This window comes from Notolabrus celidotus, chromosome 7, assembly GCF_009762535.1.
Source record: "Notolabrus celidotus isolate fNotCel1 chromosome 7, fNotCel1.pri, whole genome shotgun sequence".
In the NCBI taxonomy this organism is placed as follows: domain Eukaryota; kingdom Metazoa; phylum Chordata; class Actinopteri; order Labriformes; family Labridae; genus Notolabrus; species Notolabrus celidotus.
Window position 1 is genome coordinate 36,679,904 of NC_048278.1, and position 72,089 is coordinate 36,751,992.

Consider the following 72,089-nt stretch of genomic DNA (forward strand, 5'->3'; position numbering starts at 1 on the left):
CAAGTTTAGCCTACCACATCAACTCAAAGCACCCAGTCACGAGTGCAGCCACAGCAGCGAAGACGTTAGCAATATAACTGCAGCGCTACAGAGCAGAGCCCAGCATCAGTGTTGATGACTGTCCCCTGCAGTGGTGGTTTGCTCACTCAGGAGCCTATGAAAAGCTGTCAGCCCTAGCACTTAAGTACCTGGCCTCCCCGACAACCTCCGTACCTTGTGAGAAGCCTCTTTAGCCTCGCAGGCCACATAGTGCAAAATAAAAGGGCAGCCTTGCTCCCAGAAAATGTGACCAAGCTGGTCTGTCTCAGCGAGTGGCTGAAGAAGAAGAAATACCTCAAGTTGAGGGCTTTTCTCAGCAATTTTCAGGTGAGATTAAAAAAAGAGATTAATTAGATCAATTAATTACAGATCATAATTAATTCCTCCCTCAATTTTTTTTAATCTCTTGACGGCACTATTTAGTACCTCATTGACCTCCTCCATACAAAAATACCCTACCGTAGTCTCGGGTCCTCCTCTTCCACCCAACTCCCACCCAACAACCCTCCCACCTGCTCGCTTGACCACCAAGGGGTCGAGAGCTTTCAGCTGCCTCTGGAACTCTCTCCCCCAGGACTTACAAAATTCCACCTCTCCTACCGCCTTCAAATCCTGCTTCAAAACTCACCTTTTCTGCCAAGCTTACTCACTTTAATCTATCTCTATAGGACTGGAATGACTCACCCCCCCCCCCCCTCTCATTTTATTAGTATTAGTATTGTATTAGAGGCTCAAACCCCACCTCTTTACGTCACACTTTTTTGGATGAGTTCAGCATTTCCAATATGGCTGCCGCCGTCGATTGGCCCCAAAACAGCGCTCAGGAACAGACGGGTGGCGTCACGGATACTACGCCCTTTATTTATACAGTCTATGGTTTTAGCCACATTGTTTTGATGCTAACAGAAGCTAACGGTTTCACCTTACGGTCTATGGTGTCAACAAGCAGAAGCTAAATGTGTCTGGACTCTTTTCTGTGAATTGATTTGACGTGACGTGTGGAGAGGGACCATCTCACCATGACGCCAAAAAAACTCTGTGCGGTGATACTAATGATTAAGCAACCCTTAGTGCCCACAATCATTACTGAAGCTTGGGTCGCAGAGGGTTGCCGCCGTGCTGTGTTCTATTTGTGTAACAAGACCACCACTGGTGCAGATGAAACCACTTGGGTCAGATCAGCTGAGCGGTTCGGCCCGGCACCCGGGCCGCGAGAGCAGTCAGACCGAAGGACCCAACCCGCCGCCGGAGACCCAGGCCAGGGGACAAGCCAAGAACCCAGACCGGAAGCAAACAGGTCCCGCCGGAGCACCCAGGGCGACCCCCAGGTCACCCAGTAGGAGGAAAGGGGGGCGAGGGGGGAGAGATCCCGCAGCCCCCCCAAGGGACACCCCCACAACACCGCCCCCACAGCCCCCCAAGACAGAGCCAAAGGAGCCACCAGAGCCGAGGGGGCCCAGCACCAGGAGCAGACAGCCAGGCAGCCGGGCAGGACCAGGACCAGAGCCCGCCCCAGACGGCCCGACCACTCCCCCCAGCCACGCCCCCCAGCCACGCCCCCAGCCACGCCCCCCAGCCACGCCACGCGACTGATGGACCAGTCCGCGGGGGCATGGAGGGACACCCCAATGGCCGCCGTAGTAACACCCCCCCAGCTGCGCGCCACCCCATCCCCCAAAGAGGACCGCGGGGGAGCCCCCGGGAAACCCGGCCCCGAGGGCAGCCGCGGACCAGGCCCCCACAGGGGAGGGGGCAGCAGGGGGACGGAGGGTGACAGGGACACCAGCCACCCACCCAGCCCCGATGGACCCCCAACGAGTAGGGCCGAGCCAAACACTGAGGCCCCGCCAAACCTGAACTGTGTTTGTGTCATATGATTTGAATTTTGTTTTTTTGTTTTTTTGTTGTATGTATGTTTGCTAGTGAGGTGGATTAAAATAGGGGGGGCCACCATGGTCTTCTAAGGTGCTTAAACCCACAGCCACAGGTGAACTCTGAAGGCCCAATCCAAAAGCAGACATTGAAGCAACACGAAAGAACACAACAGCCAAACCACCATGATATAATTTCAAAGTATGTCAAAATTAAGCAAACCAAAGTGCAGACATCACAGTTTCCTGTTCTGCTGCTTCAGTTAATCTGTCGTCACCCCCTCGGGGGGGTCATGCGGCAGCGAATAAAAGAGAAAACGTGATGATACGTTTTGACATTTTGACATTTTTAGAATGCGATGAGAGGTTACATGTCACCTCAGTTGAGTTTGTTTTTCAGCATAAAGCTGCGGTTGGCATGACTCAACACTTCCTGTGACTGTTTCGTAATCAAGGACTTCCTGAAAAAATTGTAGCATTACGCCTCCTGAACAGCTGAAAAGACAATGACAGAAATGCTCAAACAAAGGCGTCTAAATAGAATCTTCTTGAAGCTATATTTGATTAAAAAGCTTGTAAAGGCCTTTTCCAATCATGGAAGATGGAGAGGTCTTGCTTTCAGGTACAAGGTTCTAGTAGGGCTGGGCGATATCGACCAAAATTAATAATAGATCTCAATTCAGCAAAATAATGTTGATACATCTTTGTCTGTGAAGTAAAATTCCCCATTTAGCCTGAGCATTTCTGATTAACTTGTGGTCAACAACATATTACTGTAAGTGGTTTTACCAAGCATTAGCCTCTGCATCTGTGTTGGTAATCTGAAAACGAAACACTCAAACATCAAACTGTTTGTGTGCTTTATATAGGCCTTCAGTGAGCTTTGCAAAGCAAGACAGAGTCTGCACAACTGACCCAGAAGTGAAGGTTCATGGTATTTATTGTCTTCGCAGAGTATAAGATGACCGCATCGTTAAACTAAGCCAAAAAGAGCCGAGAGACAAACCAGAGGGCTTTTTTTTTTTTACGACCCCTCGCTCACCTTCTTCACCTCTCACTCCTCAGACTCCTCCTCCCACAGTCAGAGGGTTCAGAGATCAAAGTCTCCTGCTAAAGAGGGAATAGATGTCAACTTAAGAGAGTGCTGGGGGGTGTTTTATGATTTAGGGGGCATCAATGGAGAATGCTGATGTACCGAGCGGCTCTCAGAATGAGCCGGTCTGGTAGCTTTCCAGTAAGGGCCTTAAAAACATACAAATACCAGGCGACTTGTCAACACTGGAACACACTCATCAACACTCTCGTCCTTCAACACCCACCGGTTGCATTTTAGAAACGCAGCTCTGAGCAGGACCGCCGGACAGCTGGAGTCATGTGACCGAGGTTTCCTCACAGTAATCACTGAATCAAGGATTCTCCTCCTCCTCCTCCTCATCCATGTTGTCTTTCTGGTCCTCTGAAAACCTCTGACCTGTTGACTCCAGGTCCTGGCTCCGCTCATCATGACTTTGGTTTGTTGTTGTAGTTAAGTGAAATACAATCTGGCAATAACACAGAGTGTTTTATTCTGAAAATTAACCGGATGTTTTCATTTTGTTTTGGTGCCTGACTTCCTGTCCTGCTCCATCTGCTCTGTTGAGATTGATGCGTTGTGCTCCAGCATCCTGGAAAAAATAGAAGTCTTGTGTATCTGATCCGGAGGACTCCAACCTGCTGGATCAGAGACACAGCTAGAACGCAACAGAGTGGATCCAGTGGAAGTTAACACATTGACTTGAATAGAAACCTATCAGATCAGGTGCTGTGACGGATCGGAAACGGATGCTCAAACTTTTTTTTGCAACCAATTTTTGGCATTTTGTCTTACCCTTGATCATGTTTGAAAATATATCCACACATCTCAAAAACTGGATATATCGCCCAGCCCTAGGTTCTACATCTAATCGGACTATAGCTCATTGTTTTCAGATCACAATTCAAACAGTATGGATAAGAAAGAAGGTCACAGGCCTTGGTATCTCTTATAGCTCTTGATTATAGAGACTGCGTTCATAATACTGAATCTTTATAACTCGTTTAATGAACTCTACTTTATTGTTTAACTAGTCTTTAAACACACACAACCTGAAAATACAACATTTCTGAAAGCCTGTCAGCACTGAGCTGGCCTTGAGCCGTGAGTGACGTTAACCTCAAACTGCAGCGGCTGACCAGCCTGTGTTTGTTCTGGGACGGCTCCAGATGGGAACATGAAGGACTGAGTCTTATCAAGGGAAAGAGGGGAATAAAAGAGACCAACTTTGATAAGTAAATGATTCAACAATGCTCTACAAACATAGACAGAAAATCCCCTACTTTGGTGTTTTCCCTTAATTTATTTTTAGTAATGCTAACTCCAACAATAGCATGAACATTCAAAGGATGTGGTGGCCTCTCTCTTTGGATAAATGGTTTCACAGCAAAGGAAAGTGAAGGCTAACGACCAAATTCCACTAGATCCGTGTCCGGGCCGTCTCCAATTCGTCCCAGCACCAGATCTCATAGGTTTCTATTCAAGTCAATGTGTTAACTTCCACTGGATCCTCTCCGTTGCGTTCTGGCTGATCCAGCAGGACAGAGCCCTCTGGATCAAATACTCAAGACTTCTACTTGTGCCGGATGCCGGAGCACGACGCATCAATCTCAACAGAGCAGATGGAGCGGGACAGGAAGTCAGGTTTCACCAAAACAAAATGAAAACATCCGGTTAATTTTCAGAATAAAACACTCTGTGTTATCACCAGATCGTATTTCACTTAACTACAACAACAAACCAAAGTCATGATGAGCGGAGCCAGGACCTGGAGTCAACAGGTCAGAGGTTTTCAGAGGACCAGAAAGACAACATGGATGAGGAGAGGAGGAGGAGGAGGAGAATCCTTGATTCAGTGATTACCGCGGGGAAAACCTCGGTCACATGACTCCAGCTGTCCTGCGGTCCTGCTCCGTGCTGCGCTCTGAAAACGCAACCGGTGGGTGTTGACGGATGAGAGGACACGTTTCATCTGCCCTTCCTTTATTCATCCACCAAACACACACGCACAAGAACAGGCACACCTAATAGTGGATAAGGACAAATGAGATTTAATAAGGTTACTGGACGTGTTTAAACTTTAAAAGGCCTCGTCATGTCCTACTTACCTGAATGCTACGCCTCTTCATGCAGCATGTTTTGTTTTGTTCCATGTTTTGTTTTTGTCAGTGGTTCTGAGGAAATCTGCAGTTTTTTGTACAGTCTCTCAGTTAAGGGTTTTTCTGTGGTATTAGGAAGTTCGGTTTCCCTGATTACTCCAAAACCTCACACCAAAGCCGTGACTCACACGAATCCAAAAGTAAGTTTTTTCCATGATTCAACGAGCCTCTATCAACAGATGGCTCTTGAAAGATTACGAGCAGCCACCGGAGAGCTGCTTTTCTTTAAGTGCTTAATCGGAAATTTGAATAGAAATAGACTAAATAAACTTCCTGTGAGCTGAACACAAGGAGGCGTATTAGACTTTCGGCTTTAATGGGTTCCTTTGAAAGTTCAAAAGCTTCTCTGGACATGGACACCAGAGTTATTTCTCCATCAGACTATATGAATGTCCCAAAGCAGAAGACGTAGTCAAACTGGTTTCTGTACATTCCTGTGAGGTTAGTCTACAAACTCATTTGCCAGTCAAATATTTTTGCCTGGTTTACGACCGGTTGCCAGGTGGGTCTAAACACCACTGGCACAGGGTTAGCTCTGATCAAACACGTATCTGTAGACTGAGTAACAGACCATAATAACAGCAGGCTCAAACGTCTGATTCTGGAGATATGATCGCCTCTGATTTCATTGGACAGAGGCCACTAAGAGTTCACCAAGGCATGCAGAAACCTGCGTCCTCTCTGCGCTCGAGTAGTTACAGGTTCTAGATTGAAATCTGTTTACCTTTCTGGAGGTATTATTGCTCTCCATGGTTAGAGTAACAGACTGAGCTTTAACATTATTATTCATGCTTATTTGGGTTTAGAAATACTACAAACCAACACTAAACACTCCTGTATCCACTCACTGTGTGTATGAGCCTTGAACTATCAACTTTGTTCCTCTTTTAAGAACTTTAAATACAATGTTTTGCACTCAAGCTGTCACAATTTACCAATATTGATGAGAACTGTCTTTATCAAGAAACGAAGAAACGTACTTTATTAATCCCCATGGGGGAAATTAAGATGTTTCCACTCGTGTTGGTCATGCTACACACACAGTTTGGTATACAGTATACATACAATTTTATGCACAAACATGCAGGGCACTTAAAGCTGGGGTTGGTGTTCAGATTTAGATCCACTTTTTGTCATACTGGTTAAAATGATCTTTATGTCCTGATGGTAATCAATACATGATGTGTTCCTAAAAAAGAGTGAAAAAAAGCTGCTATCTACAGCCGGAGTAAACCTGGGAAAACACCAACCAATCACCGTTTTTTGGCTCCCCAAATTTTAAACCAATCAAATCCCGTCCAGCCGTTCTGCCCGCCTCCTGCAGAGCGTACATTTCCCCGGCGTGCACTCCTCCGAGTCCCCGTCTCCTGCCTCTACTTCCCCTGACTCTATTTACTGCCCCTCTCGCTCGTCCTCGGGCCTGCCCCCTCTGACCTGATGAGGTGCTTTTGCTCAGGACTGTAGTCCGGATCAGAGTCTAATAAGCTCTCACCAACAAGCAGAATAATTAATGACGTTCAGTAAGTCCTACAGAAAATATATATTTATTGTAGCGTCCGTCCGGACGCTGTAGTGATGACGAGCCGATTCATGAACACGTTGAGTTTTAATAACCGGTCACTGTCGGCCGTGATCACACCAACCAACAAAACAACAATCAATGTTTGAATGAATGAAGAACTTCTCCTCTTGTCTCTCCTCTCTCCCGCTCACACACTCTACACCTCTCCTGATGCCTTCACTGACCGTCAACACTGTAGGAATTAAGAGCATCTACACTGAACACGTTTAACAAACAGTAGAGTTGTTACAGTATTATATATGTGTTATAACTTTTCTCCTGATATTGTGTCACGGGTACAACTGGATAATGCTAGCATGACAGTTGTGAGTGCTAACAGCAGCCATGTTTGTTTGTGTTTTTAACTTTCACTATGAGAATGTTTTGGTGAGGACCGGTTTTGAATCAGTCACCATCATATGGTCGAGAATCAGCGGCGCTCGTGCATGTGAGCGGGGGGGGGGGGCGTCGTTTTGGAGGAGCTCCGAGGGAGGAGGGGAGGGGTTAGACGGAGTCATGAAGAAAAGCTACATTCAAATTCATGCTGGTTTTCCGAGACTACCAACCCTAGCTTTAAGGAGAGATGCTGCCATCAACCAGCGCACCCCAAGCAGTTTGAGGGGTTCGGTGCCTTGCTCAAGGGCACCTCTGCAAGTGAGCCAGCACCTCTCCAGCCACTAGTCCACTTGCCAAACTTCGTACATGCTGGGACTCGAACCGGCGACCCTCCGGTTCCCAAGCCAAGTCCCTATGGACTGAGCTACTGCCGCCCCAAACAATGAAATATCAGTATTGTGCTAAAAATAAGGTTGCCAACTTAGAGACTTTGTCTCTATATTTAGAGAGTTTTCAGACCCCTCTAGTGACTCCTTTTCAAAAAAGCGACTAGCATCTTTTTCTGGTGTCTAATGGAGACTTTTGGAGACTGACGTGAAAGCATGCATCGTTCTTACTCTTCTCAACGAGCAGTGGATGCTGCTGTGAGTCCCTCCTAGCTGCATTCAGAGCAGGAGGCGTTCACCCCTCAGTATCCAGACTGCAAATGTATCACGCATACGAAGACCCAGCTGGCTGATCCGGTCTCTTTTTGGTCCATTTAGATCAGGGGTGTCAAACTCATTTCAGTTCAGGGGCCACATACAGCCCAATTTGATCTGAAGTGGGCCGGACCAGTATAATCATCGCATCATAATAACCCTATAAATAACAAAAACTCAAAATGTTTCCCTTTGTTTTAGTGCAAAAAAGTACATTCTAAAAATGTCTAACGATCTATCTTTTTACATAAACAGCTGTTGTATGTTGACTATTATGGACCCCTCAGCTCCAGCATGAACAGTGTGCTTGCTGGACAGTGTTGTAGTGCTAGTGCTATTAGTGACGGAGCACACCTATGACGTACGCACATGTATGGTAAGCATGCACACGATATGTGGCTCCTTTTTTCGAAAATAGTGGATCCACTGCTCCTGCTTTTTCAAGTTTACATATAAGATAACTTTAGTGTTGATTGGATCTTGAAGTGCTCTAAGAAGTCTACGAATTTCCAAACTTTATACAAACTGCAAATATTCTTTTTTGGGGAAAAAAAAGTCCCAGAGCGGCATTCAGATGCGCTCCGTCAGCACTGTGAATGTATGCGACCCCTAGAGGACAAATCTGTAATAGCAGTTACTTTTCTTGAAAAATTGCAGTTATGGTCTTCTCTGTAATTTTTCACTTTTGGAAGTCATCTGCGGGCCGGATTGGAATCCCTGGCGGCCCGGTTTTGGCCCGCGGGCCGTGTGATTGACACCCCCGATTTAGATTGTATGCAATAAACATCTTGAAAATGTTATGGCTGAAAAATGTCATGTTTTACTTTGATTTGTTGTCGGCTCCTAAGTGTAGTTCTTGTTCAGGGTGTTTTTTAACCTCTTTTTGTCTCTCCCTCAACATTACATGTCTCTCCTACAGCGTTCATTACAATTCCAATTATGCAAATTAAATGATGACGTCATTAAGCGACTTTAAGGACAGCCAATAGCTTCTTTCCTCACTGATGAGTTGGCAACACTGCATACAATAATACGTTGATGGTAGGGCGAGGTAGTGTTTATTTACGCTGGATGCCATCTGCCATGAAACCCTGTGAAGCGACCTTGGGTTTCTTGAAAGGCGCTATATAAATATCAGTTATTATCATTATTATTATCAGTTATTATTAAACAAATGGAAAATGAAGCAGCAACAGAAGAAGATGACTCAGTAACCAGCTAGCTAGCCCTTACCGCAGCATGTGGGTTCTACTGTTGTGTAAATTATGTTGTAGGAGGGGACAGGTGAGAGCGAGGTACTCTACCAGCATCCTAAAAAAGATGCCTTCACCAGTTAGGGAGTTTGGGGGTTTTTGTAAAAAAAAAAAGACAGGATAGGGCGCTGGTGGATTAGCAGTCTATGCGTTCGTTGCAGAGGTCGCCGGTTCGACTTCCCCCACTCTCTACTCCCCACATTTCCTGTCTCTATTCAGCTGTCCTATCAATAAAGGCAAAAAGACCATCTTTATCAATCGATCACTCAAATACTCAGTCAACCTTTTGCTCATCACATAGGTGTCATGGGCTGAACTAAAGGAAACATCAGTGAAGGGAGGAGCCCACTTGATAACCCCTGTGATGTGCTGGCTCTCTCTCCCCATGTGTCCTTTCTATCTCAGGGTTTGGGGGACATGAGGAGCCATGGGGTCGGGTACTAAACTTATCCGTAGAGGGCACAGTGGGGTGGGTTTCTTCAATGAGCGCTCATCCTTTCTTTCAACACACGTACCTCAGGTATATCTCAAAAAATATAGACTTTACGACTTGTAAATAAGTCGATTGTCGGGCATATTGGTCCGGATTTGATTCCAGCCTGCAGCCACTTTTCCTGCATGTCCTTCCCCCCACTGTCTCTCCTAGTTTCCAGCTCTAATAAAGTCTGAAAGGCCCAAAAATATAACTTAAATAATAATAATAAAAAATACATAATAAAAAATAAGTAAATTGTGTTCATTGGTAAAGTTTATTAATTAACCTGATGCTCCACATGGCCTTGCCTTTCCTTAATTTGACTGACAATGTTCTTTAGTGTTATAATCCATAAATATCACCATAATATCCTTATCAGGGATTATTTTACCACAATAAAAGTGGGGAAAATCTGATATCTGACAGTTTATCTTGTCTAAAATATGAGTTTCCAAGTCATTATTTGAAAGTATGATATTATTAAGTAAACTATAGCAGTTCAAAGCGGGAATTTACTGTGATAAGACACATTATATCCAAAATAGTGGGCTTAAATGTTTATTATTTTAATAACATACCAAACTGATTAACATGTTTTCCCCCAAGAATTCATCTTTCCATGCCAAACTCACTTGATATTGTATTGTGCGTTAAATTTCAAGCAATTTAATGCAATAACACATTAATAATTTGAATTTGATGCCAACTTCAGGTAAAATACAAATAAACCTATGCCAGGTTTTCATCCAGAATAAGCTTATTATTATGGTTTTACCAAAATATAAATTAAAAGTAAAATTAAACATTAATTTCACAGTTTTAATGCCAAAAAAAGTCAAATTAATCACCATTTTTGTAGTTTAATTAAGCAGTGAAAAAGCTGTTACTGTTTACCTGTCCTAACTGTAATTTAACATTTATATATCCCTCCGCCTGACATCATTAAAAGGCTGTAATGTGAAATAAAGTGTGTCATATGGAGTTATCAGGGCTGTTTAAAGCCAGCAGAGGTTAAAGATAACATTAAAATCACAGCTGAGCTCCACACACACACACACACACACACACACACACACACACCGGCCTGTGGCACTACTTTATCAGACCTGAAGTTGTTAACGGTCGGCAGACAGGGTCAGTACTCACCGCCTCCTAAGCCCAGCAGCCAGCAGAGATCTCTGGTGAACTTCATCAGGTTTCACCGCCCCGCATTATAAATCCAGACCCCGAATAAAACTTTAAACTGTCCCCAAGAACTAAACAGGGAGTCCCGGGTCTTCATTCAGGTCTGCCAACCCACCGGTTCTCCTGCTGCCCACGGTCTACTGGAGGGTTCCTCTCGTCTGGTCCTTCTCCGCCCCTCCAGGCAACGGGGATGTCAAATCAGCTGCTGTGACTATATAAACGACTTCCGGTTGGCTTCCAAAATAAAATATATATCCGTGTTGACTTCCGGTTACCATCACCAAAATAAACACGCCAAAGCCCATACTATCACTATAGTCACATATTATAAACAATACTTCTTCTATTATGAGGCAATTTAACCAAATGAATGCCACTTCCGTCCATTTAATATATAATTTATAAAAAATACAATAATATTCATAGTGAAATGTATTTATTGTAAAGCAAATATTATATATATTTTACTGATCCCATTTTAAATCACAGCTGAAAACATTTTTTTTTTTATTAGTTTTTCAGTTTTCTTTTATTCACTCCATGTTTTTATTTGTTTTACTGATTTTTAATTGTTTTATTGTTTTAATTGTTGTTCCTCTTAAATTGTCTTGCTAGTTCAATATGTTTCCCCCTGATGCTTTGTTTATTATTGATGATTTTTTATGATGTAAAGCACTTTGTAATGTCTGTTTTGATAGGTGCTACATAAATTAAAACTTTATTTTTATTTTTATTATTATTATTATTATTATTATTATTATTATTATTATTATTATTATTATTGGGGGAAATTATTTTGTTCCAGCACCTTGCAACACGGGATACAGGAATACAACAATGTACTTACATAGTTAAAAAATATAATAATAATAATAATAATAATAATAATAATAATAATAATAATAATAATAATAATAATAATGAAAAAAGAAAATTTAATAAAATTAAATGAAATACACAACAAAGCTAAAGAAATATTTTTTTTTTTATTATGTTTGATCCATCATTTATCCAATCAGTTAATAAGTTATATGGTCTGTTTTAACAGGTGCTATATAAATAAACTTTATTATTATTAATATAATTGGGGGAAATTATTTTGATCCAGAAGCTTACCACATGGGACAGAGGAATACAACAATGTATTTATTATTAATAATAATAATAATAATAATAATAATAATAATAACAATAATAATAATAATAATAATAATAATAATAATAATAATAAAAACAATAATAATAATAATAATAATAATAATAATAATAATAATAATAATAAAAACAATAATAATAATAATAATAATAATAATAATAATAATAATGAAATTGAATAAAATAAAATAAAATACCTAATGAAGATAAACATGTTTTTTATTATGTTTGATCCATAATTTAATCAATTATATGGACAAAAGATAAGTTTATCTTCAGTTCTAAGTCCCCTTTACAAAGAAACAAAGGGCTTTAAATAAATTCTAGAATGTTGTCTTGGATCTGAAAGGTAGAATTCTAGAATGTTATCTTCAATCTTAAAAAGCAGAATTCTAGAATGTTATCTTCAATCTTAAAATTGAACCCTAACCCTAACCCTTAGTGATGTGTCATGATCAAAAGCTGCAGCTCTGAGAGCCGATGTTTTATAGTGAATCAGGTTCGGTTCTGGTTCGGTTTGTTCGAGTTTGGTTCGGTTCTGGTTCGGTTCTGGTTCGGTTTGCTAGAGTTTGGTTCGGTTCTGGTTCGGTTCTGGTTCGGTTCTGGTTCGGTTCTAGTTCGGTTTGCTAGAGTTTGGTTCGGTTCTGGTTCGGTTCTGGTTCGGTTCTGGTTCGGTTCTGGTTCGGTTTGGTTCTGGTTCTGGTTTGGTTCTGTTTCGGTTCTGTTTCGGTTTGCTAGAGTTTGGCCCTGGTTCTGGTTCGGTTCTGGTTCGGCTCTGGTTCGGTTCTGGTTCGGTTCTGGTTCGGTTCTGGTTCGGCTCTGGTTCGGTTCTGGTTCGGTTTGCTGTAGTTTGGTTCGGTTCTGGTTCGGTTCTGGTTCGGTTCTGGTTCGGTTCTGGTTCGGTTTGCTTGAGTTTGGTTCTGGTTCTGTTCTGGTTCGGTTTGCTCAAGTTTGGTTCTGTTCTGGTTCTGTTCTGGTTCGGTTCGGGTTCGGTTCTGGTTCGGTTCTGGTTCGGTTCTGGTTCGGTTCTGGTTCGGTTCTGGTTCGCTTTGCTCGAGTTTGGTTCTGGTTCTGTTTGCTTAAATTTAGTTCTGGTTCTAACCCTAACCATAACCCTAACCCAGACCCTAACCCTAACCCTAACCCTAACCCTAATCCTAATCAAAACCCTAACCCTAACCCTAATCATAACCCTAACCCCAACCCAGACCCTAACCCTAACCCTAACCCTAATCCTAATCAAAACCCTAACCCTAACCCTAATCATAACCCTAACCCCAACCCAGACCCTAACCCTAACCCTAACCCTAACCCTAATCTTAACCCTAACCCTAACCCTAAACCTAATACTAATCCTAACCCTAACCCTAATCCTAACCCTAACCCTAACCCTAACCCTAACCCTAATCCTAACCCTAACCCTAACCTAACCCTAATCCTAACCCTAACCCTAACCCTAATCCTAACCCTAACCCTAATCCTAACCCTAACCCTAACCCTAACCCTAACCCTTATCCTAACCCTAATCCTAACCCTAACCCTAATCCTAACCCTAACCCTAACCCCAACCCAGACCCTAACCCTAACCCTAATCTTAACCCTAACCCTAACCCTAACCCTAACCCTAATCCTAACCCTAACCTAACCCTAATCCTAACCCTAACCCTAACCCTAACCCTAACCCTAACCCTAACCCTAATCCTAACCCTAACCCTAATCCTAACCCTAACCCTAATCCTAACCCTAACCCTAACCTAACCCTAATCCTAACCCTAACCCTAACCCTAATCCTAACCCTAACCCTAATCCTAACCCTAACCCTAACCCTAACCCTAATCCTAACCCTAACCCTAATCCTAACCCTAACCCTAACCCCAACCCAGACCCTAACCCTAACCCTAACCCTAATCTTAACCCTAACCCTAACCCTAACCCTAACCCTAATCCTAACCCTAACCTAACCCTAACCCTAACCCTAACCCTAACCCTAACCTAACCCTAATCCTAACCCTAACCCTAACCCTAATCCTAACCCTAACCCTAATCCTAACCCTAACCCTTATCCTAACCCTAACCCTAACCCTAACCCTAATCCTAACCCTAACCCTAACCCTAATCCTAATCCTAACCTAACCCTAACCCTAATCCTAATCCTAACCCTAACCCTAATCCTAACCCCAAACCTAACCCTAACCCTGACCCTAACCCTAATCCTAAACCTAACCCTAATCCTAACCTAACCCTAACCCTAATCCTAACCCTAACCCTAATCCTAACCCTAACCCTAACCCTAACCTAACCCTAATCCTAACCCTAACCCTAATCCTAACCCTAACCCTAATCCTAACCCCAAACCTAACCCTAACCCTGACCCTAACCCTAATCCTAAACCTAACCCTAATCCTAACCTAACCCTAACCCTAATCCTAACCCTAACCCTAATCCTTAACCTAACCCTAATCCTAACCTAACCTAACCCTAACCCTAACCCTAATCCTAATTCTAACCCTAACCCTAACCCTAACCCTAATTCTAACCCTAACCCTAACCCTAACCCTAACCCTAATCCTAACCTAACCCTAACCCTAACCCTGACCTTAACCCTAACCCTAATCCTAATTCTAACCCTAACCCTAACCCTAACCCTAATTCTAACCCTAACCCTAACCCTAACCCTAACCCTAATCCTAACCTAACCCTAACCCTAACCCTGACCTTAACCCTAACCCTAATCCTAACCCTAACCCTAACCCTAACCCTAACCCTAATCTTAACCCTAATCCTAACCCTAACCCTAATCCTAACTTTTTAACTATATCATGAAGTTTACGGGCTGCTTATGCCTTTATAAAATGTTATGCTTTATGTATTTAAAAAAAGATACACATGAAATATGAAATTTGCAGTTGTATGAGCAACTCTTTTGGCCTATGTTCATTTTATTTTTTTTCCCTTCTGTTTTTTTATTTATTTTGAATTTCTTTATTTTATTCTTTTACCTTATTTATGTCCGAAGAGATTTTGGGGGGGGGGGCGGGTTAAAGGGAAGTAAAAAGTGTTTTTTTTGTGTCAACGTTTTGCACTCAATAAGAAAACAATATATCTCTGGCTTACTATAGCTACTTGTGATTAAGTGCCCCTATATCACATGTCTATCTTAGTGTATGTACATATGCATGTTTTCTTCTTCATAAATGTATATGTACTATGTATGTACGTATATGTGTTTATATTCTTAAGGTGATAGTAGGCGGACTTTGTAATGGTCTTCATGTGGCTGCTGAAATTAAGGTCTGAGTCTATGATTACACCAAGGTTTCTGGCTTAGTTTGAACATTTCATATGTGCAGATTGGAGCTGAGCAGCAACCTTTAACCTTTCTTCCTCCAAAAACAATCATTTCAGTTTTTTCTTTGTTTAACTGAAGAAAGTTCTGTCTCATCCAGTCATTAAACTGTTCAATGCATTTACTCAGTGTTTGTATGGGACTATAATCCCCTGGTTATATGGTATAGGGTAAAATACGTCTCAGTTTTTATTATTATTTAAAGTTCTGACTGATATAAATATAAAAGGCAGATTTCACTCTTTATTAATTTGATTTATCTCCTTTATTTGTTAAATCCTTGCTCTGAAAGGAGAATAATAACACTCTTGGCCGCAGTCTCCTGGCACAAACACCCGTCCAATCCCCTTGACTGTAATCCTGACTGACAGCCCGCTCAACCAATCAGAAAGCACGCTGTCCCCGCTCTGGACCAATCACGTGTCGCGTTGGCGTAATTGGGCGAGGACATTGCGGAAGCGACGGGCTGGCTCAGCAGCCATTGATGCTCTGAATATCCAAGAGGACAAATCGAGATTAGATCCTGTTTCCAGAGGTTTTCAGAGGTTCTCAGTGATTGAAGTCATGGTGTCCCACTCTCTCGCCCTGCCCATGATCTGCTTCACCACGCTGTGGGGGCTCGTGGGGGTCGTGGCTCCGTTCCTGGTGCCCAAAGGACCGAACCGGGGGTAGGTGATCACAGAGAGGCCGTTAATTGGCTGCAATTTACGGCCTTTATTTCAAATTTCTCCCCCTCTCTGACTCTAATATCATAAATCAGATCATTCCTGTTATTCAGAGTTAATGTTTGAATCACAACGAGCTGCATTGAGTCTGAATGAATGAATGCACCTGCTCATGTGATGGAGGCCCTGCGCGTCATCCTGCATCCATCCCCTCCCATCCCTCCATCCATCCCTCCATCCATCCCTGAATCCATCTAATATGCTAGTAAGGTTAAAGGGTCAAATTAACAACAGATAGCATGAAAACACACATTTGGCTCTAATATTTAAAGATACTTTGGTTATTTTTGGTTTAAATGTTAAAAGAAAATTAAATAATTAAGAGTCTGCAGAAAGATTGATGCTGAAACCTCACTGTGGTGCAAAGCTGTGTGATTTAGCATCACAATAAATATTAAAATAACCCACAATATGCTTTGATAGCTCTAAAGCACTAGAACAAAATATTAATTTGTCCATATATAGTCGTGCAAACTTGTCCAACACAACTATCATACCTTAAATGCTAAATCTCTACTTCATGACTCCTTGCTGTGGTGCAATATATCAGGGGTTCCCAAAGTGTGGGTCAGGACCCCTTTGGGGGTCGCGAGACACAAATGGGGGGTCGTGAGATGTCTTCCAGAATAGTACATTTTACCCATTATAGTAAGAAATATCAGCACAAATGGTAGCTTACCTTGAAATAAAACCTTGAAAATATAAAATGTAATGAGTTTTCTGCCTTTCTTTGTTTCCAGATGACTCCTAAGTTTAGGGTTAGTGAACAGTTAATTATCAAAAGCATCAGTAGCAGCAGGTTAATGCATGACAGCACAGGAAACACAGACACATGCTCATAAAGGTAGACTAGTTTTCTGCAGACCAGCTAAATGAAGCCACATTAAACCACTTTGAGGGACAGTGGGGGTCACGAGTCTTTGGCACCTACATTTTGGGAGTCGTGGGCTGAAAAGTTTGGGAACCATTGTTCTAAAGTCCTGGAACAAAATATCAATATGCCCATATATAGTTATGCAAACTTTTCCAACACAACTATCATACCTTAAATTCTAAATCTCTACTCCATGACTCCTTGCTGTGGTGCAATATATGATGTATAAAGTCTTGCAATTTGTAAATAGAAGTTAAAGATATATTTATTGTTTACTTTTTGACTTGCATGTGCAACTTTAAGGGAAAAGTCGAGATTTTGAATATTCAAATAATAAAACATTGAATAGTTAATATGACTTTTACCTGGTCTTTAAAATGTACTTTTATGTTTCTTTTACAATCCCCTGCTTGTAGTGTGGTACAACCGCCTCACAGTGTTTGTAGGGCATCTGACAGCTGCTCTTTTTGCCTTTAATTGACAAAAAACCTCCATAATAATGTAAAAAAGACATATTATATTCATTACATATTATATATATTACATATTTTATACGCATTAATGAACGATGGTGTCACCCATGCAGCATATCTCAATGTCCTCACTTGATGCGGTATGCTCATAAAACCTTCACCTAAAATCAAACACCATGGGATGGTGCGTCCCTCAGGCTGTGACAGGCAGACACATATTTAGCAGCCAGAGGAGCTGCTGACCCTTCCCCCAGGAGAACTGACAGTTTCTCTTCTGGGGTTCATGTTGGGAAGTTTGGTACCATTTTAGTAATGTCCCTGTAGGGGGAATCTCTTAGAGAAGAGAACTCGCTGCAGTGGAGGAGGAAGTGCATCTCTGTCTCTATGTCCCCCTGTAGAGACACATACAGTGGGGCAAAAAAGTATTTAGTCAGCCACTGATTTCGCAAGTTTTTCCACTTAAAAAACAGATGAGAGAGGTCTGTAATTTTCATCAGAGGTACACTTCAACTATGAGAGACAAAATGAGAAAAAAAAATCCAGAAAATCACATTGTAGGATTTTTAAAGAATTTATTTGTAAATGATGGTGGAAAATAAGTATTTGGTCAATAACAAAAGTTCAACTCAGAACTTTGTAACATAACCTTTGTTGGCAATGACAGAGGTCAAACGTTTCCTGGTTTGCACACACTGTAGCTGGTATTTTGGCCCATTCCTCCATGCAGATTTCCTCTAGAGCAGTGATGTTTTGGGGCTGTCGCTGGACAACATGCACTTTCAACTCCCTCCACAAATTTTCTATGGGGTTGAGATCTGGAGACTGGCTAGTCCACTCCAGGACCTTGAAATGCTTTTTACGGAGCCACTCCTTCGTTGCCCGAGAGGTGTGTTTGGGATCATTGTCATGCTGGAAGACCCAGCCACGTTCCATCTTCAATGCTCTCACTGATGGAAGGAGGTTTTGGAGATTAAAATCTCATGATACATGTCCCCGTTCATTCTTCCCTTAACACGGATCAGTCGTCCTGTCCCCTTTGCAGAAGAAACAGCCCCAAAGCATGAGGTTTCCACCCCCATGCTTCACAGTAGGTATGGTGTTCTTGGGATGCAACTCAATATTCTTCTTCCTCCAAACACGACAAGTTGAGTTTTTACCAAAAAGTTCTATTTTGGTTTCATCTGACCACATGATATTCTCCCAATCCTCTTCTGGATCCTCCATATGCTCTCTGGAAAACTTCAGACGGGCCTGGACGTATACTGGCTTAAGCAGGGGGACACGCCTGGCGCTGCAGGATTTGAGTCCCTCTCGGCGTAGTGTGTTACTGATAGTAGCCTTTGTTACTTTGGTCCCAGCTCTCTGCAGGTCATTCATCAGGTCCCTCCGTGTAGTTCTGGGATTTTTGCTCACCGTTCTCATGATCATTTTGACCCCACGGGATGAGATCTTGCGTGGGGCCCCAGATCGAGGGAGATTATCAATGGTCTTGTATGTCTTTTTTTGCTCCCACAGTTGATTTATTCACACCAACCTGCTTGCCTATTGTAGATTCACTCTTCCCAGCCTGGTGCAGGTCCACAATTTTCTTCCTGGTGTCCTTGGACAGCTCTTTGGTCTTGGCCATGGTTGAGTTTGGAGTCTGACTGTTTGAGGCTGTGGACAGGTGTCTTTTATACAGATAACCAGTTCAAACAGGAGCCATTAATACAGGTAACGAGTGGAGGACAGAAGAGCTTCTTAAAGAAGAAGTTACAGGTCTGTGAGAGACAGAAATCTTGCTTGTTTTTGCTCTCTCATCTTTCGAAGTAGGAGAACTTGCAAAATCAGTGGCTGACTAAATACTTTTTTGCCCCACTGTAGATGCTCCTCTCTGGGCAGTCATGTCTGCCTGTGTCTCCCTGTCTCTACAGCCAGCTGGTGGTCACTCAGCCTGTATTTGGTCAGGATGCATCTTTGTTTTGTATCTCTGACACTGTACAGATATTCAGATCATTTATAATCACGGTTTAGGGTCAAATAACAATTCATTCTACTTTGGGTCTTTGTTTGGTTTCTCCAGTGATCTAAATACAGATCTTTGGAGTGCTTCATGATGAGTTTCATTTGGTTGTGTTTTGGATCAGTGCTGATTGGAGTCTGGCTGATTAGCTTCCTCACCAGCTGACTAAGGGGACAGTTTTCAGGGTTCAGCTCTTGGGTTTTTAGTGCTTTATATTGAAGTGAGTCTTTTGGGCTTAATTTCACTCCTCCCAGTTTCCCACACTAATCTAATGAGCCATCTGTCAGCAAAGGTGTACATGTCCCAAAAAAGCTTAAAGGTGACATATCATGCAAAATGGACTTTTTAATGGTTCTCTACCTGAAATATGTGTCCCTGTCTACAAACCCCCCGAGAATGAAAAGAATCCATTCTGCCCCTGTTCTGATTTCTCCACCTTTCTGTAAATGTGTGCTGAAACGAGCCGTTTCAGTTTTCAGTGTTTTTCATACGTCACAACGACATCCGGTCTGTAACAGGAAGTCAGAGCTCGGAGCTTGTTCAGCCCATAGACTGTATAAAATACAACTCAACCCCTCCTCCGTTTTTCATTCCCTGCACACATGTGTGCTAACAAGGAGCTTAGGAGGGAGGCATGCTAGTTGTAGGCTGTCTTAATAAACACAAAGGTCGGTTTGACTCCCCACGTCTGCAGATTTGAAGATCTAGTGGATGATTTTTATTTATCATGGATAAGTGCTAGCGCTAGTTAGCATAGCCACATAGCTACATGTTCGTAGCTGTAGCTGTGTACCAAGACACACGTCGACATACTGATAAATAAAACAACAAGAAACACTAAATCTGTGACCAATCCTTCAGAAAAGGTCCCGCTGCCTTTCTGGTAGAGGTCGGTTTTACTCCCCACGTCTGCAGATTTGAAGATCTAGTGGATGATTTTTATTTGTCATGGATAAGTGCTAGCGCTAGTTAGCATAGCCACATAGCTACATGTTGGTAGCTGTGTACCAAGACACACGTCTACATACTGATAAATAAAACAACAAGAAACACTAAATCTGTGACCAATCCTTCAGAAAGGTCCTGCTGCAGGCGCCTCTCCATCAGGATCAGATTCTGGATCAGATTCAGAGGGTTGAAGTAACGTGATCTCTGAGCAGCCGTGTATATTCAGCCAACATGTAAACATTAGATCAACGTGCTGGAGAGCCGAGGGCACATCCACTTCCTGAGGGGGCGTGGTCAGAGGGAAAACAGAGTGTTCTGAGGAGGACTGAAGAAGAGGGATTTTCAGGCAGACCAAAATCTGATTTCAAAGTGTTTTTTTGAGCATAAACTTTAAAGACATGTTTTGGGGACCTCTTAGACCAGGGGTGTCCAAACTTTTTTCAAAGAGGGCCACATTTGATGTTGTCAGAATACTTCAGGGCCAGTGGCTCCTACTGAGACTTAGGTGACTTAGGAAGCATAAAAGTTATATATGAAATCTCTATTCAATAACAATTATTTTACATTTTTTTCTCAATAAATCAGTAACTAGGAAGTCCTCAGTTCTCCACAAGCCACTTAAACATGATCAAACTTGATCTTCTTCTGTAGAATATTTTTCATTCGGGTCTGGCAATGTGGGAAAAAATATTGTCTTGTTATTTTTCTATGGCAGGATCAGGATCTGGATTTCATCACACTTCTATTTCATGTTGTTTTTAAGACTTTTCTGACCAGCAGACAACATTTTAAGAACTAAATGATTCTAAAACTTGTCCTACATTCTGAACAATTTTTTCTGCACCAAATTTTGCCTTTTCTGCACAATTTCCTAATTTTGATCTTGTCTTGTGTCTTCTGAACTTTTATTGTTCATCAAGAACATTTTCATGATAAAAACATTAATTTGAAAAAAACTGTCAACTTTAAGAGTTCTTGTGTTTCCTCCTAATTATATTCCTGCAGAATATCCAGAGCTTTGAATTTATAAAAGTAGTCCATGAAGCTTTTTGAGACGTTTTTGGATTGACTTTAGTTTTGTTTGTGTGCTTGAAAGAAACTGCAAATGTACAGGTGATTCAGAAGGTGATTAATTTCTTTGCTATAATAACCCAATATAAGATGGAAGCTTGGGGCCATAATTAAATGGACATTGGGCCGCAATTGGCCCCCGGGCCGTACTTTGGACACCCCTGTCTTAGACCAATATATGTTGATGAAAAAAGTGTGATATGTCACCTTTAAAGAAAACAAAAGCAGGTAGATAGTCATTAATGTCACCAGGAGGAGTCATGATGTAGTGACACACCAGCGATACGATAGCTGTATCACACAAATCAGAGAGATGACATACTGCACCACTGATATTTTATCAACATGTAGACATAACAATCAGCCAGTTCATCAACTGACTGTTTTGATTTTACTCTTTTCAAGCAAAAGACATCAAACATTTTCTGTCTCCAGCTCATCCAATTCTATAGACTCTTGTCTGTTATAAAAAAAGGAGACTTTCTGGATTTTGGGCTGTAAATTGGACAAAAAAGCAATTTAAGAAGTTCATTCAGGGAGTGGGAAATGGTGATTTGATGCTCTGATGATGCCTCCACCAGAGCATCCTGTAGACTGAACAGTAGATGGTAAAAAAAGACCAGCAGCAGTTGATAGTGAATCAAAAAAGTAGTTTCACTGTTGAGTGAAAGCTCTTTATCTAAATGTGTAAATGTGACTGTGACAGGGCTGAATGAATTAAACTCTGTGTCTGTTTTCTTTGACAGGGTGATCGTCACCAGCCTCATCCTCACAGCGGTCTGCTGCTATCTGTTGTAAGTACACTCCTCTTCTACAGTTCAAACTCATGTCTGTTCACATGTTTGATGATCCTTCTTTCTGTAACCTTTGTGACCGACCAGCGGTGGTGAAAGAAAGAGAAATTCAGACAGATTTAAAAGCTCAAACTAAGCCAAACTATCAGCCAAGAATCAGAAACTTCCAGCTTTACTGAAACAACCAACAAGACAAACACAAAAAGATGCGTGTCACCTTTTAATGATTGTGTTTGTGAAAAGAAAACAGCAACCAAGAGGCTGACAGTCTCCAAAACCTGATCAGAACAGGATACATCCTTTGAGTTTGATGCAGTTTCAAACAACCTGAGAGAAAGATCTACATCTATGGTGGTTTTTAAGACCATGGTTGTGCATGAAGGTGATGAAGCTGAGTACCACGAGGAGGAGGGCTTTACAGACATGACTTCCATTTCACCACTAGAGGGAGCTCCAGCCTTAAGTATGGCCGTAACACGAAGAAGGGAATAGTTAAACCCTCAGAGAGAAGTCAGTGCTGCTTCCTCTTTGATTTAAAAGTGATGAGCTGCAGTGAAAATAGGGATGAGAAAGACATATATCTTTGATTTATGGGCGTTATATTTAAGAAAACTTTTTACTGCAGAACTCTGATTAGTAGAAAAATGAAGGCTGTCTAAGATGTATTCACACGTCACACCTTTATGTTTGACAGCGTGCCTCCAAAATCTCTCCCCCCCCCACCCGCCACTTCTGTTAGGCTAAACCTTTGCAGGCAGCACCAATAGCAAAGACATTCAAAGCCTCTAGTGACTCATCCCCCCTCTGATAGTCCGGGAAGACTTAATGCCATGTGGGACATGTGAACAGGCTACTTTGGAAAATTTGGGGGGCAGAGCTGAAAATTCCTGGAAATTTACAGGAGCTCTGCCGAGAAATTTTCCAAAGTAGCCTGTTCCTGGAAATTTCCTGCAGCGCATATGTGAAAGAGGCTTTAAAGTATGATTCATCAACACAACATACCCTGTTACTGAGTAGTTCAATGATATGATACAGAGAAACCAGTTCAGAGCATAGTGTTTATAATGCAGTGACTTCCACTACAGAGTCATGTCTGTTTATAATGCAGTGACTTCCACTACAGAGTCATGTCTGTTTTTAATGCAGTGACTTCCACTACAGAGTCGTGCCTATTTTTAATGCAGTGACTTCCACTACAGAGTCATGTCTGTGTTTAATGCAGTGACTTCCACTACAGAGTCCTGTCTGTTTTTAATGCAGTGACTTCGACTACAGAGTCATGTCTGATTTTAATGCAGTGACTTCCACTGCAGAGTCATGTCTGTTTTTAATGCAGTGACTTCCACTACAGAGTCACGTCTGTTTTTAATGCAGTGACTTCCACTGCAGAGTCACGTCTGTTTTTAATGCAGTGACTTCCACTACAGTCATGTCTGTTTTAATGCAGTGACTTCCACTGCAGAGTCACGTCTGTTTTTAATGCAGTGACTTCCACTGCAGAGTCACGTCTGTTTTTAATGCAGTGACTTCCACTGCAGAGTCATGTCTGTGTTTAATGCAGTGACTTCCACTACAGTCATGTCTGTTTTTAATGCAGTGACTTCCACTACAGAGACATGTCTGTTTTTAATGCAGTGACTTCCACTACAGTCATGTCTGTTTTTAATGCAGTGACTTCCACTACAGAGTCATGTCTGTTTTTAATGCAGTGACTTCCACTACAGAGTCATGTCTGTTTTTAATGCAGTGACTTCCACTACAGAGTCATGTCTGTGTTTAATGCAGTGACTTCCACTACAGAGTCACGTCTGTTTTTAATGCAGTGACTTCCACTAGAGTCATGTCTGTGTTTAATGCAGTGACTTCCACTACAGTCATGTCTGTTTTTAATGCAGTGACTTCCACTACAGAGACATGTCTGTTTTTAATGCAGTGACTTCCACTACAGTCATGTCTGTTTTTAATGCAGTGACTTCCACTGCAGAGTCACGTCTGTTTTTAATGCAGTGACTTCCACTGCAGAGTCATGTCTGTGTTTAATGCAGTGACTTCCACTACAGTCATGTCTGTTTTTAATGCAGTGACTTCCACTACAGAGACATGTCTGTTTTTAATGCAGTGACTTCCACTACAGTCATGTCTGTTTTTAATGCAGTGACTTCCACTACAGAGTCATGTCTGTTTTTAATGCAGTGACTTCCAATACAGAGTCATGTCTGTTTTTAATGCAGTGACTTCCACTACAGAGTCATGTCTGTTTTTAATGCAGTGACTTCCACTGCAGAGTCATCCCTGCTATTAATGCAGTGACTTCCACTACAGAGTCATGTCTGTTTTTAATGCAGTGACTTCCACTACAGAGTCATGTCTGTGTTTAATGCAGTGACTTCCACTACAGAGTCATGTCTGTTTATAATGCAGTGACCTCCACTACAGAGTCATGTCTGTTTATAATGCAGTGACTTCCACTATAGAGTCATGTCTGTTTTTAATGCAGTGACTTCCACTACAGAGTCATGTCTGTGTTTAATGCAGTGACTTCCACTGCAGAGTCATGCCTGTTATTAATGCAGTGACTTCCACTACAGAGTCATGTCTGTTTTTAATGCAGTGACTTCCACTACAGAGTCATGTCTGTTTTAATGCAGTGACTTCCACTACAGAGTCATGTCTGTGTTTAATGCAGTGACTTCCACTACAGAGTCACGTCTGTTTTTAATGCAGTGACTTCCACTAGAGTCATGTCTGTGTTTAATGCAGTGACTTCCACTACAGTCATGTCTGTTTTTAATGCAGTGACTTCCACTACAGAGACATGTCTGTTTTTAATGCAGTGACTTCCACTACAGTCATGTCTGTTTTTAATGCAGTGACTTCCACTGCAGAGTCACGTCTGTATTTAATGCAGTGACTTCCACTGCAGAGTCATGTCTGTGTTTAATGCAGTGACTTCCACTACAGTCATGTCTGTTTTTAATGCAGTGACTTCCACTACAGAGACATGTCTGTTTTTAATGCAGTGACTTCCACTACAGTCATGTCTGTTTTTAATGCAGTGACTTCCACTACAGAGTCATGTCTGTTTTTAATGCAGTGACTTCCAATACAGAGTCATGTCTGTTTTTAATGCAGTGACTTCCACTACAGAGTCATGTCTGTTTTTAATGCAGTGACTTCCACTGCAGAGTCATGCCTGTTATTAATGCAGTGACTTCCACTACAGAGTCATGTCTGTTTTTAATGCAGTGACTTCCACTACAGAGTCATGTCTGTGTTTAATGCAGTGACTTCCACTACAGAGTCATGTCTGTTTATAATGCAGTGACCTCCACTACAGAGTCATGTCTGTTTATAATGCAGTGACTTCCACTACAGAGTCATGTCTGTTTTTAATGCAGTGACTTCCACTACAGAGTCATGTCTGTGTTTAATGCAGTGACTTCCACTGCAGAGTCATGCCTGTTATTAATGCAGTGACTTCCACTACAGAGTCATGTCTGTTTTTAATGCAGTGACTTCCACTACAGAGTCATGTCTGTGTTTAATGCAGTGACTTCCACTACAGAGTCATGTCTGTTTATAATGCAGTGACCTCCACTACAGAGTCATGTCTGTTTATAATGCAGTGACTTCCACTACAGAGTCATGTCTGTTTTTAATGCAGTGACTTCCACTACAGAGTCATGTCTGTGTTTAATGCAGTGACTTCCACTACAGTCATGTCTGTTTTTAATGCAGTGACTTCCACTACAGAGACATGTCTGTTTTTAATGCAGTGACTTCCACTACAGTCATGTCTGTTTTTAATGCAGTGACTTCCACTACAGAGTCATGTCTGTTTTTAATGCAGTGACTTCCAATACAGAGTCATGTCTGTTTTTAATGCAGTGACTTCCACTACAGAGTCATGTCTGTTTTTAATGCAGTGACTTCCACTGCAGAGTCATGTCTGTTATTAATGCAGTGACTTCCACTACAGAGTCATGTCTGTTTTTAATGCAGTGACTTCCACTACAGAGTCATATCTGTGTTTAATGCAGTGACTTCCACTACAGAGTCATGTCTGTTTATAATGCAGTGACCTCCACTACAGAGTCATGTCTGTTTATAATGCAGTGACTTCCACTACAGAGTCATGTCTGTTTTTAATGCAGTGACTTCCACTACAGAGTCATGTCTGTGTTTAATGCAGTGACTTCCACTGCAGTCATGCCTGTTATTAATGCAGTGACTTCCACTACAGAGTCATGTCTGTTTTTAATGCAGTGACTTCCACTACAGAGTCATGTCTGTTTTTAATGCAGTGACTTCCACTACAGAGTCATGTCTGTTTATAATGCAGTGACCTCCACTACAGAGTCATGTCTGTTTATAATGCAGTGACTTCCACTACAGAGTCATGTCTGTTTTTAATGCAGTGACTTCCACTACAGAGTCATGTCTGTGTTTAATGCAGTGACTTCCACTACAGAGTCATGTCTGTGTTTAATGCAGTGACTTCCACTACAGAGTCATGTCTTTTTATAATGCAGTGACCTCCACTATAGAGTCATGTCTGTTTATAATGCAGTGACTTCCACTACAGAGTCATGTCTATTTTTAATGCAGTGACTTCCACTACAGAGTCATGTCTATTTTTAATGCAGTGACTTCCACTACAGAGTCATGTCTGTTTTTAATGCAGTGACTTCCACTACAGAGTCATGTCTGTTTTTAATGCAGTGACTTCCACTACAGAGTCATGTCTGTTTTTAATGCAGTGACTTCCACTACAGAGTCATGCCTATTTTTAATGCAGTGACTTCCACTACAGAGTCATGCCTATTTTTAATGCAGTGACTTCCACTACAGAGCCAGGTCTGTTTTTAATGCAGTGACTTCCACTACAGAGCCAGGTCTGTTTTTAATGCAGTGACTTCCACTACAGAGTCATGTCTGTTTTTAATGCAGTCTGTTTTCAGTGCAGAGATTATGGAAGTAGCCATAAAGGGATGTTTGCAGGGATCCTCATTGTATCAATCCATCACTTTGTTTGTAGCATTAGCAGTTAATCTGCAAGCCTCCACAACTGAACACAAAGCATCTTAAATTGGACGTATATCCATTATTGAACAACCCATCCATCAGCATTATACCTCAAATTACACCACATCAAAGGGCCTTTGTATGCACCAAGTGGCATAATCACATCAAGGCAATATTTCAGCTGCTGCCGGCTACTTGCTTAAATCAAATTTCTAACAATTAGCCGCTCTAAACATGAGAAAGTAATGAGGGAATAATGCCTCTTACTGTTGCTGATTGTTGCATCATCCTCTCAGGTTTGAAGCCGTCCACTCAGACGCCAGTACCAAGGGTTCGACAGCAGGCGTCGCCATTTTAACTGATCCAAGCTTTAGTAAACAGGGAGCCAGTTTTAACACAAAGGCTTCATTGAGTTTAAGAAAGCTTTGTTTGTTCTATGAGGAGGACAAACAGGTGAGGGCACAGAGACACATTTATCAGGAGAAATCCCACCAACAGGGATAAAGTCTGCCTGAAGAGCGCATGGTAGGGGTGAGCTCAGGGTCCTTTGTAGATTCACCTGAGCTGGGCCCGCTGATGGGTGTCCAAATATCTGCCTGAGAGAAAATCTGGTAAATATAAAGGAAGAGTCGAACAAATACAAGATTTATTGGATTCCTCATCACATGCTGAAATGGTGGCAGTACTACGGGCACTTTGGTGGGTGGAGGACAAGAGATTGAGGCAGGTAGTGATATGCATTGATTCAGCAGCAGTATTAGCAATAATTAAAGAGCAGAAGTCCAAGTCTAGGCCGGACCTTTTAGCAGAAATAAATCAAACTCTGTGTCGACTTTACAGAGCAGGGGGTAAAGTGGGATTTGTTTGGGTTCCAGCACACATGGGAAGAGAAGGAAACGAGGGAGCAGATAATATGGCAAAGAGAGCTACAAAGATGGAAAGCGTTGGAATGTGTTTGCCTTATGGACTTGCTGAAGTATAGAGAAATTATAAATAAGTGGGTTAAAGATGCATGGCAAAATGCATGGGAAAATGAAAGAAAGGGGAGGTCATATTTTGAAATTCAGAGTACAGTGGGAAAGGAAGAATATTATGTTAAGTGCAAAAGAAGCAGATTCAGTAGTAATAACTAGACCAGGGGTGTCCAAAGTACGGCCCGGGGGCCAATTGCGGCCCCAGGTCCATTTATTTATGGCCCCAAGCTTCCATCTTAAATTGTGTTATTTATAGCAAAGAAATTAATTACAGATTCTTTCTACAAACTAAACTAAAGTCAATCCTGAAAAGTCTCAAAAAGCTTCATATGGACCACCTGTCTAAAGCCAAAGCTCTGGGAATTCTGCAAGATGGCAATAAAGAAGAAACACAAGAACTCATAAAGTTGACAACTTTTCAAATTCATGTTTTTATCATGATGTGAAATCTGATAATTGTTCTTGATGAACACTAAAAGTTCAGAAGACGCAAAAGAGGACACAAGACAAGATCAAAATTATGACATTGTACAGAAAAGGCAAAATTTGGTGCATCAAAAAATGTTCAGAACTCAGGAAAATAATTATTTTGTTCTTAAAATGTTGCCTGCTTGTCAGAAAGGTCTTAAAAACCACATAAAAAAGAAGTGGTGAAATCTAGATCGTGATCCTGCCATAGGGAAATAATGATACAATACTTTTTCCCACATTGCCCGACCCTAATGAAAAACATTTTCCTCCAGAAGAAGATAACGTTTGCTCATGTGTACATGGCTTGTGGAGAACTGAGGACTACCTAGTTACTGATTTATTGAGACAAAATTTAAAATGATTATTAAATAAATATTTCATATACAACTTTTGGGATTCCTAAGTCTCAGTAGGAGCCATTGGCCATGAGGTATTCTGACAACATCATATGTGGCCCTCTTTGAAAAAAGTTTGGACACCCCTGAACTAGACTGAGGCTTGGGCATTGTGGGATCAAGAGTGGGCTGGCCCTGATAGGGAAGCACCCTGACGGAAAGTGTGACTGTGGGGATGTGGAGTCAGTGCGTCATGTTCTCTTGCAGTGCGAAAGATATGCTCGGGAAAGAAGAACGCTGTTCAGAGACCTGCAAATGGCTGGAGAAGCAGTTTCTAGCATGAGGACGTTGCTAAACTTGGACAACTGGGCAAAAGTTAAGAGACTGTTGGAGTTCTTGCACAGAACAGGAGTTTACAAATGAATATAAGAATTGATCTAAGGACTTGATTCACTGACCTGAGGAGGGCAGCAATACGCCGTTGTTGCATCTAGCCTGCCTTACCCAAAGAAGCAGAATACAAGATTTAGAGACACTGCCCTCCCATCCATTAAAGCAGATACTGCAAACTGCTTCACAAACTGCTGTGCATTATTTTAAAAGATGTTGATGATCCTATGTTTTTCCCTCTCTCTCTCTTTTTCTGAACCCAGTTGGTTGATAGCTATCCTGGCCCAAACCAACCCCCTGTTTGGCCCTCAGCTGAAGAACGAGACTATATGGTATCTGCGCTACTTCTGGGAGTAAACAAGGTGAGTTTGTCTGAAGAGGACTTGAATGGCTGATGGTCTAACATGTGTCTTTTGACCTTGCACACTTAAATACCTGTGTTTCTTCTTTATCTTTATTTATAAAGCGCCAAATCCCAACAAATGTTCTCCTCAGACTCTTTCCAAACAGAGCAGGTCTAGACCGTACTCTATGTTCTGTTATTAACAAAGACCCAACATCATGGGGGACTGTGGTGAAATATGTGCTTTCATAAAAGTTAATAAAGTTGATGCAGATTGATTAAGACAAGCTGCAGTATAAATTGATTTTTGAGACGCTTCTAAGGAAACACAAACATGCTGCTGCAGACGAGGGCTGCAACTTATCATCATTGGTTATTGATCAGATCGTAAACTCAGGGTTTTAATCCCATATTTCTGTCTTGATTTAAACGTAATTGGTGTTTATGTAGGACTAGACCGTACTCTATGTTCTATTATTAACAAAGACCCAACATCAAGACCGGATAAGATTCAGTCCCATCTTACACACAGGACTCAGTCTGATCTCATCTTAATCCACCATGAGCAGAGCACTTTGCAGCATTTAGCAAGTTACAGTGGCAAGGACAAACTTCCTTTAACAGGCAGAAACCTCCAGCAGGACCAGACTCATGTTAGACACACATCTGCTGAGACCGTGTTGGAGAGAGGGATAGAGGGAGATGAAGAGAGAGAGAGAGAGATGATAGTGGGGAGACGGATAGTAGTAGTTGTAGCAGCTGGAGTCTGGCACGTCCACAGCAGCAGAGATCCAGAGGAACCTACGAGACAAGGGAGCTCAGGGACTCCAGAAAGGTCTAAGAAAAGAGAGAAGAGAGGGAGACCAGAAGAAAGAATAAAGGGTGACAGAATGAAAGAAGGAAAGGACGGGATGAGAAAAGGAGACATAAAGGATGAAGAGAAAGAAAGAAAGAAAAGAAGAAAAGAAAGACAGCAGAAAGGAATCAACGGAAAAAGGAATAAAAGAAAGAAAGAAAGAAAGAGAGAAAGGAGGAAGGAAGAAGAAAAGAGAGAAGTGAAGATAGAAAGAAAGGCATGAAAAGAAAAAGGAAAGAAAGAAAGAAAGAAAGAAAAGAAAGAACAGAAAAGAAGGAAAGAAAGAAAGAAAGGATGAATGACAGACCCAAAAAAAGGACGAGACAAGGGAGCTCAGGGACTCCAGAAAGGTCTAAGAAAAGAGAAAAGAGAGGGAGACCAGAAGAAAGAAAAAGAGGAGAATAAATGGTGATGGAATGACAGAAGGAAAGGACGGGATATGAAAAGGAGACATAAAGGATAAAGAAACATGGAAAGAAAAAGAGAGAAAGAAAGAAAGAAATGGAAGAAAGAAAGGATAGAACAGAAAAGAAGGAAAGAAAGAATGAAAAGAAGGAAAGAAAGAAAAGAACAGAAAAGAAGGAAAGAAAGACAGCAGAAAGGAATCAAAGGAAAAAGGAATAAAAGAAAGAAAGAAAGGAAGGAAGGAAAAAGAAAAGAGAGAAGTGGAGAAAGAAAGAAAGTAAGGAAGGAAAGAAAGAAAGAAAGAAAGAAAGGATGAATGACAGACCCAAAAAAAGGACGAGACAAGGGAGCTCAGGGACTCCAGAAAGGTCTATGGTTAGTAACTTTAACGGGACAGGAAGAGTTAAAGTGAGAGACAGGCAGAGAGAGGAGAGAGAGGGAAAGACAGGATCCCAGTGTGTCAGTCTAAGCCTATAACAGCATAACTAAGACCTGGTCCAAGCCTGATCCAGCTCTAACTATAAGCTTTATCAAAAAGGAAAGTTTGAAGCCTACTCTTAAAAGTAGAGAGGGTGTGATATACAGACTGAAGGTGATGAGGGAGCTGGAAGGTCTGGTAACTCTGTATTTATTGGAATATGATAAAGTATCGCTTCACACATGAATCCTCATATTGCTTTTTTCTTGTAATAGCTCTCACAAGTCTGTGATATGCATGCTAATTATAGATTAATGCTAATGTATTCAGTCTTAACAAGATAAACCTCATTTGCCTGCATTTCATACACAGCAGACGGCGTAATGTAATTAATCAAAAGAAAACCTACACTTTGAATTAAGATGAAATGAGATTCATATTTTATGCAGCATCAATTAAACTCTCCGTTATGTATCTGTACAGACCATTTGGCACATATCCCCGTCTGTGTGTGTGTGTGTGTGTGTGTGTGTGTGTGTGTGTATGAGTGCATTAAAAGATGATGTCTTACTACAGCGATGCTTTCTGCTGTTTCAATTAGCTCTCCTCTTTTAACTAGAATCACCCAAAGAACAATAACTTGACTTTAATTTGGTTTACTTTCTTCTCTGCTGGATTATTTGTGCCAGTATTTTCCGATCGTCCTGGCTGTGCGTTGAATTTGCATGTTTGCAAATGAAAATCCATTTTATTTGTTTATCTCAGAACGCAGTGGAAACACATCCTGCCTACAGTTTGTTTGTTGCATAGCAGAAGCTGTTCCTCCGAAAGTGGAAGTCAGGCATGAGTGTGAATCCACTCAAAGGTTAGCCCGGGGAAATGTCAGAAAGTACATTTTGTTTTTAATTTCAGAGGCGTGTTTTCCAATAACGCTGCATGTTAAGTTATGGAGCTGTTCCTTATTTACTTTGATGACCACAATCAGTGTTTAAGGCTTACTCGTGGTTAAGAAAATATTAAAGGTGACATATCACGCTTTTTTCATCAATATATATTGGTCTAAGAGGTCCCCAAAACATGTCTTTAAAGTTTATGCTCAAAAAAAACACTTTGAAATCAGATTTTGGTCTGCCTGAAAAACCCTCTTCTTCAGTCCTCCTCAGAACACTCTGTTTTCTCTCTGACCACGCCCCCTCCGGAAGTGGATGTGCCCTCAGCTCTCCAGCACGTTGATCTAATGTTTACATGTTGGCTGAATATACACGGCTGCTCAGAGATCACGTTACTTCAACCCTCTGAATCTGATCCAGAATCTGATCCTGACGGAGAGGCGCCTGCAGCAGGACCTTTCTGAACGATTGGTCACAGATTTAGTGTTTCTTGTTATTTTATTTATCAGTATGTAGACGTGTGTCTTGGTACACAGCTACGAACATGTAGCTATGTGGCTATGCTAACTAGCGCTAGCACTTATCCATGATAAATAAAAATCATCCACTAGATCTTCAAATCTGCAGACGTGGGGAGTAAAACCGACCTCTACCAGAAAGGCAGCGGGACCTTTTATGAAGGATTGGTCACAGATTTAGTGTTTCTTGTTGTTTTATTTGTCAGTATGTCGACGTGTGTCTTGGTACACAGCTACAGCTACAGCTATGAACATATAGCTATGTGGCTATGCTAACTAGCGCTAGCACTTATCCATGACAAATAAAAATCATCCACTAGATCTTCAAATCTGCAGACGTGGGGAGTCAAACCGACCTTTGTGTTTATTAAGACAGCCTACAACTAGCATGCCTCCCTCCTAAGCTCCTTGTTAGCACACATTTGTGCAGGTAATGAAAAACGGAGGGGGGGATTCAGTATTATTTTATACAGTCTATGGGCTGAACAAGCTCCGAGCTCTGACTCCGTGACAGACCGGATATTGTTGTTACGTAACAAAAACACGGAAGTCTGAAACGGCTGGTTTCAGCACACATTTACAGAAAGGTGGAGAAATCAGAACAGGGGCAGAATGGATTCTTTTCATTCTCGGGGGGTTTGTAGACAGGGACACATATTTCAGGTAGAGAACCATTAAAAAGTCAATTTTGCATGATATGTCACCTTTAAATTATGACCTGAAGCTTTTTCAGCCCTTGCATTGGCAGTGATCTTTGCAGTATTCTGCTTTCTCTGGATTCTGCAGAGTTAGAGGTAAATTATCACCAAAAAACGAGAGCTTATGAACGGTTAAAGATAGGGGTGCAACGAATCAAAAAACTCACGGTTCGGATCGGATCTCGGTTTTGAGTCACGGATCGGATCATTTTTCGGATCAGCAAAAAAAAAAAATGCATTTCATGGCATGGCAAGTGAAGGAGCAGAGGAACTTCAAAAGTTTCACTGCTTTCTTCTTTTAATCGCTGATTTTCACCGTCCACTTTTCTTTGAGGAGCAAACTGAACACACCGCTTTTGTGCATTCTAGGGTCCTACAGCTGGCAAAGTGCCAATATGCGACCTGCTCCAAAAACGAAAGTGGAAGTTAAAAAGTGCACTCGCAGCATTGGACTCTAAGTGACCCAGTAACAGGCTGTCTGCATGTCGTTGACATGGAGACAAGTCCCGGTAAACACGTGGTGACCCGACCAGAACACAGAGTGAAGGAATAACAGTACGGGGGCACAAATAATCGGCCGGATGTGGCCCGCGGGTCGTGTATTGACGGCCTCTGGTCTAGTGGGTGCGCAACGGAATTTCATGATGTGGCTCAATCACATTCAATATTCACTGTATTTCACAGGGAAACCAAAATGCTCCCATACATGTGACTTAAGAGATGCAGGAGGTTTTTCAATTTCCTCTGCTCCTTCACTTGCCATGACTACCGCTGCGCTTCACGAGTGAGTGTGGATTGAACATGCGTTCCTCACGTGAACACGCGCAACTTTTTTCATAAACCGATCCGCGGACCACGTCCGTGCCGAACCGTGGAGAGGCACCCGTACGGATCACGGATCAACGATGATCCGTTGCACCAATAGTTAAAGAAGATAAAAGTAGTGGAAATCCAGAGTCATAGAAACAAATCTGAAGTTAAAGGTGACATATCATGCAAAATTGACTTTTTAATGGTTCTTTACCTGAAATATGTGTCCCTGTCTACAAACCCCCCGAGAATGAAAAGAATCCATTCTGCCCCTGTTCTGATTTCTCCACCTTTCTGTAAATGTGTGTGAAACGAGCCGTTTCAGACTTCCGTGTTTTTGTTACGTAACAACAATATCCGGTCTGTCACGGAGTCAGAGCTCGGAGCTTGTTCAGCCCATAGACTGTATAAAATAATACTGAATCCCCCCTCCGTTTTTCATTCCCTGCACACATGTGTGCTAACAAGGAGCTTAGGAGGGAGGCATGCTAGTTGTAGGCTGTCTTAATAAACACAAAGGTCGGTTTTACTCCCCACGTCTGCAGATTTGAAGATCTAGTGGATGATTTTTATTTATCATGGATAAGTGCTAGCGCTAGTTAGCATAGCCACATAGCTACATGTTCGTAGCTGTGTACCAAGACACACGTCGACATACTGATAAATAAAACAACAAGAAACACTAAATCTATGACCAATCCTTCAGAAAGGTCCTGCTGCAGGCGCCTCTCCGTCAGGATCAGATTCTGGATCAGATTCAGAGGGTTGAAGTAACGCGATCTCTGAGCAGCCGTGTATATTCAGCCAACATGTAAACATTAGATCAACGTGCTGGAGAGCCGAGGCACATCCACTTCCTGAGGGGGCGTGGTCAGAGGGAAAACAGAGTGTTCTGATGAGGAATGAAGAAGAGGACTTTTCAGGCAGACCAAAATCTGATTTCAAAGTGTTTTTTTGAGCATAAACTTTAAAGACATGTTTTGGGGACCTCTTAGACCAATATATGTTGATGAAAAAAGCGTGATATGTCCCCTTTAAGATCAGACAGCAAAGACCATACACTGTTTTTTTAATGGAAGACGTATCCTTTCTGTTTTGAAAATGAAGTAAAAGACGTGAAATATTGAGCTTTAGGATGGTATTTATGTTGAAAGCTGATTTAGGGGAGCAGCATTTAACAGCATGGAGCAGAAAACACTTGGACAAAGAGTCCACTTTACTGCTTTGTTCTGTAGACAATGGCTGTAGGGGTGGCATCAATTGTGCTGATTGTAATATACCATTACTCCAAATGGACTATGAAGGCTGTGACCAAGGCTCCCACTTACCTGTTCCTCCTAATAACAATAATAATATTGCTGCCATGTTGGAGAAGGCAGACCTGGTGCAATTGTATCGTGCAACAATCATAGACTGCATAAATAATGGACGTAGTATCCGTGACGTCACCCATCTGTTTCTGAAGCCCTGTCTTGAGGCCAATCGGCAGCGGCAGCCATATTGGAAATGTTGAACTCAACATGACTGCTGTTGAGCGAGTGTGACATAAAGAGCTACAGTGTTCCCGCCTGTCAATCAAGTCAGCTGTGCCTCTCATTGGAAAACTCAATCTTAATATCTTAGGAATTGCCGCGTTATGAAAAAAATCACCCCCCGTTCAGTGTGTGCCGATCCAGAAAGGAGCTATCTAGACTACACTCCTTTTTTGTACCGGGCTGTAAACGTGTTTATTTCTGCTGTAAATATCGTCTTTGAATGAGTGTGTATGTGGTTTCCAGTACTTCCGGAGCCAGCCTCTAGTGGACACTCGGTGAACTGCAGTTTTTAACGCTTCAGCATTGGCTTCAATTCTCACGGCTGGAGGTTGGACTTCAGGAAGTAAGACAAAACCAGACACTAGGAGCAACAACCACAAAATAAAACAGGACACTCTTCACACACAGGGAATTCAACACTAAAACCACGTGGAAGACGGAAGGCCAAATTAAAACAGAGTACACACAGGGAGGAAACTAGACTGAAGATACAAATCAAGAAAAACACAAACTAAACCAAAGCAACTCATGAAAATCTCCTCCTTCAGACCTGCTCTCCTCTAACCTGCAGTTTAGCTTATGGCCAGCAGGGGGCAACCCCAGAGAAAGAGCAAGAAAATGAGCCTACATCTCAGTTGACTTATTACCACAGTAAACACATTTCAAACGAGTTTGTAGACTCAACAGGGAGTTTGAAATCGTTGTCAATGCAACGTTATGTCAATTTTGTAAATGTTAGAGGCCTAAGTGCGCCCCATATACGATCCACTCTCTGCTCCCCACGTCTCTCAAAAGCGAAAACACCCAAAAATATAACTTTAGTTTTGTAAATGTTGGTCCAGTTTAAAGAAAATGTAGAAAAGCAGAGCTTCAGGAACGGCTACCTGTGTGTTGGCAAACCTCTACCACGGTGACCTGTTAGAGGCCCAGCATCCAGCTAGTCGTCCAAATATAGTCACTTCCAGCTCCAGAAATAACAGGATAAAAATGCCAGACTCGCTCCCTCCTCTTGGCATTATAGCCTGTTTGGATCACGGTACAAAAATACACCTGCAATAACTGTTAGCTGCTTCAGGTGCCAGCACAGAGAATGACTGTAATATCTGCCAGCTCGCTTCTTGAGGATAATTTCCACATATCTGTTCCTTCTTTCTTTTCTTTAGGACTCGGCTGGACTTTATTTCAACGTAACTCCTGAACATTCCCACCGAACACAATCTGCTGAAGTGATGAGACAAGAAGTGAAGTGTCACAGTCAGTTTTTTTTTTATTTGCAACATTTGGAAATTCTTGGTTATGTAAATTGAAGTGAAAATGAAAGATGTAGAGTTTATTAAGGCATGTTAAGTGTCCAAGTCACACGCCAGATTGTAAGTTGTGATTTAGTCCGTGGGAGGTTTGATGAACTATTCGAAATGAGGAAAGCTTTGAGTGATTTTTTTATGTGTGTTACTGATAGGAATAATTCCCACTGATACCATGACATCATCTGTTAGGAGTAGGTGTTAGTTCCCAGCTGAAATGTGCAATTCTTTTGGTATTTTAGTTGATTATGTGTTTACATATTTGGTTTTGTGTTGCTGCCATCAGGGAACATGACTTTCTAAGTATTTGTATTTATTTGGCCTGTGGGCACTGATGTGAGTGCGTTGTAATAACCTCAGCGTCCATGTGGTCTTGTTATATAACTGTTGTTTTCTGTGATGTAATGGTGTGTGTGTAGAGTGAATGTGTGTGTGTGAAGAGTTCATTACAGTGAGTGTTTGGATCCCAGCCATGAGAATCTCCCAGAACCGTAAAAAAAAAAAAAAAGAAGTGAAGAGCGATTCCTTCCACTTTAGACCACTTCAGCATGAAACTCCCCTCCCACATTCTCCTCATACTCTGCTCCGCGGAGGTCCTCGTTGCCATGGTGATCTCATCGCCCAATTCAATCCAGCTCCACTCGACCCCTTTTGATGAAATCCTGCCCATTCTCGCCTGCTTGTGTACAGATGTACTGTAGATTGTACTGTAGGGACATGAATTTGGACTGAAGCTGCTGATAGATTCACTGGTATCTACAATCTAGAAACATGTTCCCCTCTCTGATTCATTTATTTAAAATCAGTCTCTCAAGATCCAGTTACACCAAATCCCTTCATTGAAACTGTAGCCAATGAATCCTTCCAGGGTTAGGGGCTCTTTAAGACAGAGCGACCCCCTCTCATCTTTTCAGCAGCAGCAGAGAGAAAAGCTGTTTAACAATGGGTTCTAATACCTCCAGATAAAGGTGCTCATTAGAGCCATGCAGGGCTCTGTGGCTCGCCCTTTTTTCGCTCTGTGAAGGTTTCACTGGGTGCTTTTACAACAGAAACAAAGATTATGCATAGACCCAAGTGTAAAAGGTTCCACCTTGAGTCCCCCTATGAAATGTTCTACATAGAACCCTTTAATGTGCAAAGGTTTTACTCCAGAAAGTCCTACCCAGAACCCTCTACCTTCCAGTTTTTTTTTTAGCTCCACCAGTAGCCCCCAAGGAGAGCTTTAATCTAAAACCTGTCCACCTTCTGCTGTTTCCCTAGAAACAATCATCCAGGACCTCCTAAAAAAGGTTCTACAGAGAACCCATCGGTCGTGTTCTGCTCCATCCAGAACCTTCTATTCTTAGTTTCATTCAAAATCTTTCAACCTTTTAGGATTCCTCCAGGAACTCCTTGTGAGAGGTGGAACGGAGATCCTTTACTTGTGTAATGCTTCCACCTAGAACCTTTTCTACCAAGAACTTTCTACCTTCCAGGTTTTTCTTTAGCTGCACCAGTAACCCCCCCATAAAAGGTTCTACAGAGAACCCTTCTGTGGTGTAATGGTCCTTCTAATGATCCTCCCTGGGGGTTCTGTAGAAAGCCTTTCCACCTTCTAGGGTTGCTTGTAAGATCTCCGCCCAGAACCTCTTGTAAAAGCTTCTACACAGAATCTTGTTATAGTGTTTTGGTTCTTTCTAGAACCCCAGAAAGAACCAGAATCAGTTAACCTACTAGAGTTCCTCACAAACTGTCCAACTAGAACCCTATTGGAGAGGTTTTACAGAGAATATTTTTGCCATGACTCCCCCTAGAACTGTCAGTTGGGGTTATCTAGAACCTTTTGCTCTTCTAGGGTTGCTACAAGAATCCAAGCCAGATCCCCAAATAGAGGTTCTGCAAACCATTTCCTTATCAAGGTTATTGGTTCTACCCAGAACTCTATTTTGGGTATCTATCCAACACTCTTCAGTCTTTTAGGGATCCTCAAAAAATTGCCATCCAGAACACCTTTTAGAGGTCTTAGTTCCACCTAGAACCTTTGCAGCTTTAAGTCTTTCTACAAAGAGTTCAACGAAACCCCCCACAAGGAGAGCTTTAATCTAAAACCCGTCCACCTTCTGCTGTTTCCCTAAAAATAATCATCCAAGACCTCCTAAAAAATGTTCTACAGAGAACCCATCTGTAGTGTTCTGCTCCATCCAGAAACCCTTTACTCTTAGTTCCATTCAAAATATTCCAACCTTTTAGGATTCCTCCAGGAACTCCTTGTTATAGGTTGAACAGAGATCCTTTTACTTGTGTAATGCTTCCTAGAACCTTTTCTGGGGATTCTTTCCCGAACCATAACTTCTTCAAGGCTTACTCAGAAGAATTTAAAGGGGGATAGCGCACGATTTTCTAAAGAAAGTGTTGCTTTCTATAATGATTTGCAGACGTTTTCAATAGCTGTGATCATTAGAACCCTCATCATGGGAGCGAAAGATGCCTCTGGCTGGCCGATGTTGATATTTAATGAACTCATCATGATTCAAGTCTTACATCTTTAGCATTTCATGGGCTAACTGTTAAATCTGTACTGTACTGTCTGCAATACAGAGCCTGTAGCAACCAGTACACTCACATGTGAGTTGGGAGCAGCTTGACGCCGGTTCACTCGGCTGGAAAAGCGAGTTTGCCAGAAGTCAAGAGGTTATTTCAGCTGAATCTGGTCTCTGCTGTCAGTGCTGAGAATCTGATCACCCACTCTGAGCTGCATCAGGTAGCTCAGTCAGGGCGCAGAGATACAGCACAGTGGTGAGCGATTCAAAGCAGCCATGATAGTGATGGAGAGGAAGTCCCCTCTTTGGTTTATTGCACATCCACCTAACAGCGTATGTAATGCTCTTCCTCTAACAGGCTTACATAACTTCATTTTTAAAATCTTTATAAAAGATACTGGTTTGACCCACCTGCCTCCTACTGATGCTCAAACAGCCCCAGCCACTACCACAACTACCTCTCCTCTTCCTTCCACTCCTTTTCCAACCCTGAAAGCCCCCTCCCTCCCCTTCCCTTCCCTTCCCGTCCTCCCACCTTCCTGCCTCAACACTCTACCTCCCTTCGCCCTCTCTCTTAAAACCACTTTGCTTCAGCCAAAAAGAATCGAAATCAATATACAGCTACTTTTTAGAAAGACCAAATTACGTTGTATCTTTTCCTCCAGCCCTCTTTGGTAGTTGTGGTGGTGGTGGCACGCATCTCAATCATATAACACCTCAGTCATGGTTACACAAGTACGGATCCACATCAAGTATAGCACTACCATACGCAAAATTTCATCCTATGATATAAAGCTCTCCTTGGTGGAAGAATTTGGGATGTTTTGTTCATTTTTTCTCCTCTTGGTATTCTGACATCAAGGCTTGAGTGCCTAATACCAGTTACAGCCTGTCCCATTAACAGCCCAGTTGGCAGTCTTGCTACCCAGCAGCAGGACAAGGTGCTGCTAGTAGCGGGCACTGTCAGTGCAGCATTGTTTCAGTCTCTGGAAGTACGTGTGAAGTAGTGTGAAGTTCAGATTCGGAGAGGGGCGCTGGTGGCCTAGCGGTCTAAGCGCCCCCACGTACAGAGGCCACAGTTCTCGTCGCAGTGGTCGCCAGTTCAAGACAAGGGCCGGTCGACCATTCGCTGCATGTCCTCCCCCACTCTCCACTCCCCATATTTCCTGTCTCTCTTCAGCCGTCCTGTCAATAAAGGCAAAAATGACCCCAAAGAAAAAGGAAACAGAAAATCGCTGCAACTGTCTTCTTCTTCTTTTACTATTTAATGCAAATCAAGTCAACTTTATTTATATAGCACATTTAAAAACAACCAGTGTTGGCCAAAGTGCTTTACAAGGTAAAAAGTACATGAAGACAACAATAAACAACAACACAACAGGATATTACTGTCCCCTTCACGAGGAGAGGGCTAAAGAGAAGAGATGTGTCTTCAACAAAGATTTAAAACATTCAACAGTGGGGGGCCGATCTTAATTGGAGTGGGAAGCCATTCCAGAGCTTGGGGGCCGCTGCTGCAAAGGCTCGGTCCCCCCCGGGTTTTAAGGCGACTTTAAGGCACATCCAGGAGCAGCTGGTTTTTTGACCTCAGTGCTCGAGCTGGGTTGTGAACATGGAGAAGATCAGCCAAGTAGGATGGTGCCAATCCGTTTAGGGGCCTTGTACGTCAAAAGCGCAATCTTAAAATCAATCCTGTGACGGACTGGGAGCCAGTGGAGAGCACTCAGCACAGGTGTGATGTGCTCCCTCTTTTTCCTGCCAGTCAGGAGGCGAGCTGCCGCATTTTGAACAAGCTGCAGGCGCTGAATAGACGACATGTCTAAACCCACATACAAAGAGTTACAATAGTCAAGCCTAGCCGTAAAGCAGCAAGGATTCCTCTTCATCTGTTACTTAATGGGGTTAGCAAACAGCTTCAAGACGCTCTATAGCCACCGTCTGGCGGGAATACTGTAACAAGATAAGATACTCCTATTCGTCCAACAACGGGGAAATTCATGGAGTTACAGCAGCAAACAAGGTGTACAGTACAAGAATTTAACAAGAATATATATAGGAAAGAAATGTCCATCAGAGACGACAGCTTGGTCATAATTCTCCTGTCAGACCACCTCCACAGGGTCCAGGACTGAGCTGGCCTTCTTCACCAGTTAGTTCAGTCTTCCTCTCCTGTATCCTGTCCGCCCACAGCAGGTGAAATCCTTCCAATGTGGCGTTCGTGTCAGGTGTTAGCTCTGTTAGCATGATGCTACTCTGGTGCTGGGTTAGCTCGTCCACCTTATCATAGATAGATCTTACATTCCCCATAACGGTGGGTGGAAGGACAGGTCCATGTCGTCTTTTCTTAGCTTGCACCTCAGTACCAGCACGTCGTCCTCGCCTCCTTCTCCTCAGCTCGCAGGGAACATCGGGCCTAGCATCGTTTTAGCATCGACATGCTACGGCTGCTAACAGCTGATCTTGTATGTAAACAATGTTAGCATGGATACACGCAGGATCTCCGGACACACACAGGAACAAAAATAGTAAAAACACCACTGCAAACGTAGACAATTTGGTGTCCATGGCCAACAAATGAGTCATTAGAAAAAAGAACAACGAAGAGAGAGCTGCTGCAACAAGCAGCCACTCGAGCGGCGCCCTAGTAGATGCAAGTAAAATAGGGTTGCCAAGTTAAAGATGTTGCCCTTGCAGAATCAAAAAAAGCTCAGTCACCTGGCCCTGAAACTTAATCTCAGTGATGCTTCTCTTCAAGCTGAGAGTACAAGAAGAGCTGAATCTGAGCGTCGGTCCAGACTGCAGTTCACCCTCACTTCATTTTATTCCATCGGGCTTTCCAGCCATTAACTGCTGGCTATCCCCATGTACCCATAAACCCCTCTTGTTTTTGGTTTCCCCTCTCTGCAGCCACTCTGGATTACATCCCCAATTCCTCTCATAGTTCTTGTGTTTGCTTGCATTGAAGCGTCAGTGACTCATCAGATACAACAAATGGCATTGTTCTCACGCGGTCCCCGAACAAACCGAACTCCACACTTGAGATGGACATGCCGGGTGCGAAGTGGACGTAGAAATCTGTTCAGTTCTTCGTCCTTCTGACGAGTGTGTGCTGTTAGATTCAATATTCCTGGCAAGGGAAAAACTACATGTGTGTGTGAGTGTGAGTGAAGAGTCACCATGGTTACACAAATCTACTTTAACACAGATCTGATCGTTGGTAGAGATGAGATCCTATATGTGACCTTGTGTTAATGTGAAGTAAGTGCTACGATGTGATGAGTGGCGATTTCTGTGAAAAAAAAACCCAATAAAAAGAAAAGACTCGTACAATCCTGCCGCTCTGGTGACATTATTAACATTCCTCTCCAGCGGGCCGGATGGTTCTTTTGTGAATGAAACCCACACAAAGACGCACACAGCACACGACGAAAGCTCAGGTTTCACATTAAATGCAGAGAGTTTTGAGTAGACGATCTAAATTCTGTGCGTGAATCAGCATTTGACAATCCTGAACTTAACCCTGCACCCTTACAAAAACCAAACCTTATCTCACAAGGATACAAAAGCAAGGACACAGAAACACTGTGCATGCATCTGTGTGTGTGTGTGAAAAAGAGAGAAATGATGGATGTCGACCTTCCTGCTTCTCTGCGTTTGTTGTTGGACTTCCTGTAAGAGGTGAGAGACTGAGGCAGACTGTTTAATTTACCTTGGCAATCCGGGATAAGGGTTTTTCACAATGACACAGCAGAGCCGGCCATGCAGGAGCGTTCATACTCTTTCCTGTAAACTCATTCATCATGGACAGGAAGAACTGGAATAAACTCTACAACCAGGAGGCCAAAGTGTACGCCTGCAGCGTGGATAACAAAGAGTTTGCCTGTTGAAGTCCTGAACACTACCATGGCATATTAAAGAGTGAAGCAGTGGAAGATTCCCCTGTACAAATGTGAACATTTTGACAGCAAATTGAAGTGAAAGTGTGACGTTGTGGTACATTTGCCTGCTGGTATAGAGGATGACTTACCTGTAAAGGCTGAACCTGCATGATACTGAATAAAGGGTTGAAACTTTCTTCAGTTTTATGAGAGCCACAAAGGCGAATGAAACAGGATGTAATGATATGTTATAGATTGAGTTCTGATGTTTTTGTGTTTGGGGTTAAAAGTGAAATAAACATGTTTTTTGTTTGTTGTTAAATAGAACAGTGATGGATATCAATCAATCAATCAATCAATCTTTATTTGTATAGCGCCAAATCACAACAAACGTTATCTCAAGACGCTTTTACAAACATAGGAGGTCTAGACCACACTATGTCAAATTATGAACAGAGACCCAACACCAAGACAGGGTAAGACTCAGTCTGACCCCACCTTAATCCATCATGAGCATTGCACATCACAGTATTTAGCTAGTTACAGTGGAGAGGAAAAACTTCCTTTTAACAGGCAGAAACCTCAGGCAGAACCAGACTCATGTTAGACAGCCATCATGCCTCGACTGAGTTGGGTCTGGAAAGACAGATAGAGGGGAGTAAGAGAGAGAGGTGATAGTGATGAGACGAGTCGTGGAAGCTGTTGCCGCTGGAGTCCAGCACGTCCGTATCAGCTGGAGTCCAGATCGTCCACAGCAGGAGGACGTCAACGGCAGCTCAGAGGAATCTACGAGACAATGGAGCTCAGGGACTCCAGAAAGGTCTATGGTTAGTAACTTTAATGGGACAGGCAGAGTTAAAGTAAGTGATGAAGGGGTTGGGGGGAAGAAGGTGAGCTAGGATCCCAGTGTGTCAGTGTGCCAGTTCCCCCGGCAGTCTAGGCCTATAGCAGCATGACAAAAGCTGGTCCAAGCCTGATCCAGCTCTAACTATAAGCTTTATCAAAAAGGAAAGTTTTAAGTCTACTCTTAAAAGTGGAGAGGGTGTCTGCCTCCCGGACCCTGACTGGTAGATGATTCCAAAGGAGAGGGGCCTGATAACTGAAGGCTCTACCTCCCATACTACTTTTAGAGATTTTAGGTACAACTAGCAAGCCTGCATGTTGGGAGCGTAGAGTTCTAGAGGGGTAATAGGGCACTATGAGCTCTTCAAGATACGAGGGTGTCTGATTTTTAAGGGCTTTGTAGGTTAAAAGAAGGATTTTAAATTCTATTCTACATTTTATTGGGAGCCAGTGTAGAGAAGCTAACACTGGAGAGATGTGCTCCCTCTTCCTAGTTTTAGTCAATACTCGAGCTGCGGTGTTTTGAACTAGCTGAAGAATCTTTAGAGACTTATTGGGGCGGCCTGATAAGAGGGAGTTACAGTAATCTAACCTGGAGGTAACAAATGCATGGACAAGTTTTTCTGCGTCGCTCTGAGATAGGAAGTTTCTAATTTTAGAAATATTGCGCAAGTGAAAATAGGCTGACCTTGAGATTTGCTGAATTTGGGACTTGAAGGATAAATCTTGATCAAATAGGACTCCTAGATTCCTAGCCGAGGTGCTGGATGCCAGACTAATGCCGTCTAAGGTACTTATATTATTAGATAGGTTTCTCAGTTTAGTCTAAATGTATCTAGTGTACCGTATCATACTGTTTATCGTATCATGTCGTATCGTATTGCATTGCAAACGGTTGCATCGTGTCATATTGTACTATAGCATGTTGTATCGTGTTGTATCTTATTTTTCCAAGGAAGAAAGGTTAAAGGTTACTGCTCAGCTCCAATCTGCAATGATGAAATGTTCAAACCAAGCCAGAAACCTTGGTGTAGTCTTAGACTCAGACCTTAATTTCAGCAGCCACATTAAGACAATTACAAAGTCCGCCTACTATCACCTTAAGAATATATCAAGGATTAAAGGACTCATGTCTCAGCAGGATGCAGAAAAACTGGTCCATGCATTTATCTTTAGCAGACTAGACTACTGTAACGGGGTCTTTACAGGACTCCTTAAAAAGTCCATCAGACGGCTGCAGCTCATACAGAATGCTGCTGCTCGAGTCCTAACAAGGACCAAAAAAGTAGACCACATTACTCCAGTTCTTAGATCTCTACACTGGCTTCCTGTCTGTCAGAGAATAGACTTTAAAATCCTGCTGATGGTTTATAAAACACTGAATGGTTTAGGCTGATCTGCTACTACTTTATGAACCACCTCGACCTCTGAGGTCATCAGGTACTGGTCTGCTTTCAGTCCCTAGAGTCAGAAGGAAACATGGTGAAGCAGCTTTTAGTCATTATGCACCACATATCTGGAACACACTCCCTGAAAGCTGTAGGTCTGCTCCAACTCTCACCTCTTTAAAATCAAAGACTAAGACTTTTTTATTTGCCACTGCCTTCCTATCTTAGATTATTTTAACTCACTTTAAATTAAAATTTTAATGTAATTTTTTTATATATTTCTAATTTTCCTTTTCTTTTCTGTTTTATCATATTTGTCATTTTAATTGTGTTCTTTTATGCCTGTCTGAATGTCTCCAATGCTTTTAATGTTTTAATGTAAAGCACATTGAGTTGCCCTCATGTATGAAATGCGCTATACAAATAAAGCTGCCTTGCCTTGCCTTTTCCTAATGAATCGTCATGGCATGCCGTATCATGTGTCTTATGGAATCTAATTGTATTGTATAGTATATCGTACCGTATCATGTTGTACCTTAATGTATTGTTTTGTGTCGATCTTATTGCATTGTATCGTAGCATGTCATAGCGTATTGTATCATATCATGTTGTATTGGATAACACTGTTACATATTTTTTCAGGTTGTGTCGTGTACTATCATATCGTATTGCATCTTATTGTATTTTATCCAAGCGGCAAACTCCGGTCTCAAACGATGAAGCCCATGCGGAAGTGTTATAAACTGCAGTACATCGAGAATCCACTTGAGGCTGGCTGCAGAAACACAGGAAACCACATAGACATGAATGGGAAAAAGACGATCTTTGCAGCATTAATAATAATAATAATAATAATAATAATACATTTTATTTAGAAGCGCCTTTCAAAGCACTCAAGGTCACTTTACAGACAGATTAAAACACAATAAATAAAAACAACGTGATGAAATAAATAAAAACAAGCAGAGTTACATCAAGTTAAAATGAGGCAGTGCAATTATACAGGGAATGCAATTTGAAACGGGTGAGTTTTAAGTTTGGATTTGAACAGGGGTAGTGAGTCGGAGTTACGGATGTCAGGTGGGAGTGAGTTCCATGGTACATTAAAGGTGACATATCATACAAAATGGACTTTTTAATGGTTCTCTCCCTGAAATATGTGTCCCTGTCTACAAACCCCCCGAGAATGAAAAGAATCCATTCTGCCCCTGTTTTTGTTACGTAACAACAATATCCGGTCTGTAACAGGAAGTCAGCGCTCGGAGCTTGTTCAGCCCATAGACTGTATAAAATAATACTCAACCCCTCCTCCGTTTTTCATTACCTGCACACATGTGTGCTAACAAGGAGCTTAGGAGGGAGGCATGCTAGTTGTAGGCTGTCTTAATAAACACAAAGGTCGGTTTTACTCCCCACGTCTGCAGATTTGAAGATCTAGTGGATGATTTTTATTTGTCATGGATAAGTGCTAGCGCTAATTAGCATAGCCATATAGCTATATGTTCAAAGCTGTAGCTGTAGCTGTGTACCAAGACACACGTCGACATACTGATAAATAAAACAACAAGAAACACTAAATCTGTGACCAATCGTTCAGAAAGGTCCTGCTACAGGCGCCTCTCCGTCAGGATCAGATTCAGGATCAGATTCAGAGGGTTGAAGTAACGCGATCTCTGAGCAGCCGTGTATATTCAGCCAACATGTAAATATTAGATCAACGTGCTGGAGAGCCGAGGCACATCCACTTCCTGAGGGGGCGTGGTCAGAGGGAAAACAGAGTGTTCTGATGAGGAATGAAGAAGAGGGTTTTTCAGGCAGACCAAAATCTGATTTCAAAGTGTTTTTTTGAGCATAAACTTTAAAGACATGTTTTGGGGACCTCTTAGACCAATATATATTGATGAAAAAAGCATGATATGTCCCCTTTAATAAACATGTTTACAGCCTGGTTCAAAAAACGGCTTGGCCCTATGAAGCTAATCTCTCTATCAGCACACACTCTACAGGGGTGAATTTTTTTTCTAACATGACGGTTAAGAAGATATTAAGATTACCAGTTTTTGCCCAAATAAGGACATGACTGACGTGACTCCCGGTCGGGAACACATAGCTGTTGGCTAAGAGGCTCAAACTACGTCACACTCTGCCTAGTTCAGTTCCGCATTTCCAATATGGCTGATTGGCTTCCAAACAGCTCTCAGGAACAGATGGGTGACGTCACGGATACTACGTCCATATCTTATACAGTCTATGGTTTTATCCTATCTCTTCGTATCGTGTCACATTGTATCGAAGCATGTCGCAGCATGTCGTATCCATAGACTGTATAAAATATGGACGTAGTATCCGTGACGTCACCCATCTGTTCCTGAGAGCTGTTTTGAAGCAAATCGACGGCAGCAGCCATATTGGTAATGTGGAACTCAACTAGGCAGAGTGTGACGTAGTGTGAGCCTCTTAGCCAATGGCTGTGAGTTCCCGACCGGGAGTCACGTCAGTCATATCCTTATTTGGGCAAAACTCGTAATCTTAATATCTCCTGAACCGTCACGTTAGAAAAAAATTCACCCCCTGTACAGTGTGTGCCATTAGAGAGATTAGCTTTGTAGGGCCAAGCCGTTTTTTGAACCAGTCTGTAAACATGTTTATTAATGCTGCAAAGATCGTCTTTTTCCCATTCATATCTATGTGGTTTCCGGTGTTTCTGCAGCCAGCCTCAAGCGGATTTTCGATGTATTGCAGTTTATAGCACTTCCGCATTGGCTTCATCGTTTGAGACCGGAGTTTGCCGCTTGGTCGTATCACGTATCGCATCATATCTTATCATATTGTGTCGTATTGTATTGTATCTCTTCGTATGTATCATATCATGCTTCATCTTTTTATGTCCTATTGTATCATAGCCTGTAGTATCATGTTGTATCGTATCATATCTTACTGTATCATTTAGCGTCCTATTGTATCGGATCTCTGGTTATCGTATTGTGTCATGTCGCATCATAACATGTCGAAGTCTGTTTGTAAAAGATAAAAAAAAAAAACGTAGGCAACAAAATGTGTAGCACACAACTCCAAGACAAATATCCTTAGGGGAGCATCAAAGGGTTTCATAATCCTATAGAATCCTCTCATATCATATCCTATTGTGTCATGTCGTCCCCTATCTTATTGCAACTTATCATACCTTGTTAATTAAGTTCTGAGCGCATTTAAAGCTGGGGTTGGTAATCAGATTTAGATCCACTTTTTGTCATACTGGGTAAAATGATCTTTATGTCCTGATGGTAATCATTACATAATGTGTTCTTAAAAAAGAGGTAAAAAAAAAGCTGCTATCTACAGCCGGAGTAAACCTGGGAAAACACCAACCAATCACTGTTTTTTGGGTGCCAAAATTTTAAACCATTCAAATTCCGTCCTGCTGTTCTGCCCTCCTCCTGCAGAGTGTACATTTCCCCAGCGTGCACTCCTCCGAGTCCTCGTCTCCTGCCTCTGCTTCCCCTGACTCTATTTACTGCCCCTCTCACTCGACCTCGGGCCTGTCCCCTCTGACCCGATGAGGTGCTTTGCTCAGGACTGTAGTCCGGATCAGAGTCTAAAAAGCTCTCACCACGGGGGCTCTGACAAGCAGAAGAAGAATGACATTTAGAAAGTCCTACAGAAATGTATATGTACTGTAGCGTCCGTCCGTCCGCTGTAGGGATGACGAGCCGATTGGTGAACACGTTGAGTTTTAATAACCGGTCACTGTCGGCCGTGATCACGACAACCAACAAAACAACAATCAATGTTTGAATGAATGAAGAACTTCTCCTCTTGTCTCTCCTCTCTCCCACTCACACACTCTACACCTCTCCTGATGCCTTCACTGACCGTCAACACTGTAGGAATTAAGAACATGTACACTGAACAGGTTTAACAAACAGTAGAGCTGTTACAGTATTATATATGTGTTATAACTTTTCTCCTGATATCGTGTCACCAGTACAACTGGATAATGCTAGCATGATAGTTGTGAGTGCTAACAGCAGCCATGTTTGTTTGTGTTTTTAACTTTCACTATGAGAATGTTTTGGTGAGGACCGGTTTTGAATCAGTCACCATCATATGGTCGCAGGTCAGCGGCGCTCGTGCATGTGAGCGGGGGGGGCGTCTTTTGGAGGAGCTCCGAGGGAGGAGGGGAGGGGTTAGACGGAGTCATGAGGAAAAGCTACATTCAAATTCATGCTAGTTTTCCGAGACTACCAACCCTAGCTTTAAAGCAAAAATATTTTGGCAACATATCATGTGAAGCAAAAATAATGAAGTGCATTATAATCCTCTAGAATTGTTTCGGATGTCATACTGTATCGTGATATAATTGAATACAAAGCCATGCAATATGATACGATAGGACAATGATACACTGTATGATGCAAGACGATATATGTACATTGTTATCCACATGGTAGAGTTATGTGCTACTCATGATGTTTTGCGGCTTCAGCTTGTTTCAGAATTTTACTCAAGGACTGCTAGCCAGGATGTGATACGATACAGTACAATACAATCATCTGTGTAGGGAAAAAAGGTATGATTCGATAGACTTTATTATCGTACTTTTAATCATAATCCTGGTGTCCGATCATATCGTATCGTATCGTTTCCAGCAGTCTCTGAGTAAAGTTCTGGAAAAAGCTCGGGTCAATAAAACATTGACTTCCAGCTGTTACATCCTTTACTGTTGGGGGAGTGTATCAGTAATGTCCCTCTGGGCTCTGCACAAATTGTTGTGCTGTATGATGATTATGTTATATGAAATTAATCTTATTACAGCCTGAGAGGACAAACATTCATCTATAATTCACGGCGGCAAATACATAAGTGGTGGTGCCGCACTGCAGTCTCATTATCCATAATAACGCGGATTAATGAGTAAACAACTCATCAAACCTCTGTGACATTTTGAAAAAGGAATACAGTCAGCTGTGTGTGAGTGGACTCTATTACACACACACACACACACACACACACAGCCCCCTTTTGGGAAATACGGCGGTATTATGCAGTGAGTCTGATGATCCCAGCCTTGACCTAAATTTCAGAGAACACCAAATTCATACACATTATTTAAGGCCAGACACAAACAGCCTACAGGGCGACACATATGGGCTCTGACTGACAGACACAGATCAACTCAAACAGCCCACCGCTTATCCTCTGTAATATTCATAAAACATGGCTTAATATGTTTATGCACCATGACAACCTACTTTCCTCCTGCAGTACGTTAAGATTCAACAATCTTTATGCACACGGCTATACGAGCTGGCCTCAATAACACTTGCTGTGCTATAAAGGGGTTGTTTTTTCATCGCAAGGGAGCAGCTGCAAGCCTGTTGATGCATATTTAATCTCTCTACATGCATACTGACAAAAACAAAATTTTTTAATATACACCGCACCGTCGAGCAGCTGACAGATATATTGTTTTTTTTTAAGGACGATGGAGATGTCAAGGTTTGATCGCAATAATAAAAGTTATTTATTTGTGATGCATATTTCATGACAGGTACGCTCAGTGTGCTTTACATTTTTATAAAGATATCAAATCAATAAGAAGATATGCAGAGCTGTCAAATATGAGCAGTGCATTAATCCTCAAATGTGCTATCAGCTTATATCCTTGGGGTCAATTTGACCCCAGCAATTTAAACCTCCAGAAACTGATTGGGTTTATGTGTTAGGTAGAAGTGGGCGCATGGATATATTGATTCTCACACGCTACTCATTTGAGTATTGATTACACTAATAAAATATTAATACTAATTAATAAATGTGAAATAAAAGAGCATGTGTCACTTCTGATTCTTTTAGGGTAACTTACTCCAACGTTTTGTACCGAAGAGGCTGTTTTAAGCTTTCCACTCAGAGATTTTAAATAAAGGATGTTAATTAGGGCCCGAGCACCGCTGGTGGCGAAGGCCCTATTGTAACCCTAAGGGTTATTATTATAGGAGATTGCAGTTTTGGACCCCTGAACGTTAATGAAAGCGCGGATATTTTTGCACACTCATCGGGCCTGGTGGAAATTGCAAGTTATTATAGGTCTCGCAAAAAAAATCTCAGTAGCGCCCCCTAGAGGTAAAAATAACACCCTATGCATCGAGTTTTTTGAGCTACATGCATGAAAAATCTTACACATATTTATGGCATCAGGACGCACAAAAAAGTCAGTGGCACCCATATTCAAAACTCAACAGGAAGAGCGCCACCTAGCTTTGAACATGTAAAATGGGGCCAAAATGGGTCCGTGCAAGGGTGCATACTTTTAATAATTTCTCCTAGAGCTTTTCTCCGATTCAGTCCAAACTAGGGATGTACATTTTAAGTATTTTCCGTGATCGATTTTTGGAAATGTTAACGATCAATTATCGATTAATTGATAAGAAAAAACATTATTATTCTTACGTCAAAAACAATGCCAAATAGGTTGTTTTCCCCCTAAATTTTATTTTCTACAGCAACAAAATGCATATAACTGACGGGATTGAATACGGGTACATGTTTGACACGCAGAATATCAACGATCAGGCTCATTAAAATATTCTCCACGGACATAATCTTATAAAGTGAAGGCTCATAATACTAACAGAAAAGTACTTCAGACTCACAGTGTCCAGTTTTCTGTCTACTCGTTCTTATTGAGAAAAATAAACATGTGTATTCGGTCAGGTGTCAGCCAGGAGCGCAACCGGGTCATAATCAGTCCCGCTGGAGAAAAGCTCAGATGGCTCTGATGTTGCTGATCTGTAAACATAGCGTACCTGAATTTCCCACCTGTCTGTTGCCTTCGTATCCAAAGGTGGGAAATATCCTGTTTAAAGCTGTCACTCTTTGTGTCCGTGTCGTTGTTGGCAGCAGTTTTGTATTGATCCTCTTTTAAAAAGCGCACGTGGAGAACTGACGCACAGCCGCAGCCGCCAGCTGAGCGTCTCCGCTGTGAGCAACACCTTTAAACAGCTGATTCACATCCAAACATGCTTTAAACTGAAAACACCTCCCTGATAGATGAGTGTAATATGAGACCACATGATGTTTGTTCCACGTGACGGAAAATTGATAACAAAAATGTGTGTTTTGAGTAATTTCTTAACAATCAATTAATCGCTAATCGATTAATTGTGGTCATCCCTAGTCCAAACTCGGCACATTCTATAGTAAACACATGGACGATTAATACAAAGTAAAGGCATTCCGTTCAGACGAAAGATGTGGGTGTGTCAGACTTTGGGGCGGGGCATAAAAAAAAAAACTACCGAAAATGGAATTTTGTGACTTTAAAATGCACGTAATTTCACGTCATCCAACACACCCGTCAGTGCTGGGAAAAATTGCGACATTTTATGGGTTTCGCAGAAAAAGTTGAAAAAATGTGCTCACTAGCGCCCCCTTACAGTTTTCAAAACCCCCTCCCCATAGGGGTTATTTTGAGCTACATGCTTGGAAAATTTTACCCATATTCATGGCATCAGGACGCACAAAAAAGCCTCTAGCACCCATATCCCAAACTCAACAGGAAGAGCGCCACTTAGCTTTGAACATGAAAAATGGCGTCAAAATAAGGGTGCATACTAACGCTATTAACTTCGAGAGCTTTTCTCCGATTCAGTCCAAACCAAGGGCAACCTATAGTAGACACCTTGACGATGAAAAAATTATCAGAACAAATTTTGACAAAAAATGTGGGCGTGGCATGCGTTGAGGCGGGGCATCAAACGCACATACAGCTTTGAATGTGAAGAATGACGCCCAAATAAGGGTGCATACTTTTGAGAGCTCCTCCTAGAGTTTTTCTCCGATTCAGTTCAAACAAGGCACATTCTATAGCCGACATATTGACGATTGTAAAACCATTAAAGGCATTTTGTTCAGACTGAAATTGTGGGCGTGGCAGACTGTCAAGTTTGGAGGTTTTCTTGGCAATCTGCCAAAAACTTAGAACATTTGCACCACCCAACGGGCACAGGCGGTATATACTGTCAGATCTTGCTTTGACATCATGTGGTGGCTTATATTAGGTGGCGGTTTACATGTGGCGGCGGCTGCGGGTGTGCGAGGGCCCGTTCATCGCCGCTTGCGGCTTTAATTATTTATGTGTTTTTCTACATTTATTTCATTGTTTAAAAAAAGGCCACCAAAGGATTTGCATATTAAAGTTGTTAAATAAACAGTATTTGTCATGGGAGTTGTCTTTCAAGTGTTGCATTTTATTTTATTTTTTTCAAACCACTGAAAGTTTTTTTTTCATCCCCTTTGGTCTTAGAGCTATTTTACTTATTGATTACTCTTATTATAATACATTGCCACATTACTAATAATATTATTATTGTTATCTTTCTTTCTTTTTTGTTCTCCCTTTTTTTTTTTTGCTTTATTGTTTTATTTTATTTTATTTTTTCTTGTTTTTGTTTTGTTTTGGGTTTCTTTTTCCCCCTCTCTTCTCTCCTGTTTTCTCTCTCTTCACTAGTGTATAAATGTGTCCCTCCATGTTTTGTAATGTTTGTGCTTGTTAGTATGTCTGTATCGACTACATGTTTATACACTAATTGGTGAATTATAAAATAAAAAATAAAATAAACAAGTAATAAATAAATAAATAAATCACTGAAAGTATCGGCGGGGTATTGAATAAATTGCCAAAAAGGTATTCAGTTTTGTATTGTATCATAAAAGTGTGGTATCGCCCAGCACTAGTGTCAGGTACTTTATGTTTCTTTGTTGACTATCTAAATAGCCCTTTAAATAAAATATATTTGAAGCATAAACACAATTTAAAGCATTCAGAAGGACTTTATTTGTAAAACAGAACATCAAAATACTGCAACTTTGTCAAGCTCTTTTTGGCCCTGCCTTGTTTCTATGTTATCAAAACGTATGAGATCATTGAATGTCTTTAGAGACATGGTGGCTGGGAATATTATATCTCAATCTAAAGGTTGGCGGTTCGTTCTCAGCTCCTGCAGTCACATGTGGAAGTGTCCTTGGTTATAGTGACCTCAATATCATCCAAAACAACCAAAACAAATGGGTGTAAAATGTTGATATTTCTTATGTTATATACAGCTAAAACAGCCTGGGGTCAAATAACCCCAAGGAACACTGATGTATACATTTTTTTTAACAGGAAATTGGAACATCAACATTTTAATTTTACATTTTCCCAGTTGTCCCCATTAAGTTAGGAAAGGTCATGAAATATGAAGCCAAACAAATGATGTTAGTCATTCATTTAATAATAATAATACTTTATTTATACAGCACGTTTCAATACAGGTAACAAAGTGCTTCACAGTGGGAAATAAAAACAAGAAGTGGAGCAATAAAAAATAAAATGTAATAATAAAAAAAAAGCATGCAAGTTTATAAAACAGACCCTTAAAAACAGAGTTAAAATTAAATAAAATCACACAATAAAAGCTTTCCTGTAAAAATGTGTCTTGAGTAATGACATAAAACAAGGGACTTAGGGATGTTAAGCATTGAATTTATTTCAATTGACAAACAACAATATGCAATAGCAATAATAATAATGAATAATAATAATAATAATGCAATAGCATCTTCTACAGAACACCCTCCTCAACAAATGACAATACATTCAAAACTCAGCTGCACGCCTTCTCACTCACACCAGCTCCAGAGACCACATCACCCCAGTCCTCCAGAACCTCCATTGGCTTCCCCTCACCTCCAGAATACAGTACAAGATCCTCCTCATCACCTACAAAGCCCTCCATAATCGAGCTCCCTCCTACCTCACCGACCTTCTGCAGCCATACAATCCCTCCAGCAACCTCCTCACCCCTCTCACCAAACCCAGGCACTGAACCTGGGGGGGCAGGGCCTTCTCTGTCACTGCCCCCACCCTCTGGAACTCTCTCCCCCTAACACCTCAGACTCTCTCCCTCACTCACCAACTTCAAATCCGGGCTCAAAACCCGCCTATTTGGAAAGGCTTTTAAACTATAATTGATTCTTTTTTTTTCTTTTTTTTCTGTTTTTTTTTGCTTTGCTTTCATTTTCTTTTCTATTGTATAATGTATTTTTTTGTCAAGTGTCTTAGAGAAACTTTTAAAGCACTTTTATAAATAAAATGTATTATTATTATTATTATTATTATTATTATTAACAATAAAACAAGAAAATACCTTTTAAAATAACCTATTAAAAATGTGTTATCTGCTAAATGTGATATTAAACTGTTAAAATGAAATTGAAACTAAAACCATGAAGTCAAACTCTTCAAAGGAAATGATTAAAGTGGGTTTTGAGTCATGAAGTAATGAAGAATAGAGAAAGTGAGTAAACCACTGAGCCGCCTGTTTACAGTGAGTTCAGAGAGTGGTTCTAAAGCGCCTCTGAAAGTTTCAGGAAGCCCGCTGTGGAGGCCTCCTGCCCGGCCTGCTCCTCTGTGTTTAACCCCCTCGGTGTGGAGGAGGTGAAGTATTTCCAGCGGGACTCAGCTCTGAAGCTACCCGGAGGCCCTGACAGGGTCATCGGGTTCACAGCCCCGCTCCTCTCGGTGTCCTTAAAGACGGGTCGTGTGACCACGCCCTCTGACGACACCGTGTCGTAGGTACAAACCATATCCGTTTTCACTGACTTTAAACACCGTCAAGGTACCAGAGGGCAGCGGGTAGGAAACGGAAGTTAGATTGTGGGCTTTTCAAAATAAAAGTGAACTCGAAAACTTGAATGGACAAATCTTATTTACAACCACGGATAATAATAAAACAATAATAATAATAATTTTATAAGTGAAATTTATCACAACTCAAACTGTATTGTCATTCATCTGGATAGCTTGTATACAGCTGAATTAAATTGTGCTTCTCACATGGCAGGTGCAAAGCGGTGCAAGTGCAATAAAACAACAAACAAACAATACAACAGACAACAAAAACAAAATGAAAGAAACTAAACAACAACATGAGGACAGGATAGAACAGGGCTGACTATGTGGATTAGACTAAATATGGACGATGAGTAAATAGATAAATAGATCAAACCGAATAAGTGAGGGCAAAAATTGAATTAAAATAAATAGGCAGTAGTTAATTACTATTAAAACACAGAAGGCACAGTGGTGGTCATTGTCCAGTATAAAGTGACGTGTCAAAATTGTCCATAATTAGAAGAACCCTTTAAATAATAAGACTCAACTCAACTCAACTCAACTTTATTTATATAGCACCTTTCATACATAGAAACATGTAGCCCAAAGTGCTTCACAGAGTAACAGACAGTAAGAAAACAACAGCAATGGTAGAATTATAGAAGGCATGAAAAAAGAAGAAATACTTAAAAAAGAAAAGAAAATCAACACAGTAAAATTAATAAAATAAGTAAGAGTGGAAATAAAAGTTAAAAATAAGGTAGAGTTAACAAGATCAGGTGAACACAAGAAATAAATAAGATAAATAAATACATGTTAAAACAATGGTTTAGATAATAATGATAAAAATAATAAAAATGATAATAAAATAATAAAATAATAATAAAAATAATAATAATAATGATACTGATAATGCAGTCCAGGGCTAAAATAAATTACTTCACATTAAAAGCTAGATTAAAAAGGTTAGTCTTAAGTTTACTTTTAAAAACACCCAGAGAGCTCGCTGTTCTCATGTCCAGAGGCAAAGAGTTCCACAGCCTAGGGGCATAAAAACAGAAAGCCCTCTGGCCGGTTCCTGTGTGAGACACACGAGGAACATTTAAAAGGGAAGCATTCGAGGACCTCAGTGATCGGGCTGGAACATAAAATGACAGGAGATCAGTAATGTATGGAGGAGCAAGGCTGTTAAGAGCTTTAAAAACAAGTAAAAGGACTTTAAAATCAATTCTAAAAGAAACAGGGAGCCAGTGCAGAGTTTTTAAAAGAGGAGTTATGTGGTCAGTTTTCTTTCTCCTCGTTAAAACTCTAGCTGCAGCGTTCTGACAGACTAATGTTGTACATTTTAACCCTAATAAAAGCATATTACTTGCAACAGAAGCCCATTTAAAATTTAAAAAAATTATTTGAACACTTGTTTTGACGTATTTTGCGCTAGCATTGGCATTTTTGGACAAATTATTCATATAGGAATAAATCATTGTCCTAATAAACACGCTCTAAATAGATTTCCCTTCTTCTTTGACTCACTACATCATGATGCTGATGACAAAAGCCTTCTTAGCCATTTTTATTGTAAATAATTGATTTTTGGAACACAATAATCCCCTTTAATTATCATCTAATACTCATTGTATGAAAGCTACTATTTTTTCTCAGGCCACAACCATCACATATCATTTAAAGCAACACAAAATATTTGTGGAAATCATTTATATTCTATATTCATTACTACAGTGTTTATGATGATCTATTTCATTGTTAATAAAACATATAATCATTTTTTCAGAGGTTTTTTATTAAAATGTATACTTACATATTGTCTAAAAAAATCTGTATCATCTCTTTTTATGTGCAATGAAGTATTTAACTTAAAAGAAAGTTAATCAATAGGTATGGGATAATGTATGGAGGATAGGTTGATGTGCAAATTTGGATCCTGACAGAGTGAGCAGCTTAACAACATGCAGCAGACAGTTTTTATTTCTCATCCTGAAGAAATTAAATGTGTATAACCAGCTGTTCACTATACATTATCCCGCTTACTACCTGGATCTTAATTCAGACCGTAAAATAAAATCCCTCTATCATCTTGACCAATCAATCAATCAATCAATCTTTATTTGTATAGCGCCAAATCACAACAAACGTTATCTCAAGACGCTTTTACAAACATAGGAGGTCCAGACCACTCTATGTCAAATTATGAACAGAGACCCAACACCAAGACAGGGTAAGACTCAGTCTGACCCCACCTTAATCCATCATGAGCATTGCACATCGCAGTATTTAGCTAGTTACAGCGGCGAGGAAAAACTTCCTTTTAACAGGCAGAAACCTCCAGCAGGACCAGACTCATGTTAGACAGCCATCATGCCTCGACTGAGTTGGGTCTGGAAAGACAGATAGAGGGGAGTAAGAGAGAGAGGTGATAGTGATGAGACGAGTCGTAGAAGCTGTTGCCGCTGGAGTCCAGCACGTCTGTATCAGCTGGAGTCCAGATCGTCCGCAGCAGGAGGACGTCAACGGCAGCTCAGAGGAATCTACGAGACAATGGAGCTCAGGGACTCCAGAAAGGTCTATGGTTAGTAACTTTAATGGGACAGGCAGAGTTAAAGTAAGTGATGAAGGGGTTGGGGGGAAGAAGGTGAGCTAGGATCCCAGTGTGTCAGTGTGCCAGTTCCCCCGGCAGTCTAGGCCTATAGCAGCATGACAAAAGCTGGTCCAAGCCTGATCCAGCTCTAACTATAAGCTTTATCAAAAAGGAAAGTTTTAAGTCTACTCTTAAAAGTGGAGAGGGTGTCTGCCTCCCGGACCCTGACTGGTAAATGATTCCAAAGGAGAGGGGCCTGATAACTGAAGGTTCTACCTCCCATACTACTTTTAGAGATTTTAGGTACAACTAGCAAGCCTGCATGTTGCCGTTCAGGGTGGGCTGGATTCTATCCCAGCTGACATCAGGTGGACAAGACTACAACCATTCACTCACACCTACAGGCAATTTAGAGTGACCAATTAACCTGATGAGCATGCTTTTGGACTGTGGGGGGAAGCTGGAGTACCTGGAGAGAACCCACAAGTGCACGGGGAGAACATGCAAACCCTAGAGGGGCACCTGTCCGACCAGGGACTCGAACCAGGAACCTTCAACAGGCAGAGGGGAAATATGTACCGGATTCCTTCACACAGATTGATTTAATGTGATGTTACTGCTGTTAATAAATAAATCACTTTAAGGAAGTTCTGACCAATCAGAGTCAAATATTTAAAAGCCAGCATTGCCTAATTGAAATGTTGTGACGTACTTTTTATCAGGACTTTTATTTTTGAAAGCTCATCCCGGATGTGTGACGCGCTCATCTCTGCGCATTGACAGCCAGTCTACAGGATTATTCGTGAACTCAAGTGCCCCCCAGTCCGCCGATGAGAGCTGCAATTGTTTTTACAGCTGACACACTTCCTATTTCCATCAGGTCAGTTACTTACATCTCCTTTCTCTACATTACAGATCCACTGAACCCGAATACACACACCTACCTCCTGCACAACAACACCTGTGCGCCACTACAACAACAACAACATCAACAACAACAACAACAACATCACAAAGAGGACACAAAGCTTACACAACACGCCCTCCATCTCTGTGTTTACGTTTGTTCTTCTTCTCTGCTCCAAAATAAAGTGGTTTCATGTAGTTAGAGGAAGTCAGCTCTTCAAACCTGTGAAACTTTATTAGAAATGAAGCTCCAGAGAGAGAGAGAGAGAGAGGGAGAGAGAGAGAGAGAGAGAGAGAGAGAGAGAGAGAGAGAGAGAGAGAGAGAGAGAGAGATGACTCCCTGTGTTCTCCCACCCTCTCATCTCCAAAACGGTAGGCTTATGCACCAATGGAGGGGAGGGAGGGAGAGACATGAGGAGGAGAGGGAGGAGGTGGTGGAGGAGGCAAGGAGAGAGGGTGGGGGGGTGGGGGGGTATTCAACAGTCCTACAACCATATTTTCTGTCCCGTTTATCCGCCATACACAGGCCAGCTCGGGTCTCCTGTGAACTAACTTCCTGCATGTGGCCGCAGGTTGAGCTGGATCTCTGCGCCTCTGCTGCTGCTGCTGCTGCTGCTGCTGCTGTGTCGTCCAGGCGGGCTCTGCTCCTCCTCTCTGTGGATGGTGCGTGATAATATTATCTGGAAAGGCCGAGGCCGACATTTTACACCCGGTCCGGAGGAGCCTTAACTCCGAGGGGACATCCGAGGACACGCGCTAAGGTAAGCCTTGGCTCACGGGGAATTAAATACAGTAAATGCGCCTTTTTCGAGGGGAAGTTTACGCGCAGAGAAGTTCTGGATCATGAAAATGAAACACACAGAGGAGAATGTGAGAGCTTTTAACGGGCTTCAGTGACAAAAATGGCTACTTTCACACGGATTTACATACAGTAGCATGCATGGCTGAACTGTACTTGGAATATCTGGAGTGCATCATGTTGCAGAAAATGCGCACAATCCCAGAAAGCACATATTATATCCCAAACTGAATAATCAGCTTTTTTTTTTAACACTTATTATATTTTTTGCACATTTTAGGTATTTTTAAAACCATGAAACAGCTTCAAGTTGTTTTTTTCTTTGCATGTTTTAAACCTTTAATGTCATAAAACAACATTTTAATGCGATTTGAACTCGCCTGTCAGGCCTGTACGACCCTGTCCAGCAGCAGCAGCAGCGCTTGCAGGTGGACAAACAGCAGCCAAACTTGCTCTGTGATTTACTCTCCGTGCAACTTTAATATTTGGTAAAAAGTGCCAAGCAGCATGAGGAGAGAGCAGAGTGTACCCCTGCATGTGGGCAGTGGACCTGTTAAACGTGAGGCTCATCCACATGCTGAGAAATCGGCCGTATTAAGTATTAATATTGGACATCCGGTGGCACTGCCAGCTGCGCCCCATTTTTATTGTTGTCTTGCGCTGAAAGGATCCCTGTTGTCTCGGCTGGATCCTCCGTGCGACGCGTGGTGGCTCCTCTAGGTAGGATTTCAAGCTTTTATATGTGATAAAAAGAAGGGATTGGTTGTGGACGTGCAGTGTGGTGAAGAGAGAGAGAAGGGAAGGGGGTCTGGATGTGGGAGTGCATCTCCTCGGCTCGCCGTGCCATGCGGGACACGCTGCTGGCCGCCACCATGGCACCTTCTCTTCCCCTGCTCTGGCTCTGGCTCTGGATCTCTGTGTGTGCTGCTGTTGTTCTCTCCAGCTGTGCATCGCCGGGTTTGTAGCACTCACTGGTGAATTCACTGGGGGTGGTGGTTTTAAGAGCCAGGACGCGCTCTGGATGGACGTGGAGCGAGGCGAGGCGAGGGGCGGCTGAGCTGAGCGAGCTCCAAGGACACGGGGAGGAGAGGCAGGGGGGGGGGGGGGGGCGCATCCAGGTCGTTCCGGGTGTTTTAACATTTCTATCACCTTCACTGTAATTTCAAGCCTCCTTTTTGTATTATTCCATGAAATCTAAACCGGGGTATTTCACCAGCGAAATGAGGCTTTGTCCCCCCCGCCCCCCTCCTCCCCACCCCCCTTGAATTTTGGAGCTCTAATTTGGCAAATTGGCCTCCCAGACAGACCCACAGCCTCCTCCCCTCTCTCCCCGTCTCATCCTCGCTGTTTTCGGTCACTCTCTCCGCCATCACAGCCTCTCTCTCATTCACTTTTCCCCTCTCTCTCCATGCGTAACCTCCATCCATCCATCCATCCATCTAAACCCGTGTTGTCCTCTTGTCACAGTGGGAGTGTTTTTCTTCCTCCTGTGAAGAGGAGGCCTCCAGCTGCTGAAGGTTCATTGTCTGCTCGGACTGATCGTGCTCCAGATCCGCCTCACGGTCAGGTGTCGCGTTGACTTTCCTCCTTTTTAAGATTGGCACATGTTTGGATGAGAGGGGAGTGTGCGTTGTAATCTGCCATAATCGTTCTATTATAGGCTTTTATTTTGAAAGAAACTAGTTAAAACACAAGTTTTCAGTGAGAAGTGCTTCCATATGGGAAACACTGAGAGCACTGAAATGTTGTGTGAGTGTGAGGAAGTATCAGAACTACTTATATATATAATAAAGTAGACATTAAAACTGACTTTGATTACATTTTACACTTTATTTTGAAAAAAAGTGTCATAATATCAGCCAGAAATCATTAAAAAACGTGTGTTTGTCATAGTTTTGCTACTTTTTGGGGTCTTACATGACAATAAGCTAAAGAAATGTGCAGTATAGACTGTTGGTTGGATATAAGCAGTGTTTTTTAACACTTCATCAGAAGAAAAAAGCAGATTTGGGGATGAGAAAGTGAAGTTTTGCTGCAACATCGTCCACATGTGAGCATCAGAAGTATGTAAATTCTACAAACTGAAACTAAAAAGTCCCCTTTGTTTCCAAGTCTTTCCCAGAAGCGGAGGCATCTGCTCCCTCTTCCAGCTCAAATGATGATTCAAAGTGAAACTGCTCTTTGTTTCATCCTTGGACTGTTTTCATTGGTCGTAAGGTAATAGGAGAGGCTGGGAGCAGAGCTGTACTCAGCTAATGCAGTGATCCCACCTTTTTCCTGTAACCAGCAGATAAGCCTCCGTGATATTTATATATTCCCTGAGGTCTTGTCGTAATCAAAACAAACTGAACATGTGATAAAATCCTTTAAAAACAACCAATGGAGCAGTTTCATGTCATAAATCTGAGCTCATCCAATGCTCTTGCAGGACACGGGGGCTGAGAGCTGAGCTGCAGTAAACTTAGACTCAGCTGTTTTCATTACTTAATGTCCAGACTTAATAGCTGAATCCTTCGTATGGTTAAAAACAAAGTAGAAACAACAATGATATGACCTGAAATACAAAGAAAGTATTTTATTTTTTTAATTTAACCTTTATTTAACCAGGTTGGTCCCATTGAGATCAAAGATCTCGTTTCCAAGGGAGACCTGGCCCAGACAGTCAGCAGCAAAAAACACAAAGTTACAGACATAGACACACAGAGAACCGAAGTACACTTTACAAGCACAACGTTTGTCACAGAAAGAGCCGTTACCTAGGAGGCAGTTGTAACAAGATACAGTAAAAACAAAGACATTCTAAAGATTCAGCTTCAAGGTCTTTTAAGTAGCACGAAAGTAGCACTAAAGTAGCACTAAAGTAGCACAAAAGTAGCACAAAAGTAGCATGAAAGTAGCACTAAAGTAGCACTAAAGTAGCACAAAAGTAGCACAAAAGTAGCACGAAAGTAGCATGAAAGTAGCACGAAAATAGCACGAAAGTAGCACGAAAGTAGCACGAAAGTACGTCTTATAGGCTGAATTTCAGATTAATTTGGGCTGATATGTGAGTTTGGTTTGGCACAGGATTAAAAAAACTCAAGGCTCTCCCTTTGTGTCTTATCAGATGATTCAAAGACACATGAAGCTGTTTCTGTGACCCATTTAGAATAGAGTAGAATAGAATAGAATACATCTTTATTGTCATTGTAGCACAATGTTTGTCGCAGAAAGAGCCGTTACCTAGGAGGCAGTTGTAACAAGATACAGTAAAAACAAAGACATTCTAAAGATTCAGCTTCAAGGTCTTTCAAGTAGCATGAAAGTAGCACGAAAGTAGCATGAAAGTAGCATGAAAGTAGCACGAAAGTACGTCTTATAGGCTGAATTTCAGATTAATTTGGGCTGATATGTGAGTTTGGTTTGGCACAGGATTAAAAAAACTCAAGGCTCTTCCTTTGTGTCTTATCAGATGATTCAAAGACACATGAAGCTGTTTCTGTGACCCATTTAGAATAGAGTAGAATAGAATAGAATATATCTTTATTGTCATTGTACACTGTACAACGAAATTGAAGTGCAATCATTTCAGTGCAAAAAGATGCATTAAAAAGAACAGTAGTAAAAGAAGAAATAAAAACAGTAGACAAACTCAAATAATAATACATGAAAACAAGACACACAGCATTTCATTGAACACCAGACATCAGACGAGGCTGGGAGCTGAGCTGCTGCTAGCTTGTCTGTTGGTTTGTTTTGTCAGGATGCGTTTAGTCCTGTTGATTTCAGATTCGTACGAAAACAACAAATTATTCTCTGAGGTCTTCTTTAAAACAAACTGAACACAAGAAGGAAGGTGTTTTAGAAAACCTCCATTTTTTATCGCCATAAAATTCCATTCCTGATTTGACGTAAGACCATAACCGACAGAACATTTTCAAGAATTCGCTCCTAACATGAGGCTTCTTAGGAAAAAAGCTGCCAAAACCACCGTCATCTTAAGAGGCAATAACTTGGAACTCTTCAAGGCTACACCTCCAGAGAGTTGAATGTGTGCCATTGACAGGTAGAGAAAGAAACACAGAAGCCTATGCAACTTAAAATGTGATTAAATAGAAGGAAAAACACCAAATGAAGCAGCTTCATGTTGTAAATCTGAGTTTATCTGACGCTGTTGCAGCTGTGGGGCTGGGAGCAGTCAGTCTTTTGATTGCTAGAATTCTTTGTATGTTTAAAGCTGCTGCTGTGTGGTACCTCTTATCTCTTGTCCAATACATGCAAAAGTAGTGTTTTCAACAAAAAACTCACCCTGTTGTCTTTTAACAGTCAACTTTATCAGGCAATGTGATTATGTTCCATGAAAACAGTCAAATAAAGGCTGTTTCTGAGCGAGATGTCCATCATGTGGTCTGACACCTACCCCCTCAGGGCGCTTTCAGGCATTAAAAATGACAACAGAGAAGGGGCCAGTGTTGCTGCTGATGGTCTTGTTTGCTATTGAAGGTCATAAGGAGGCATCAGTATCATTTTCAGTCTGTTTCTCAGCCAGTTCAAGACTCCTCACAGGGCCTTTAAAAAACTAAAATAGACATTTCTGTGATATGACCTGAAACGCAAAGGAAGTAGTTGGTAGATGGTGCTTTTGAAAACTTTGACGAAAGTTGGTCTTATAGGTTACATTTTGGATTAATGTGAGCTGATTCAGATTCAGAATACTTTATTAGTCCCCTAGGGCAATTCAGTTTTACAGTCGACCTGTCCATAGTACAGAAGTGTTTGTTTGAGCTTCGTTTGGGAGGTAACTGTGAATCTCAAAGTTCAAAGTGATTGACACATGAAGCTGTAGACAAAGCTGGAAGCTGAGCTGCTGCTAGCTTGTTTTTAGGTACCCTGTTGGTTTGTTCGGTCAGGATGCCTTTTAGTCTTGTTGATTTCAGAATCGTACGAAAACAAAAAACTATTCCCTGAGGTCTCGTCTTCTTTAAGACAAACTGAACTTGTGATTGAATCCAGTAAAAACACCAAATGAAGCAGCTTCATGTCATAAATCTGAGTTTATCTGACGCTGTTGCAGCTGTGGGGCTGGGAGCATCCAGACTTTTGACAGCTAGAATCCATCATTAAAAAAAACAAAGTAGAAACAACAATGATTTGACCTGAAACGCAAAAAAAGTAGTTTGTAGATGGTGCTTTTGAAAACTTTGACGAAAGTGGGTCTTAAAGGTTACATTTTGGATTAATGTGGGCTGATATTTGAGCTTTGTGTGGTAGGTAATTGTGAAATCTCAAAGTGATTGACACATGAAGCTGTAGATGAGGCTGGGAGCTGACCTGCTAGCTTGTTTTTTAGGTTCTCTGTTTGTTTAGACAGGATGAATTTAGTCCTGTTGATTTCAGATCCGTATGAAAACAAAAAAATGATTCCCTGAGGTCTCGTCTTCTTTAAGACAAACAGTTAAATCCAGTAAAAACACCAAATGAAGCAGTTTCATGTCATAAATCTGAGTTTATCTGATGCTGTTGCAGCAAAAGGGGGCTGGGAGCAGCCAGACTTTTGAAAAAAGTAGAAATTTCAATGATATGACCTGAAATGCAAAAGACAGTAGTTGGTGGGGTTAATGTGCTGAAGGAAGAGGTGGACAGTAACAAAGTAAATGTACTTGAGTACAGTTTTTGAGTATCTGTTTATTCCTTTTACTCAATTTGACAGACAAATTCATCCTTTTGACTCCTCTACATTTCTATCAGTGCTCTAGTTACTCACTACTTTATCTTTGAAGTCAGCTGATGAATCTTCTTTCCTGAAATCAGATCCCAAAGATCATAAACTGTTGGTGTTCTTGTGTTTGGTTTGTTTCAGCGGTGTACCCGTACCTGGGTTAGGTGTAGATCAAACGTTCTTCAGATCAGTGCGTTCATTTAGTCGTGGTGATGATGGCTCTGACTGAGAAGGATGATGATTCTCTACCTGAGCACCACGGCCGTATTTTAAACCCATGTTTGAGGTTTTTAAAATAGAGAATGATTGTTTGTATTGTTGTAAATCTCTGATCTGTTTACCACACAAACAAAACATCAGCATCTAACCTGAGAGAGCATGTGGAGGTCTGGAGCTAACACCCTGCTTTGATTCCAGAGGAACATTGTAAACTTGTCTGTGCTTGTAGTAACTTAGTTTATATTTCATGGTAGACTTTGTAGATATGAAATCATGTTTAACGGAGCAGAATGTTCACCCATGCATTCTTGACTGAACTCATGCTTTGTGAAAATATGTTAAGAGATATTTTAAAAAGTACTTTGAATACTTCTGTATCTCTAAAAGTTAGTACTCCAGGACTTTAACTCAACTCAGAATCTGACTGAACAACTTTCACTTGTGTTGGAGGAATGTTTGACAAGGAGGATCTATACTTTGACTTAGGTTATGAGGCTGTGTACTTTGTCCACCACTGCTTATAGGTTACATTTCAGATTAATGTTGGCTGATATGTAAGCTTCGTTTGGTAGGGAGCTGTAAAATCTCAAAGTTCTCTGTTCGTGTCTGAACAAATGATTCAGTGATTGACACATGAAGCTGTTTCTGTGACTTCATTCAAGGCTGAGAGCTGAGCTGCTGCTAGCTTGCTTTTAGGTACTCTATTGGTTTGTTTAGTCTTGTTGAATTATTCCCTGAGGTGTTGTCTACATCAGGAGTAACTGGACCTGTGATTAAGTCCACTAAAAACACCCAATAAAACAGTTTAATGTCTTAAATCTGAATTCATCTGATGCTCTTGGGGCTGCGAGCTGAGCTGCAGCTGACTTTAACTCCACTTATTTCTTTCCCTAACTTAGCATCCAGACTTTTGATCGCTAGAATTCTTTTTACAGTAAAATTAAATGATATAAATGACATCATTCGATAAAGGTTCCTTCAGTGTTTGTAGTTTGTTTCATAAATATGTCTCTCTTGATGCTTACACACCTGGGGGGCTGAGAGCTGAGCTGCTGCTGACTTCATGACATAACATCCAGACTTTTGATTGCTAGAATCCTTCAAATGGTAAAATTAAAAGATAAAAACGACAGGGTTAGGTTTAGGGACTAAGTCCACTGATTGATACTGTGGGTTAGGGTTAGGCATGAACCCTGAGTGGTTAGGGTTAGGGTTAGGGTCGGGGGAATGATGTGACTCAAAATGCAACTTATTAGTTTGATGAAGATTCCTTCAGTATTAGCAGTTTGTTTCATAAACCTGTCTCTCATGATGCTTTCACACTTTGGGGGCTGAGAGCTGAGCTGCAGCAAACTTTAACTCTGCTTATTTCTTTCATGACTTAACATCCAGACTTTTGATCGCTAGAATCTTACGTATGGTAAAATTAAAAGGTAAAGATGACATCATTTGATAAAGGTTCCTTCAGTGTTAGTAGTTTGTTTCATAAATCTGTCTCTCAGATGCTTTCACACCCATTGGGCTGAGAGCTGAGGAGCTGCTGACTTTGAAACTTAAAATCCAGAGTTTGAATCACTAGAATCCTTCATATGGTAAAATTAAAAGATAAAAAACGACAGGGTTAGGTTTAGGGACTAAGTCCACTGACAAAAACTGGGTTAGGGTTAGGCATGAACCCCGAGTGGTTAGGGTTAGGGTAAGGATCGGGGGAATGATGTGACTCAAAACGCAGCTTATTAGTTTGATGAGGATTCCTTCAGTGTTCACATTTTGTTTCATAAATCTGTCTCTCAGATGCTTTCACACCTGGGGGACTGAGAGCTGAGCTGCTGCTGACTTTGAAACTGAAAATCCAGAGTTTGAATCACTAGAATCCTTCGTATGGTAAAATTAAAAGATAAAAACGACAGGGTTAAGTTTAGGGACTAAGTCCACTGACAAAAACTGGGTTAGGGTTAGGCATGAACCCCGAGTGGTTAGGGTTAGGGTAAGGATCGGGGGAATGATGTGACTCAAAATGCAACTTATTAGTTTGATGAGGATTCCTTCAGTGTTAGCAGTTTGTTTCATAAATCTGTCTCTCATGATACTTTCACACTTTGGGGGCTGAGAGCTGAGCTGCAGCAAACTTTAACTCTGCTTATTTCTTTCATAACTTAACATCCAGACTTTTGATCGCTAGAATCTTATGTACGGTATAATTAAAAGGTAAAGATGACATCATTTGATAAAGGTTCCTTCAGTGTTAGTAGTTTGTTTCATAAATCTGTCTCTCAGATGCTTTCACACCCATTGGGCTGAGAGCTGAGGAGCTGCTGACTTCATAACTTAACATCCAGAGTTTTGATCGCTAGAATCCTTCAAATGGTAAAATTAAAAGATAAAAAACGACAGGGTTAGGTTTAGGGATTTAGTCCACTGACAGAAACTGGGTTAGGGTTAGGCATGAACCCCGAGTGGTTAGGGTTAGGGTAAGGATCGGGGGAATGATGTGACTCAAAACGCAGCTTATTAGTTTGATGAGGATTCCTTCAGTGTTCACATTTTGTTTCATAAATCTGTCTCTCATGATGCTTTCACACCTGGGGGGCTGAGAGCTGAGGAGCTGCTGACTTTGAAACTTAAAATCCAGAGTTTGAATCACTAGAATACTTCGTATGGTAAAATTAAAAGATAAAAACGACAGGGTTAAGTTTAGGGACTAAGTCCACTGACAAAAACTGGGTTATGGTTAGGCATGAACCCCGAGTGGTTAGGGTTAGGGTAAGGATCGGGGGAATGATGTGACTCAAAACGCAGCTTATTAGTTTGATGAGGATTCCTTCAGTGTGAGCAGTTTGTTTCATAAATCTGTCTCTCATGATGCTTTCACACTTTGGGGGCAGAGAGCTGAGCTGCTCCTGACTTAAGCTCTCACACTGCAAGAACTCAAAACTAAGCATGTGTTTTTGTCTCATTTCAGGTAAAAAAATATCTTCTTAGACTTGAAATAATCCACATTCATCTGAGAAGTCAAGAGAAATGTCTTATTTGAAGATTGTACGAGCCATAATTAAGGCTTGAATGGCCTCTAAGGGGTGAAAAGAATTCTGCCAATAGAATAAGACAAGTGTAAACACTATTCTTATTTCAAGAAACTTTAATTGTACATTTTTCTGATTCCATTGGCAGATTTTTTTGCTCATTACAAACAATTCAGGTCTTATTTATGGCTTTAAGTTTTTTAAAATAAGACATTTTTCTGGACTTGTTTGGAGAATGTGGTTTATTTAGTCTAAAAGGACATTTTCTACAAGAAATAAGATACTTAGTTTTGAGTTTTTGTAGTGCAAAACCTCAAATCTAGACTTTTCATGGCTTGAATTCTTCATGTGGTTTAATAGTAAAGATGTACACAATGATGTGACTTGAAGCAAGAAGAAAGTAGCTGGAGGGATGTATTTCAGCGTGTCATGAGACCGTGGAAAGCGTTGATAAAAGTGCATCCTGCAGGTCAGATTTTAGGCTGATTTAGGAGTTTGTTTTGGTGTTGAGCTGAAGAACAGGATCCTGATATCACTCGCAATCTCCAATCTTCATTCAAATCAAAGTGAATATTTAAATCTTTGTTGCATCTCTTTAATGTTAAAGTCATTTTTTGGTGGAGTACACTTCCTTGCGACTGCACCGCCCTGTGTTACATAACAAGCTGTTGCAAGCATATGGAGTCATTTTAATGAGCATATCCTGTGCCCACACATCGCATTAATAATACATTCATAAGAAGAAGTCAGCTGTATGCATCCATGTGGCAGAATATCACCAAAAACTGAAACGTCCTGCTCGGATCTGTCTATCTATCACCAACATAAGTCTCTTCTGTCATGCACACAGGGCGCTACATGAAGCATAATCCCACCACCCTGCGACTGCAAACACGCGTGTTTGTGTTTGTCAGTATGTATTTGGCGTAGTGAGTCGTCACATAAGCCGCAGTCGTGTGTGTTGGCATCCCGCTCCGCTCTCGTAGTCTTGTTTACAAAAGGCTGGACGGACGTAAAGCTGGTGGCTGCAGCTGGATATTGACCTGCAGTTGGTTTGAGATGAAGCAATTTCCCCCCTCCTGTTCCCTGAACTCTGCCTGACAGGAGGGGAGGGCGTTTTATGAGCGTGGGGACCTTTGGACCGAGCCTATATTGAACCAACACGATGAATGATTGCAGGAGTGTTATTGTACGGAGGCAAACCTGGCTCCTATATCAACAAATATAAATAAGCATCCATTTGGTGCAGCATTTTTCTGTTGTGCAAATTTACCTTGTAAGAAAAAAAAGAAGGAAGAGCAGCTAGAGGGGAAGGTTTGTTTTCTAGATGTACTTCTGGCATGTAAAGCTGCTCTGAGTCTTTTTAAAAAGACATGACTCCAAAGATAAGAAACAGCATCCTGACATGCTGCACTGTTGACTCAGGTAAACAACAGATAGCATATGTGCACACTTTTTTAATCTGAGTGCAAACTTTCAGCGTCGGTATCTGAGTGCTCCTGCTGTTAGCACGCCTCCTGAAACAGTCCGATTAAAGATGTGTATCCTTTTGTCTGTTGTTGGGATTGTTATCCATTTCCACTAGTTTGTTATCTCCTTCGGAACGCTGTATGTGTCTGATAAGTGTTTGTGTACACAGCATGTTGGTAGCTGGCTCGCTCCCTGTGCCAAAAACCAGTTTTCCATGTGGCGTGCCAAGGCAGTGTCATAACCGCCCAGCCAATCCTCATTTCCTCATTCTTGTGTGCCTGAGGTCAATCCACAGAGAGAGTATTATGGCATTGTTCTCGAGTCGCTGAGCCCGGGTCAGTTTGAGCTGCTCTCTTTTTCTTTCTCCTGCTTTTACCACAGGTACCGAACAGTAGGTCTGCATTGTTCCCGCAGTCTCTGTGTAAGTGTGTGTAACTGTGTGTGTGTGTGAATGTTCTGGTGTTGCTCGGTGTTTCATCATGTCCCCGCCTGTAAGGAGCTCGCTCGCTCGCTCGGTCTGATCGGCGGTTTGCACTGTGGCCTCCTCCTCTAATGGAGTTTTGGTTACACAAACATTAACTGATGCAGAGCAGGAAAACTAGCTCCCATTGGCCGAGTTTCTCCGTAATGGGTGGAGCAGGAGAAGCAGTTGTTCGGAGGGTAAATTAGGTTGAAGGATTTGTAAAAAAATAATATCCTGTGTGTGTCTTGAAGTCACCAAATATTTAAAAAAAAAAAAAAAAGACAGCCGAGAAGGAACGGGGAGCGTCAGAAGCCGGATATGTAATCTTCCTCTGTGCCACAGAGCATGTTTTTTCTCATGACCACACGCGGTAGTTTATTTTGACTCGATCCCTCATGCTCTGCACGGCTGCTTTTAACACTAACTGGAGCGTGTGGCTCTGTGTTTTAAAGATGTCTTCAGTCAGGCCGGATTCTGCCTTCACGTGGTTTCAGGCTGACTGGTAGGACGCTGAAATTAGGTCAGGGATGGATGCTAATGTTTTGAAGCGCTGGCACATTTTAGGCGGACCAAATGTGAACTGGCACAAACACAATTCAGGAGAGACAATTTTAGACCCTC

At 41.6% G+C, this 72,089-nt stretch overlaps 2 protein-coding genes across 2 annotated transcripts in view; one reads left to right on the plus strand and one right to left on the minus strand.

The window, feature by feature from the left end:
- LOC117815932 (STI1-like protein) overlaps positions 1–10,858 on the minus strand; it is a 57,975-nt gene extending 47,117 nt beyond the window's left edge. Inside the window, exon 1 of the mRNA XM_034687965.1 lies at positions 10,614–10,858. Coding sequence (XP_034543856.1) covers positions 10,614–10,659 — 46 coding nt within the window. The 5' untranslated portion in view covers positions 10,660–10,858. The remainder of the gene's footprint in view (positions 1–10,613) is intronic.
- A 4,744-nt stretch (positions 10,859–15,602) lies between these two features.
- atpv0e2 (ATPase H+ transporting V0 subunit e2) lies at positions 15,603–42,861 on the plus strand. Its single transcript, XM_034687977.1, has 4 exons — positions 15,603–15,821; positions 21,993–22,040; positions 29,499–29,597; positions 36,872–42,861. The coding sequence occupies exons 1-3, from the start codon at positions 15,718–15,720 to the stop codon at positions 29,590–29,592; spliced, it is 246 nt and encodes an 81-aa protein (XP_034543868.1). The 5' UTR covers positions 15,603–15,717; the 3' UTR covers positions 29,593–29,597; positions 36,872–42,861.
- Positions 42,862–72,089: the final 29,228 nt, after the last annotated feature.

Bases quoted from the DNA above. Each gene is read 5' to 3' on its own strand.
- atpv0e2 (XM_034687977.1), top strand. From the start codon at position 15,718: ATGGTGTCCCACTCTCTCGCCCTGCCCATGATCTGCTTCACCACGCTG. The intron at 15,822-21,992 runs GTAGGTGATCAC...TTTCTTTGACAG, and splicing joins CCCAAAGGACCGAACCGGGG to GGTGATCGTCACCAGCCTCA. The intron at 22,041-29,498 runs GTAAGTACACTC...TTCTGAACCCAG, and splicing joins GCGGTCTGCTGCTATCTGTT to TTGGTTGATAGCTATCCTGG.